At 47.2% G+C, this 70889-nt stretch overlaps 5 protein-coding genes across 11 annotated transcripts in view; 2 read left to right on the top strand and 3 right to left on the bottom strand.

Annotated features, from left to right (window-relative positions):
- Positions 1 to 5311: 5311 nt before the first annotated feature.
- LOC142663409 (uncharacterized) lies at positions 5312 to 17990 on the bottom strand. Of its 2 annotated transcripts, none has more exons than XM_075842027.1 (5): positions 17909 to 17990; positions 9397 to 9522; positions 8558 to 8749; positions 7996 to 8473; positions 5312 to 6763 (listed from the first exon to the last, which is right to left on the bottom strand). In XM_075842027.1, the coding sequence occupies exons 2-5, from the start codon at positions 9472 to 9474 to the stop codon at positions 5400 to 5402; spliced, it is 2112 nt and encodes a 703-aa protein (XP_075698142.1). In that variant the 5' UTR covers positions 9475 to 9522; positions 17909 to 17990; the 3' UTR covers positions 5312 to 5399. The 2 variants fall into 2 exon arrangements, with proteins under 2 accessions (XP_075698142.1, XP_075698141.1); XM_075842026.1 differs by having other exon boundaries at positions 17884 to 17957.
- A 2559-nt stretch (positions 17991 to 20549) lies between these two features.
- Positions 20550 to 46124, bottom strand: LOC142663415 (uncharacterized). 2 transcript variants are annotated; one of them, XM_075842037.1, is made up of 6 exons: positions 45989 to 46124; positions 40215 to 40292; positions 27532 to 27680; positions 25086 to 25274; positions 24697 to 25000; positions 20550 to 24578 (listed from the first exon to the last, which is right to left on the bottom strand). In XM_075842037.1, exons 3-6 carry the CDS (start codon positions 27607 to 27609, stop codon positions 23218 to 23220), a joined length of 1932 nt encoding a protein of 643 aa, XP_075698152.1. In that variant the 5' UTR covers positions 27610 to 27680; positions 40215 to 40292; positions 45989 to 46124; the 3' UTR covers positions 20550 to 23217. The 2 variants fall into 2 exon arrangements, with proteins under 2 accessions (XP_075698152.1, XP_075698151.1); XM_075842036.1 differs by lacking the exons at positions 40215 to 40292; positions 45989 to 46124 and adding an exon at positions 28199 to 28476.
- Positions 28280 to 43378, top strand: LOC142663406 (uncharacterized). Of its 3 annotated transcripts, none has more exons than XM_075842021.1 (3): positions 28280 to 28343; positions 40241 to 40298; positions 40970 to 43378. In XM_075842021.1, the coding sequence occupies exons 2-3, from the start codon at positions 40244 to 40246 to the stop codon at positions 43138 to 43140; spliced, it is 2226 nt and encodes a 741-aa protein (XP_075698136.1). In that variant the 5' UTR covers positions 28280 to 28343; positions 40241 to 40243; the 3' UTR covers positions 43141 to 43378. The 3 variants fall into 3 exon arrangements, with proteins under 3 accessions (XP_075698136.1, XP_075698137.1, XP_075698135.1); XM_075842022.1 differs by lacking the exon at positions 28280 to 28343 and adding an exon at positions 30337 to 30393; XM_075842020.1 differs by lacking the exon at positions 28280 to 28343 and adding an exon at positions 35605 to 35847.
- Positions 46125 to 46494: 370 nt separating the features above from the next.
- LOC142663439 (oocyte zinc finger protein XlCOF8.4-like) lies at positions 46495 to 54763 on the top strand. Of its 3 annotated transcripts, none has more exons than XM_075842091.1 (5): positions 46495 to 46746; positions 49374 to 49491; positions 50105 to 50233; positions 50339 to 50396; positions 52012 to 54763. In XM_075842091.1, exons 2-5 carry the CDS (start codon positions 49438 to 49440, stop codon positions 53187 to 53189), a joined length of 1419 nt encoding a protein of 472 aa, XP_075698206.1. In that variant the 5' UTR covers positions 46495 to 46746; positions 49374 to 49437; the 3' UTR covers positions 53190 to 54763. The 3 variants fall into 3 exon arrangements, with proteins under 3 accessions (XP_075698206.1, XP_075698205.1, XP_075698207.1); XM_075842090.1 differs by having other exon boundaries at positions 49397 to 49491; XM_075842092.1 differs by lacking the exons at positions 46495 to 46746; positions 49374 to 49491; positions 50105 to 50233 and adding an exon at positions 51846 to 51923.
- An 11983-nt stretch (positions 54764 to 66746) lies between these two features.
- The window catches only part of LOC142663416 (uncharacterized), an 8401-nt gene continuing 4258 nt past the window's right edge, over positions 66747 to 70889 (bottom strand). Inside the window, exons 2-5 of the mRNA XM_075842038.1 lie at positions 70286 to 70449; positions 70028 to 70180; positions 69703 to 69943; positions 66747 to 68279 (exon numbers count right to left, since the gene is read on the bottom strand). Of these exons, the coding sequence (XP_075698153.1) occupies positions 66883 to 68279; positions 69703 to 69943; positions 70028 to 70180; positions 70286 to 70348 (1854 nt within the window). The 5' untranslated portion in view covers positions 70349 to 70449 and the 3' untranslated portion in view covers positions 66747 to 66882. The remainder of the gene's footprint in view (positions 68280 to 69702; positions 69944 to 70027; positions 70181 to 70285; positions 70450 to 70889) is intronic.

Here is a 70889-nt window from a genome sequence, read left to right on the forward strand (position 1 = left end):
CTTTCCATATTAAAAGTAAAAGAAATTCATACTTGGTGACGCGTCCCTCTCTTGACATCCAGCCCGACCTCCCTGGATGACGCGGCAGTCTGTGATTGGCTGCAGCGGTCACATGGGCTGAAACGTCATCCCAGGAGGCCAGACTGGAGGAAGAAGCAGGGAGTTCTGGGTAAGTATGAACGTCTTTTTTTTTTACATATTGATGTATATTGTGATCGGAAGTCACTGTCCAGGGTGCTGAAAGAGTTACTGCCGATCGTTTAACTCTTTCAGCACCCTGGACAGTGACTATCCCCTGACGTCGCCTAGCAACGCTCCCGGAATTACGGGTGCACACATGTAGTCACCCGTAATTACGGGAGCCCCATAGACTTCTATGGGCCTACCGGTGCCGTAATTACGGCCTGAAATAGGACATGTTCTATATTTTTCAACGGCACGGGCACCTTCCCGTAAGCATACGGGGAGGTACCAGTGGCCAATAGAAATCTATGGGCCCGTAATTACGGGCTGTGATTTACGGGCGTTTTTACGTTTGTGTGCATGGGGCCTAATACAGCATTAAAATCTCCCGCAATAATGAGACGGCCCTGTTTAAGTTCCTCCACTTTTGTAGCTAATTTAGAAAAGAACTTGCTTTTCCTCTCATTTAATTGTTGTTTTTATCCATCTAGCGATGGCAGCTTTTGAGGTCTTCTGTCCTTCTCCCCCAAAACTGGACCAGGAGGTTGGAATCTTTCCTCCAATCTGCAGTAACCTGTAAATATTGTAAGACTGCCCTTCTAACATCAAGAAAATGAAAATCTTCTTCCTTTTGAGTCCTGGGGTTTTGACAAAATGAAGGAAGGACAATCTCCTGATTTCTATAAAAAGCTGATACGACTTTTGGAAGGAAATTAGGATCCCGTTTTCTTACTATTCTATCGTCCGTTATCCTCCGGTACGGTTCGTCAGTGGATAGCGCCTGTATTTCCCCCAGTCTCTGCTGTGGTTATTGCTATTAGAAAGGCAACTTTAAGGGACAAGTGTTTGATGTCTACGTTTTCAACTGGTTCGAAGGGGGGTCTGGTTAGGGCCCAGAGGACAATGCTGAGCTCCCATTGCGGGGATGATTGTCTAATGGTCGGCCTTAGTCTTGAGGCTGCAGACATGAATCTTTTCACCCACCTGTGTTCTGACAGTTGGGTGTCAAAAAACGTACTAAGGGCCGAGACCTGTACTCTGAGGGTGCTGGGTCTCTAGATCCAGTCCCTGCTGTAGAAAGACCAAAATCTGCTGTATGACGGGATGATTCTGGTCCGGGGGTTGGTCTCCACACCAGGAGGTAATTTTTTTTCTAAATCTGTAGTTAGATTGCAGAAGTAACTGATTTACGACTCGCTTTCAGGGTTGTTATTACCTTCTGGGATAAACCTTTTATTTGAGCAGTGCCCCTTCAGGATCCGGGCTGATAAACGAAGGTCCCGGAGATTTTGGTGTCGTAACGGCCCCTGTACTAGCAGATCTTGTTTTAAATGAAGTTCTATAGGATCTTCAATGGCCAACTCCTTCAGAATTGGGATCCAGGCCTTTTTTGTCCAGAATAGGACAATCCAAATGAGTTTCAGATTTTTCTTGTAAAGCTTTTGAAGGACTCTTGATATCAGCGGGAATGGTGGAAAGGCGTATGCTAGATCCATTTCCCAAGGCTGGGATAGAGTATCTATGCCTAGGGGACGATCTCGGGGGTTTAGGGAGAAGACTATTCTTTGAGATATTGAGAGCAGGGTGGGAGATCTGGTACCCCCTGGTGTCTCAGAAAAGACACGGTCATCATGTTGTCTGACAGTATCTTGACATGGTTGTTTTGAAAGGTGAAAGAACTTGACTTCAGTGTTTCCCAGACTGCTCTCAGTTCTCGGTAATTTGGGGATTGAGCCGCTATGGTCAGTGGCCAAGTCCCCTGAATAGAATTGTCTGGGAGTTTGGCTCCCCAACCTTTTTTGCTTGCATATGTCAGAACTAGGATTGCTGGAGGCTGATGCCAAAATTCACCCCTTCTGAGATTTGAGTGCTCTGTCCACCAATATAGGCACGTTTTGATCTTCTGAGGTATCTTTATCTTCCGATCTAGGGATAACGGTTTCTTGTCCCATGAGGAAAGTATCCACCTTTGGAGTGGATGGGAATGGTTTTGGCTCCAGGCCACTGACAATGCAGGCTGTCATCTGACCTAGCATACTCATTGCCGCTCTTATTTTGTAAGACGTGGCTTTTTGAAAATTCCTGATATTGGAGTTTATAGTCCTTCTTTTTTCTCCTAGTAATAAGGACATCTGGAGGGTAGCGTCCAGTATGACCCCTAGAAATCTCATCCGAGTGTCTGGAATCAAGTTTGATTTTTGATAGTTTATGATCCAACCTAGTTCTTCTAGTTGGCTTGTCACTAGCTTTACCTGAGTGGAAAGAATCTCCTGGGTCTCTGCTGTAATTAGGCAGTCGTCCAGATAGGGGACTATAATAATTCCCTGTCTGCAAAATGAACCTATCACTTCTATCATCATTTTTGTGAATACCCTTGGGGCGGATGAAATTCCGAGGGGGAGAGCTGTAAATTGGTAATGGACCACCGTCGAGTCCTTTACTGCAAACCTTAGGAATCTCTGCGAGGAGGAATGATGGGGACGTGGTAGTAAGCATGCTTTAGATCTAGGGTGCATATGTAAGCCCCTTGCTTTATTAAGGGAGTGGTGGATGCTACTGATTCCATCTTGAACCTCCTGTAAATTATCCAATTGTTGAGGTGTTTCAGGTTTATTAGCCTGTATGAACTGTCTGGCTTTTTTTATTATAAGAAATAGAGAGGAGTAGTGACCTTCTCCCCACTGATCCTGTGGTACCTGAGATATTACCCCTCTCTGGTGTAGGTTTCGGATGTTGTCTAACATCTGATTTCTCAGAAATTGTGAGGGTTGTGTTATCAGAAAAAATCTCTTCGGAGGAAGGATTAAAAATACTACACGATAGCCGTTTCTTATGTCTAGGACCCATTTGTTCTGGGTGATGTTCCATAGACTGGAGAATTTTAACAACCTTCCTCCGACCTTGACGTCATGGTCTGTTTTCTTGTCCATTCAGGTTGAGAAGAAGCCTCTAACCCTCCCCCCTTTTGGATAACTCCAGCGACCTGTCTTTACTTTCCCTAGTTTTCACTCTGGGGTCTTTGGGAACGAAAGGGAAACTTCCTTTTAGTTGGTTTATCCTCTGGAAATCCCTTTTTCCTAGCTGCCGCCTTCTCTAGGACCTTGTCTAGGTCTGGGCCAAAAACAAATTCCCCCCTAAACGGGATTTTACAAAGCCTATTTTAAGAACGGGTGTCCCCTCTTTGCCAGTATCTTAACCACAGAGATCTTCTCGCGGCATTGGTGAAGGCCCCTTCCTTGGCCGCGAACCTGATGCATTCTGCTGAGACATCTGCTAGAAACCCCGTAGCTGCTTTTAGGAGAGGAATTGACTCTGCTAATTGGTCCTTGGGCGTTTTTACCTTGAGGTGGTTCTCTAACTCACCTAACCAAACAAATAGGGTTCTAGATACTGAAGTGGCTGCTGTTAGACTTCATGCTAAACATTGATGTTTCCCGGGCCTTTTTTAGGAGACAGTCAGACTTCCAATCCATAGGGTCCCTTAACTGAGCTGAATCTTCAGATGGCATGGATGTTTGTTTAACCACCTTTGCCTTCTGAATATCTACTTTAGGGATCTCGTCCCAGATGCCTGCATCCTCTTTATCAAAAAGAAGACTATTCTTAAATTCACGGGAGACCCCCAGCCTTTTTTCTGGGTCTTTCCATTCCTCGTTTATTAACTTGAATACATTTTCGTTAATAGGAAAAACACATTTCTTCCTTGTTTTTAGACCACCAAACATCTCGCCCTGGACGGTTTTTTGTTTTGCAACCTCCTCCATATTCATTGTACGCATGATTGCCTTTAGTAAATCATCCAGATCCCTAGAGGAAAAATAGTATTTCTTCTGATCGTCCAGATTGCCTTCAGGATCTAGTGACCCCAATTCATCTATGTCCTCTGGACCTTTAAATGAACAAGAGGCCCCTTCAGTGTCTGACTCAGATGGGGGTTCGTTCACTAACTTCACCTTCTTATACGGGGAGGATTGGCTGCGTATTGAGGCTGTATAGAGGATAGGGAGGATTGTACTTCCTCTCTAATCATAGAACGTAAGTCATCCATGAGGGAAGGTTGTTCATCTTTGATTAGTTTATTAATGCATGATGAACAGAGCTGTTTTTTGTATGCGTCTGACAGCTTCTTGGAGCATGTAGCGCACTTTTTGGATCTTTTAAGCTCTCCATGCTTAGGTTTTTGGAATCCCTCTTTCTCCACCTAATAAACGAGAGACAGAGGGAGACCCAGCTAGTATAGAATACATTAATATGACAGGTATTATCCCCATGGGGAAAACTCAGGGGAGTGGATGGGCAGGAGACCTCAGATTCAGCAAACTGGGACCCCACCAGATCGCCACCAGGAATGGACATGTTGGGAAATACAGACCTCAGAGCAGGATGCACGTGGCAATCTGTACTGAACATGCCGGTCTTTTACCTGCTCCGCGTTTCCAATTCAGTCCCCGTTTGCGACGTCACTTCTGTCCACACGGTCGTCTGACGCCACTTCCGCCAGATGTAGACTGCCTGGCTGAAACGCAAACGTGGCTTGGAACGCCGGTGGAAGTGCCTCACTCTGTCTGTTATTCTCACGGGACCGCAGGCGGACGGGTGGTATCTTCGCCAAGGGGGAAGGGAAACCCTTAGGTACGCTCCCCCCCCAAGTGGAATCCCGGTCGGAAGGAGGAGGCCCCCGATCTTGACCTCCATGTCTAGGTTTAGAAAACTGTGTTCAATTCCCTCCCCCCCTTTAAGGGAAGAGGATCATCTCTTCATCCTGACCCCTGTAGGGACAGGAAATAAACTGGTGGGAGGCTGAGGGTGGGGCCCTTTTAACCCCTCTCAGTTCCTGTCCCTGCAGAGGACAAGGGATCATCCTCCTAGTGTGCCGTCATGGGGGACGAGATGGAAACACTTAATTTAAAAAAAAGAAAAAAAAAGCTTGGTGAGTGACGCAAACAATGAAGGGTCCAAAACCTGATGTCTGAACACCATGACCTATTCTAAAAGTGGGCAAAGCATTTGTTGCTCCTACATAAGGGACCGACTTCATTTATATTGGATCATCACCTCATGGATAAAATCAGGACTCTTGAAAGCTATTGACCATGTACAACAGACACACCATACACATAAAAGCCAATACGTGTTATATTTATTACATTTCTGACATATTTGTGAACTAAATGTCCCATAGAATTATTCATAGTTTTGAGAGTACAAAGGGGGCATTATTTCCCTGCCGAGTGGACACTGCGATGCATGAGAAGCTCAGAACTGCTAATAAAATACGTGTCACACTCTAGGCATTTGAAGGGTTTGCTGAGAACGTGAACTTCTTGGTGCTTGAAAAGAGAAGAGCTGTATCTGAACGATTGACCGCATTCGGAACAAGCATATGGTTTCTCCCCTGTGTGAAGTCTATTGTGCCGTGACAGACTGGATTTATCATTGAAACGTCTCCCACATTCTGAACACACAAATGGTTTCTCCCCAGTGTGGATTCTCACGTGACGGACAAAGTGCGAACGATCTGAAAACGATTTCCCACATTCTGGACAGGAGAACTGTTTTTTTTTGGAGTGGTAGTGCTGGTGTTTCACGAGGAGAGCGTTATTCCTAAAACAAGTCCCACACTGAGAGCAGAGAAAAGGCACATCCCCTGTGTGGACCTTCTCATGTTTGAGAAGCTGGTAATTTCGGGTAAATCGTTTGCCGCACTCCGAACATTCGAAAGGTTTTTTCCCTGTGTGGATTTTACAGTGAGCCACAAGTTCATACTGGTTTATGAAACTTCTCTCACATTCAGGACATTTAAATGGCTGCGATAGATCAGCGTGCATTCTCTGATGTCTGGTGAGGTATGAACGGTCACAGAAGGACTTTCCGCACTCGGCGCACGTGTACGGTTTCACTCCAACGTGGACACTCTGGTGTCTGATGTAGTGAGAGACTTTAGAAAAGGATTTTCCACATTTAGAACATAAAAATGGCTTCTCCCTGATGTGGCTTCTCTGATGAAGCGTAAGGAGCTGCTTGTTTGGAAAATCTTTATTGCATTTTGGACAAATAAATGTTTTGACATTTTGTTCCCGATTTTCGGAATTTATCTCGCTTATTGGGGTTGTGTCAGGAGGAACCGTATTCTCCATGTTTCCGGCCATTCGTCCATTATTAACTTTGCCTTTCGCAGTATGATGGGACTTTAACACGACTTCTGTGAGGCCATCCTTCTTGGTTTGTACCAAGCCTCTCTTGCTATACGGGACTGTATAATTGTTTTTCACATGATTTATGTCAATATTTGTGAGGTCTCCGTCATGTATGACTGGTTCCTCCTTGATCTGAAGAAGTGGATATTGCGGTGTATGATATGTGGGAGAAGACATGTTGAGGTTTCCTCCATTACATGACACTGGTTCTTCTTTAATTGATTGGTACGGTGTTTTGGACTCGTTGAGGTTTTCCATGTTGTATGATGATAATTCCACAGTCTTTGTTTTCTTCAGTCTCGAAACATCATCTTTCACTCTTTTGACTCGGTTACACATTGGTCCATGAACTCCTGCAGTGGTATATATACTATCCGAGTCGCCTGTTATGAAAGAAAAAGGAATTTAGCATATTTATACAACACATTAATAAACTGCCCATACACATACAATAGCTGTCGGCTTGTTCGGGCTAAAGCTATTCCTTTCAACACACTTGGCTCAAGTAGAGAGGAATGACGTCTCTGGCAGCAGCTTCTCTCTGGTGGTAAGAAGGGATCGGGCACGTGGTGGGAAATTGGGGATTTCACTTTTCCTAGACGTCTGCCATGGAGTTGGGACCACCCTACGCAGTAGATAGTCGATCCTGCCTAAATCGGCGGGTTTGCTTGACTTTCATCTAATGTGTATGAGCACCCTTACTCATTTATTTTTGCACAAGTCACTTCTTATTCTCTAACATCCACCGCTCAAAAGAACAGGGGTACCAAACCCCTGAATGAAGACAGCGGAAGGTCACGCATGCGCGCTGCCGCTCCATTCATTCTCTATGGGACTGATGGATAAAGCGGAGCGCAGTGCTCGGCTATCTCCGACAGTCCCATAGAGAATTAATGGAGCGGCACTCTGTATTTACAGGGGTTTGGTACCACTGTATTCTTGATCGTGGGGGTCCCGATGGTGGGACCCCCATCGATCAAACAATTATCACCTATTCTGCTGTGTTGTTGTGGGGGGAATAACCCTTTAAGCACCAAGTGTTATTGAGCAGTTTGGGGAGAGATATGAGGAAGGGGCTTCTATAAACAAGTTTAAAAGTGGGCCAAAATAGATTAACAAAGCCTTAATACAATAGGAAGGGTTTATCCATGAACCATAGACAATTAAGATATTGATATATGGTAGAATAAAGGAGTCCCCAACGTCGTAAGGACTGGTCAGAGCTTCTTTATAAGCTAAATTTGGAGGAGCTACAATAATGGGGACGATTTACTACTGCGTCTGCGTCTAGAATGTGTCGGAAAATGTGCCCAATTTTGCTGCAATTTGGCGCATTTCATTTTCGACTAATTTAAGAACAGATGTTTGCACCTCACTAGACGCTTTCTAGAAAACAGGGCAAGGCTTAAAATAGGCCCAACAAGAACTAAACCAACCAAGAGGAAGGCAAAAATGTCGAGCAAGAGGCACCACTATGATAAATTTGGAGCATCTTCAGACTGCCCGGTCTACGTTTATGCTGTATAAATCTTAGACGTTATTAGTAAATCTGCCCCAGTGTTATCAAAGTCCGGTATTTTAATGTTATAATAGTCACAGACAGAATAGATTTTACCTGTAGATACCAGGTGGTCCTCCATCATGATGTCCTTGTAGAGATCCCTCTTACCCGGTGGTGTGTGGTTCCGGTGGTCCTCCATCATGATGTCCTTGTAGAGATCCTTCTTACCCGGTGGTGTACGGTTCTGGTGGTCCTCCATCATGACGTCCTTGTACAGATCCTTCTTACCCGGTGGTGTGCAGTTTTGGTGGTCCTCCATCATGACGTCCTTGTAGAGATCCTTCTTACCCAGTGGTGTGTGGTTCCGGTGGTCCTCTATCATGACGTCCTTGTAGAGATCCCTCTTACCCGGTGATGTGCAGTCCCGGTGGTCCTCCATCATGACGTCCTTGTAGAGATCCCTCTTACCCGGTGGTGTACAGTTCCGGTGGTTCTCCATCATGACCTCCTTGTACAGATCCTTGTGTCCTTCTATATACTCCCACTCCTCCATGGAGAAATAGACGGCGACATCCTGACATCTTATAGGAACCTGACACACAAGGATACAGTCATCATCCCGACACATTATACCTTGTGTTATTATATAATGTCCCAGCATTCCCGGCAGTGTCACCTCTCCAGTCAGCAGCTCTATGATCTTGTGGGTGAGGTCCAGGATCTTCTCATCGTTGTTCCTCTCATGTATCAGTGAGTGAGGTGGAGGCGCCGTGATGGGGGTCTTGATTCTGCTCCATCCTCCGGACTCATGGGGACGGCTGCCGGGGGTCACACACTCTCCAGACGTCGTCTTCACTACTGTGTAATCCTGTGTATAGACAGACCCTGATAAATATCTCTATATACATTCCCACAATCACTCACCACTACAGTTTGGTCTCTGTGTTATTAACCTCTCGGCGACATTCGATGTACTATAACGTTGAACGTACGACTTCATAATATGGCGCGGGCTCTTTGTGGGGTGGAATGGAGGAAAAACAGTGATTCTTCAATATTTTTGTTGGGTTTTGTTTTTGCGACGTTCACCGTGCGGAAAAAAAAAAAAGGATGTTAACTTTATTCTGTGGGTCAAAATGATTATGGCGATACCAAATTGATAGAATTTTTTTCATGTTTTACTACTACAGGGCTTAATAGGAGCACAAAGATGGCAGACCTAGGGTCCTTTATTAGGCCCCCAACAACACCCTGCGATCGCGTTGCGGAGGGGAACGACAGGACGTCACAGAGGCTGCCCCTTATTCTAATGGCTTAGAATCTGCGGTCACGATTGTATGCGGTATCTAATGGGTTAAACCCTCGTGGCAGTGACGTGTGGGCTGTAACCTACTTATGTGACAGAGACCGCTCCATACATTCCCCGGCCTCTGATAGAGATACATATATATATATATATATAGCGGATGTTGGGAAGGGGTTACAACATATTTCCAGGGTTCCGGAATCCCTGACCTCGGCAGTGAGCAGGTAGATGATCTCCAGGGCGAGGTTCAGGATCCTCTCGGTCACCTTGCAGTTGTCCGTGGTCATTTTGAGTGATTTGGACTTGGAGGAGCGGTCGCTGATGTGATCTTCATCCTGCGGTGAAGGAAGAGGCTCAGATTATCTTCACTCTGATCGTCTCGCGGACATGAATAAAGGATGATGTGACCCGGCGTCTGACTTCTCTGCATACATCTCATTATATATTACGTGTGACACAAAGTCTTCACAGAAAATCCTACAGTTAAAGGGGTCGTCCGCTATCAACAAATTAACCGTATTTTTTTTTATGATTAAAAGTTATACGTTTTTACAATATACTTTCTGTATTTATTCCTGACGATTTTCAAGACCTCTGCTTGTTGTTATCCAGTAGGAACATTCATTGTTTACTTCTAGTGGATACAATTCTGTCCATGATCATGTGATGGACACAGGTGCTGGGGTGGTTACAGGGTCATGTGATGGACACAGGTGCTGGGATCGTTACAGGGTCATGTGATGGACACACAGGTGCTGGGGTGGTTACAGGGTCATGTGATGGACACACAGGTGCTTGGATCGTTACAGGGTCATGTGATGGACACACAGGTGCTGGGGTGGTTACAGGGTCATGTGATGGACACACAGGTGCTGGGGTCGTTACAGGGTCATGTGATGGACACAGGTGCTGGGGTGGTTACAGGGTCATGTGATGGACACACAGGTGCTGGGATCGTTACAGGGTCATGTGATGGACACAGGTGCTGGGGTGGTTACAGGGTCATGTGATGGACACACAGGTGCTGGGAGCGTTCTAGTATGTGTATTGGAGCTGTGTCTTCGAACGATCCCAGCACCTGTGTGTCCATCACATGACCCTGTAACGATCCCAGCACCTGTGTGTCCATCACATGACCCTGTAATGATCCCAGCACCTGTGTGTCCATCACATGACCATGTAACGATCCCAGCACCTGTGTGTCCATCACATGAGCCTGTAACCACCCCAGCACCTGTGTGTCCATCACATGACCATGTAACGATCCCAGCACCTGTGTGTCCATTACATGACCCTGTAACGATCCCAGCACCTGTGTGTCCATCACATGACCCGGTCACGATCCCAGCACCCGTGTGTCCATCACATGACCCTGTAATGATCCCAGCACCCGTGTGTCCATCACATGACCCTGTAACGACCTCAGCACCTGTGTGTCCATCACATGACCCTGTAACGACAACAGCACCTGTGTGTCCATCACATGACCATGTAACGACCTCAGCACCTGTGTGTCCATCACATGACCATGTAACAATCCCAGCACCTGTGTGTCCATCACATGACCCTGTCACGATCCCAGCACCTGTGTGTCCATCACATGACCCTGTCACGATCCCAGCACTTGTGTGTCCATCACATGACCCTGTCACGATCCCAGCACCTGTGTGTCCATCACATGACCATGTAACGATCCCAGCACCTGTGTGTCCATCACATGACCCTGTCACGATCCCAGCACCTGTGTGTCCATCACATGACCCTGTCACGATCCCAGCACCTGTGTGTCCATCACATGACCCTGTAACCACCCCAGCACCTGTGTGTCCATCACATGACCCTGTCACGATCCCAGCACCTGTGCGTCCATCACATGACATCCGTGTCAGGGCTCCGCTCACATCCGTGCCAGGGCTCCGCTCACATCCGTGTCAGGGCTCCGCTCACATCCGTGTCAGCGCTCCGCTCACATCCGTGTCAGCGCTCCGCTCACATCCGTGTCAGCGCTCCGTTCACATCCGTGTCAGCGCTCCGTTCATGGGTTCCATCGGACCTATGGGTTCCATAGGTTTCCGTTTCCATCACTATTGATTTCAATGGTGACTGATCTGGTGCAAATGGTTTCCGTTTGTCCCCGTTATTTTGATGGAATGAATAGCGCAGTCGACTACGGCATTGATTCCGTCAAAACAACGTAACCCTTCCACAACGGTGACAAACGGAAACCATGTGCACCGGATTCGTCACCACTGAAATCAAGTGATGGAAATGGAAAGCTATGGTTTCCGTTTGGACTCCGTTCATGGTTCCCCTGATGGAATTCCCCGACGGAACCCATGACCGGCGTCCCGGTGCAGATGTGAACGGAGCCTTACAGAAGTTTATCGGATCGTTTTATCTGGACTATAAATTATCTTTGCAGTCGTCACCGGTCTTTACAATAATATCTCATGAAATTTATCCCCCCCCCCCCAACCTGCTGCACTTCCAGCGCCTCCTTGTTGGCACCGACCGCGGAAACCATTATTTGGCGTCCATGGTGAATATAGCAACGGGGTTGAGCCCGGTTTAGGGCACACATTCCCTTTACCAGCACGTCCTGGGTTCCTACGTTTTTGCTAGCACCGCGCACGCCCATTATTTGGCGTCCGTGGTGAATACAGCAACATGGTGGAGCCTGGTTTACGGCGCTTGCCTGTAGTCCGTATCTCCCGGCGTCCTGGTGGCCACTTGCGCATTACTTAGAATAATCGCGGGCTGATCATACAGTATATGCGGATCTAAGTGCTGAAAGTACAAATTAAAAGGTTACCATTCTATGTGAGTTGTACGCGGCCCACAGCGGGTGATTACGGGCACGGACGGCCGCCCGCATTTGCGGCCGTGCTCCCATTATAAAGTATAGGCGCGCCGTCCGTAAAATAAAAAAATAGGACATGTCTTATTTTTTTGCGGGTCATTTTTACGGCCTGTAAATATATGGAAAGGCGTCCACGGGAAATGGAAATGAGCGGGTCCATAATTTCATTCGCAATTACGGATCAAAGCTTCGGCCGTGCGCACGGGGCCTTACCTGTGACTATAGACCAACACATGGCAATGACATCATCAATGATTAGTACTAATTGCATGGACTGGCATCAGCTGTAGGGGGAGGGGAGGGAATGTCTGTTTGCCTTTAAAAGCAGGCAGATCACCACTTATCATCAGCTGCTTATCACCAGTACATCCATTACTATCCACAGTGAGAGATCTCCATCCTCATCATCTCCGGACATGATCAGATCTACCAGCGGTCTGGGGCAGACGTGACGTGGTGACGGGTCGTGAGTAGCGACATACAAATCGACGCTGTGGCTACTGAAGAGTTTTTGTTTTTCTCTTTTCACAGGTCTGATATATTGGGCATCGTACACCTTATAGCCGCTCCTTCACCAGCTTTTCTGCCAGGTGGCACCACTTATCCTGCTGGTGATCTGTTTTTTTTTGATTGTGTGGTCCCCTGATGAACCCGTCACTTTACCAGGGGAGACGCGTCGTTACTTTGTTTATTATCTGTACTTATTGTTTCTTTTTTATGTCCAGGACCTCCTTCTATTAGAGAAACATAAGGCCAATGAGATCCGCGATGTTCCCCAGACCGCGCGCCCGACCCCTTCCCTAGACCGCGCGCCCGACCCCTTCCCTAGACCGCGCGCCCGGCCCCCTTCCCTAGACCGCGCGCCCGGCCCCCTTCCCTAGACCGCGCGCCCGGCCCCCTTCCCTAGACCGCGCGCCCGGCCCCCTTCCCTAGACCGCGCGCCCGGCCCCCTTCCCGAGACCGCGCGCCCGGCCCCCTTCCCGAGACCGCGCGCCCGGCCCCCTTCCCGAGACCGCGCGCCCGGCCCCCTTCCCGAGACCGCGCGCCCGGCCCCCTTCCCGAGACCGCGCGCCCGGCCCCCTTCCCGAGACCGCGCGCCCGGCCCCCTTCCCGAGACCGCGCGCCCGGCCCCCTTCCCGAGACCGCGCGCCCGGCCCCCTTCCCGAGACCGCGCGCCCGGCCCCCTTCCCGAGACCGCGCGCCCGGCCCCCTTCCCGAGACCGCGCGCCCGGCCCCCTTCCCGAGACCGCGCGCCCGGCCCCCTTCCCGAGACCGCGCGCCCGGCCCCCTTCCCGAGACCGCGCGCCCGGCCCCCTTCCCGAGACCGCGCGCCCGGCCCCCTTCCCGAGACCGCGGGCCCGTTCCCGAGACCGTGCGCCCGGCCCGTTCTCTAGACTATTAAATCGGATAGGCCAATAACCGGGCGTGTAGGGTTTAGGCAGGGCCGGCTCCAGGTTTATGTGGGCCCTTGGGCAACACAGACTAAGAGCCTGCCACATTTTCTACATAATGATGCCAGCCATAGAGACATGTCATGCTGCCAGTCGTGGGGCCCTTTAAACAGCGCCCACCGTGGGGCCTTTACAGTATTGCCTATTTGCATACATCACACTGCACGGAGCCTGCGCACATCTTCTGAACGTGGTCAGTCCTGCTTATGGCTGAGACCCTCTTCACTGGCTGAGCGGAAACCTCGACATGTACATGGCTCCTCTACGGCCAGTGGCAAATACAACTACTCTCAACATCTACTCAAAGACACGATCCGATGCCGGGAGCAAAGAGATTGTGCTGTTCAGAGAGATGTCACAACCCTATAACCACATCCCATTATATACCCGCTGTAAGTACTATGAGACTCCTTATATACCCGCTGCCCGTACTATGAGACTCCTTATATACCCGCTGCCAGTACTATGAGACTCATTATATACCCGCTGCCAGGACTATGAGACTCCTTATATACCTGCTGCCAGGACTATGAGACTCATTATATACCCGCTGCCGGTACTATGAGACTCATTATATACCCGCTGCCAGTACTATGAGACTCATTATATACCCGCTGCCAGGACTATGAGACTCATTATATACCCGCTGCCAGTACTAGGAGACTCATTATATACCCGCTGCCAGTACCATGAGACTCATTATATACCCGTTGCCAGGACCATGAGACTCATTATATACCCGCTGCCAGGACTATGAGACTCATTATATACCCGCTGCCAGTACCATGAGACTCATTATATACCCGCTGCCAGTACCATGAGACTCATTATATACCCGCTGCCAGTACCATGAGACTCATTATATACCCGCTGCCAGTACCATGAGACTCATTATATACCCGCTGCCAGTACCATGAGACTCATATACCCGCTGCCAGTCCTGTAACCACCATTATATCCCCATCTTCTAGTCCTGTAACCACCATTATATCCCCATCTTCTAGTCCTGTAACCACCATTATATCCCCATCTTCTAGTCCTGTAACCACCATTATATCCCCATCTTCTAGTCCTGTAACCACCATTATATCCCCATCTTCTAGTCCTGTAACCACCATTATATCCCCATCTTCTAGTCCTGTAACCACCATTATATCCCCCTCTCCCGATTCTTTAACCACCATTATATCCTCATCTTCTAGTCCTGTCACCACCATTATATCCCCATCTTCTAGTCCTGTAACCACCATTATATCCCCATCTTCTAGTCATGTAACCACCATTATATACCCATCTTCTAGTCCTGTAACCACCATTATATCCCCATCTTCTAGTCCTGTAACCACCATTATATCCCCATCTTCTAGTCCTGTAACCACCATTATATCCCCATCTTCTAGTCCTGTAACCACCATTATATCCTCATCTTCTAGTCCTGTAACCACCATTATATCCCCATCTTCTAGTCCTGTAACTACCATTATATCCCCATCTTCTAGACCTGTAACCACCATTATATCCCCATCTTCTAGTCCTGTAACTACCATTATATCCCCATCTTCTAGTCCTGTAACCACCATTATATCCCCCTCTCCCGGTTCTGTAACCACCATTATATCCCCCTCTCCCGGTTCTGTAACCACCATTATATCCCCATCTTCTAGTCCTGTCACCACCATTATATCCCCATCTTCTAGTCCTGTCACCACCATTATATCCTCATCTTCTAGTCCTGTAACCACCATTATATCCTCATCTTCTAGTCCTGTAACCACCATTATATCCCCATCTTCTAGTCCTGTAACCACCATTATATCCCCATCTTCTAGTCCTGTAACTACCATTATATCCCCATCTTCTAGTCCTGTAACTACCATTATATCCCCATCTTCTAGTCCTGTAACCACCATTATATCCCCCTCTCCCGGTTCTGTAACCACCATTATATCCTCATCTTCTAGTCCTGTCACCACCATTATATCCCCATCTTCTAGTCCTGTCACCACCATTATATCCCCATCTTCTAGTCCTGTAACCACCATTATATCCCACTCTCCCGGTTCTGTAACCACCATTATATCCCCATCTTCTAGTCCTGTAACCACCATTATATCCCCATCTTCTAGTCCTGTAACCACCATTATATCCCCATCTTCTAGTCCTGTAACCACCATTATATCCCCATCTTCTAGTCCTGTAACCACCATTATATCCCCATCTTCTAGTCCTGTAACCACCATTATATCCCCATCTTCTAGTCCTGTAACCACCATTATATCCCCCTCTCCCGATTCTGTAACCACCATTATATCCTCATCTTCTAGTCCTGTCACCACCATTATATCCTCATCTTCTAGTCCTGTAACTACCATTGTATCCCCATCTTCTAGTCCTGTAACCACCATTATATCCTCATCTTCTAGTCCTGTAACCACCATTATATCCCCATCTTCCAGTCCTGTCACTACCATTATATCCCCATCTTCCAGTCCTGTCACTACCATTATATCCCCATCTTCTAGTCCTGTAACCACCATTATATCCCCAACTTCTAGTCCTGTAACCACCATTATATCCCCATCTTCTAGTCCTGTAACCACCATTATATCCTCATCTTCTAGTCCTGTAACCACCATTATATCCTCATCTTCTAGTCCTGTAACCACCATTATATCCTCATCTTCTAGTCCTGTAACCACCATTATATCCCCATCTTCTAGTCCTGTAACCACCATTATATCCCCATCTTCTAGTCCTGTCACCACCATTATATCCCCATCTTCTAGTCCTGTCACCACCATTATATCCCCATCTTCTAGTCCTGTCACCACCATTATATCCCCATCTTCTAGTCCTGTCACCACCATTATATCCCCATCTTCTAGTCCTGTCACCACCATTATATCCCCATCTTCTAGTCCTGTCACCACCATTATATCCCCATCTTCTAGTCCTGTCACCACCATTATATCCTCATCTTCTAGTCCTGTCACCACCATTATATCCCCATCTTCTAGTCCTGTCACCACCATTATATCCCCATCTTCTAGTCCTGTAACCACCATTATATCCCCATCTTCTAGTCCTGTAACCACCATTATATCCTCATCTTCTAGTCCTGTAACCACCATTATATCCTCATCTTCTAGTCCTGTAACCACCATTATATCCCCCTCTCCCGGTTCTGTAACCACCATTATATCCCCCTCTCCCGGTTCTGTAACCACCATTATATCCCCATCTTCTAGTCCTGTAACCACCATTATATCCCCATCTTCTAGTCCTGTAACCACCATTATATCCCCATCTTCTAGTCCTGTAACCACCATTATATCCCCAACTTCTAGTCCTGTAACCACCATTATATCCCCATCTTCTAGTCCTGTAACCACCATTATATCCTCATCTTCTAGTCCTGTAACCACCATTATATCCTCATCTTCTGGTCCTGTAACCACCATTATATCCCCATCTTCTAGTCCTGTAACCACCATTATATCCTCATCTTCTAGTCCTGTAACCACCATTATATCCTCATCTTCTAGTCCTGTAACCACCATTATATCCTCATCTTCTAGTCCTGTAACCACCATTATATCCTCATCTTCTAGTCCTGTAACCACCATTATATCCCCATCTTCTAGTCCTGTAACCACCATTATAACCCCATCTTCTAGTCCTGTAACCACCATTATATCCCCATCTTCTAGTCCTGTAACCACCATTATATCCCCATCTTCTAGTCCTGTAACCACCATTATATCCCCATCTTCTAGTCCTGTAACCACCATTATATCCTCATCTTCTAGTCCTGTAACCACCATTATATCCCCATCTTCTAGTCCTGTAACCACCATTATATCCCCATCTTCTAGTCCTGTAACCACCATTATATCCCCCTCTCCCGGTTCTGTAACCACCATTATATCCCCTGCTCCTGGTATTCTAATACTAGGAGCGGGATATATAGTGGACCCTATAAGGCCCATTATACCGTATCTCTCACTCCTATTATATTGCACATTATACAATCCACTTATTATTATATCTCACGTTATATTCCCTACTCTTAGTATTATAAATAACATTATATGTCACACGTATTATTATAAGACATACATAAGGGTCACACACATCCCATTATATCCCCCACTAGTGCTATAATGCCCTTTATATCCCGATTCTAATATTATGAAGTCCACTACACCCGGCTGATAGTATATAAGGCCCATAATAACATAAGGCTCCTTCCATACCCCGCTCCTAGTATTATAAGATCCATTATACAGTTTCTCCCACTCTTATTATGTTATAGCATTATTAGTATACGTCTATTATATTATAATGCACATTATATATCACACGTATTATTATAACAAACACACCATAGATCCGACTTCTCATTATTACCTTCCTCTGCAAGTTGGATTGTTTATCACATGCAGCAGAGATAGTAAGATAACCCGGAAGTAGTTGCTGATGCAGGGAGTTCTGGGAGTTGTAGTTTATAGCTGTAGCTAGCAGTAACCACTAGAGGGAACACTGAACGTTACCTCTTGTCTTGTGTTATGGAGCCATCTTGGGTGTGACTCCTATTTTGTATTTTATAGCTATTTGTTCTCTTCGGCCGGGGGCTACACAGCACAGGAATATAATATAATAGATTAGCCTATAGCAATGCATAGATGTGTTGTATTATAGCGATTAGTCTCGCAGGAGATTGACGGAACGCACTGCGGGCGATATAACGCCATGGAGCCGTGCCCTTAGACAGGCTGGGAAATAAAAAGTCATGTGATCGGTTACTATGGACGACTGCATCAGTTTTGCGCTTTGTTCTTCGCTGTGCCCACAGGTAATATTAGTTGATGGTTAATGTGCGCCCTTTAGGCCGGGTTCCCACGTAGCGTAAAGGCTGAGGAAAATTTGCGAAAACGTTTATAAATTGACCTGCGGTGAGGATTTTAAATCTGCAGCATCTGAATTTATGCTGCGTTTTCGTTGCTTTGCTGTTGCCGGTTTTCCCCATTGAATTTGATGGGGCTGTAAAACCCGCAACAAACAGCCAGGCTTTGCGACGAAATCGCACCAATTCCTCATGCTTACCCAGATCTCTGCGCTCCAGCGATGACGTTTCATTCCATGTGACTACTGCAACGGTCACATGGGATGAAACGTCATCCCAGGAGGCCGGGCTGCAAAACGTCAGCGGAATGCGTCATCATGGTTACGGCCGGGGTACGAATTAATGTTTTTCTTTTTTCTAGCGCTGCTTTCCGCAGTTAAAATTCCCCCCTAAGCTGCACCACAATATAGTGTAGAACCCGCAGGTTCTAGGCCGGATACGCGGTGTAGTTTTACGCAGTGTATCCGACCCGTGGGAACACGGCCTTACACTCAGCCTTTTTGAAGACACACACATCTTCCTTTATTTACTGTAAGGACAGCACAGCAGAGTGTGTGTGCTTTATGGCAGCTGAAATTATATACATTATACGGGTGAATTCACACTCGGCAGATTTGTGGCAGAGATTTTTGCTGCTGTCCTAGTTGAGTGTAAGACGTCATGTCCACGACCATAGCCGTGTGCACGGTCCGTGATTACAGCACCGACAGCCCGAAGAGTGTCACCCGCGGGCCACCCCCAATCACGGACTGTGCACACGCAAAAGTGGCGGTTGGCTCATAGGATATAATGTGCCCTATACTATTCGCAATTGCAGTAGTATACTGAGGCAAATGCAAGGTTGTGCGCATGGGGCCTTAGATTCCTCGGCGTACAGCAGACACCAATCCAGAGATCTTTGGGAACAGTAGTCCTAGGTACAGGAGTGTAAAGCAATAATTCTCAGCTAGTGGTCTGACCTGAGGTTGAGAACCTCAACCAGGCGAGAGTCCCTCTTGGAAACGGATGCCGCTGACTCTCACTGTATCTGTTGCCGCAGGTGTGGTGAGTCAGGCGGAATCCCCAATGGTGGAAGCTCTGCTCCTAGTCCCCGGCATGAGGTCAATACTGTTCATTTGGGCTACCTGTGTCTCTGACCTTACTGCACATCATGAGGTTTCCCTCCCCCGTTCGGTGCCCAATGCTGCCTTCGATGAATGGGCACTATGTATCCAGATCAGGAGGCGGCAGTCTCGGGTAACGGCTTACTCTGTTCTAAGTCTTCACCCTTTTCAATTTAATTTGGGTGAAATCCGTAACACATGCAGATTTCGCTGCGGATATGCTAAAGATAGGGACAGTGTAAAATGTACAAGGTTTATTGATGTTTGTGTGCACATGTATTGTGGGTGTTTAGTGCCACTCATTCGACACTACGATCCGGGCACTGGTAAGCGCCTGGATCATGGAGTCAATACATGTCCCAATTAGTCAAGTGCTCATCTTCTCACTCCATTTCTGGAGAAAAAATAGGCTCCACATGTGTGACAATCGGAGAGCAAGTTCATGTCACCCCTCCCTTTGGGGTTACATTACAGATTCTCCTCCTCTCCCTGCATGCTGCCAGCACATTCTCCGCTGGCCCTTTTTATCTCCTCCACACAGGCTCTTCAACCTGCCTTAGCTCAGGCTAGATTGTGACCAAAGCTATCATCTTGATCTTGTTTTAAAGCCAAAATTAGCCTTAAAAGAATACTCGAGAAAAAGCCTTTAATAGAAAGCACGTATCATATTTGTAATTGGCTACTGAAGTGTCTCCCTGCAAGGACATATCAGATATGTCCTTGGCAGCGAAATGGTTACTCCCAAAATGATGGCATATCGCCAAAATATGCCACCACTTTCTGATCTGTGGGGGTCCGACTGGTGAGATCCCCACTGATCCAGAGAATAAAAAGTCTGCATCACTGGTTTAGCACAGCAGCCTGGTTTTTCCCTGCACAGCGGCGCTCCCGGCCACCCTTTAATCTAGCTGTACTGTGCAACGTCACGTTCCAAGGCAAGGTCTCATGGTACATGCCTATGGTCCTCATGTACTATAGAGCTATGGGTAACTACATACATCAGGGACAGGTTATTGGCACTAACAGAAATGAAGACGCAGAATTAAAACTTTCAACAGTACTTTATTGCTCAGCGCATAGATAACTTTATCAGCAGTCAAATATTTTCCAGTTCAATGTTATAAGATTATAAGTGGTCACTCAAAATTCAGCAGAAGTAAAACAGAAGCTACACTTATAAGTATGTGAGGGAACGGTTATCTGGGCTTGTAGAACATTAAGTAAAACGAATCTCCAATCTTCTCCCTTATATTTGCCACAAATTAAGGAACGTCCCATAACAATAACTCTAGTTAATAAACTAAATAGTCGCCATACGACAAAAATGAGAGCGAGTCGTCAATTAAGATGGTTGATTCAGGCACAATAAAGGGCACGGGACGCTTTTTTTCATACTGATGACCGATCCACAGGATCAGTCATCAGTATATGATCGGTGGAGATCCGACACCCCGCATGGATCAGCTGCTCCGGCTTCCTCCGGGCACCGGTGTCAGAAGTAGATGGCTCCGGTCACAGAATTGTGGCCGCACTTCAAGTGAATAAGAGCAGAGTTACAGTCCTGCAGCATGGCCGCTACACAGTGTATGGAGCCATCGGCTTCCGGCACCGACCACTGCATAACTCCTGATGCCGGAGGCAACTGATCAGTGTGGGGTCTGGGTGTCGGACCCCCACCGATCATATACTGATGACCTATCCTGTGGATAGGTCATCAGTATGAAAAAATGTCCCGTGCCCGGACAAAGAACAGCATAGTGTAGGGAGAGATGGATGCCAACAACCGAGGTAAAAAGAATGAACGGAATGAACACATCTTGGCAAATTTTTTTTTTTTATTGGATTAACAGTACCTATAGTAACAAATTCCGGTCACTTTTTTTGAAAAAGATCCCCACATGCAGCAAAGTCCGAGGGGGTAAGTATGAACGGTTTTCCCCCGCAGCGGAAACTCAAAATGTGGTGCCATTTTTCCTACGGAATGTACAGCGGGTTCCAGGTAGGACACGATGCGTGATTTTTACGCAGCGTATCTGACCCATGGGAACCCGGCCTTAAAGTGTAGCTGAACATTTGACAAACTTCTGACATGTCATAGAGACATGTCATAAGTTTGGATTGGTGAAGGTCCGAGCACTGAGACCCCCACTAGTTGCTAGAAGGAAGCAGCTGAAGGTCTCGTGTGAGCGTTCAGGCGCTCCGTGTCTTTTTGGCTTTTTCCGGAAAGCCGATATGTCGGAGTACGGACTCCTAGACTTTCTATTGAGTCCGGTCACCGATACATTTATTTCTGGAAATAGACGAACAGACACGAAGCGGTCGAGCGCTCACACGAGACCTTCAGCTGCTTCCTTCTAGCAACTAGTGGGGGTCTCAGTGCTTGGACCCCACCAATCCAAACTTCTGACAGATCACATGTCAGAAGTTTGTCACACATTTAGCTGCACTTTAAGGGGTGACTAAGCTTTTAAAAAACTTTCGACATGTCATAGTGGCATGTTAGAAGTTTTGATCACAGGGGTCCGAGCACCGAGACCCCACCGGTCGATAAAACGAGGCGGCAGAAGTGCTCAGGTGAATGCTGTGCTGCTTAGTTTCAGATCGGCTCTTCTCAGAAAGCCGAGTGAGCGGTGTCCAGGCTCAATAGAAAGTCTATGAATTCTGAACACCGCTCCGAGGAAAGCTGAGCAGAGCCGATCAGAAGCGATGCGGTTCAGTGATCACCTGATCGCTTCATTTTAGTGATCGGTGGCGATCTCAGTGCTTGGACTCCCACCGATCAATACTTCTGACATGTCAAATGTTTTATGAAAGTACAGGTACTCTTTAACTTGATGTTCTCCGTACATACAGAATAAATCCAACTGAGACCGAGATGCCATATTATCAGACTTTCTGACAGTAATGAAAAACGCTGCCGAATTACGACAGCCGGTGAAACCGCAACAATATTTTATAGCTGCCATATTACAATTTACATAGTCAGAGGAGATGATGGTCCCGACATTGAAACTATGAACACAACACTGCGTTGATCCTCCGCAGAACGGGGAGCAGCTTCTGAGCTCCAAACTGTGGATGTTTATACATTGTACGACATTTAAAATGGGTTTCCCCCTTAACAAGTAGCAATGACTTCCCTGACCGTTCATGCTGTATCTAAAGCCATAGCGCCCCGAAGAGACCTCCAAACAACACTTAAACGGACCAATCACTTCCTGAGAAACCCCATGAAGCCATAAGAGACCACAATATAATACTTTTCTCAAATATATAATCAGAAACAAAAAATCCTCTGTAATTTAGAAAGCGCTGGCCCTTTAAAAAAGGGAGGCAACTTTTGAATCTATTCTCTCATTGTATTCTATGGACCGAGGAAACGGACGAATTGATTCGCTCGCTCCGAAGCACGAGGCTTCCCTATAGAATCATCTCCTCCATGCAGTTGGTACTTCCCAGAGAAGACAATCTTCAGATTTCGACCTCACTTTGTTCTACAAAACCCGTGTCCCGTAATTGTGAAGGAAACCTGCTGTTCTGCTATTTGAGAATAGTCTTAAGATCCTCTTACTAGGCCCGTGTAAACGAGCGCCGATCAACAAGACCGCTTAATCGCTCGGCTTCCCACAAACATTACCAATCTTGCTTCTAAATATCAAGTCCCAGAACTCTGCCGCGAGGGGATATCAGTCTTCACCCTCACGGGGACCTCATTTAGATTTCAGCTCTGCAGGTGTATGAGTTAACACGTGTTTGTTAAGAACGGATTTGGCAATACATTGTTTCCCGCACACGTGACAGCTGTAAGGCCTCCCGCCCGTGTGCTTCCGCTTGTGTTTCTCCAACTCCGTCTTATCGAAAAAGCATCTGCCACACGTGGAGCAGTACAAGGCCACCGAGTGACTTTTCTGGTGTTTGGTAAGTGACGTTTCACTGTAGAAACATCCTCCGCACACTGGGCACACGCACAGCTTTAAGTCCGTGTGAATGACCTGGTGCTTGACAAGGAATGACATCTCGGTGAAGCTTTTCCCACATAAGGAACATATAAAAAGTTTATCTACGGTGTGAATGACTTGATGTCGAGCAAGATCCAAGTTACTGAAAAAGCCCTTTTGGCAACTGGGACAGTGATACAAAATCTCCATGGCGTTGGCACTTTGACGGACCGAGTAGACAGAAGAACTGTTGCTGGTCTCATTATCGACATCTGTTTCGGGCGGCTCTGAAAGGGTGGACGTCTTAAGAGTATTTTTGAGGTTTTTCCGCTTTCTTCCGGTACGTGAGGCTGGTTCCCTTTGCTTGACCAGAGTAGATGAAGAATTTCGTGTAGGGTATCTGCGTTTTTTGGTGTCTATATGTTCTTTTTCACAGGAGTGTGGTTCCTCCTTGATACGAATAGGCTGCGTATGACCTGTAAATGAACGCACGTTGGTGTCGGAGAGGTCTGCTTTGTTGGACGACACTAGTTCCTTCATAATATGAGGATATCGTTGTGTATGGTCAGTGGGCCTGTAAATGTCAGAGTCTGTGGGATTACCTCTATCACGTGAGAATGGTTCCTCCATATTAGGAATAGTTGGATGTTGTGAGGGGTCGGAGGATGTATAAATATTGGTTTGTGTGAGGTTTTGTCCACCACATGAGATTGATTCCTCTATAATATGAGGATAGGGATGATGTTGCGTATGATCTGTAGGCGTAAAAAAGTTTGAGTCTGTGAGGATATCTCCATAACATGAGTATGGTTCCTCCTTAATACGAATGGATTGAAGTTGTACATCTGAATGAGTAGCAGTATTGGCGAGATTTCCTCCATCGTTGGTTCCATCACATGGTTCCTCCTTAATATGAACAGGGGTGTAACGTCTATGACCTGCATCAGAAATGCTTCCATTTTCATATGTAGAGATTCTTTCAGTAGCGTTTCCACAGGAGATCTGTTGCCTATCTCTAGGGTTATGTCTTTTTAAGCTTTCTGTCCTTGATTCCGTATCCATGGCCACGTCATCTTCATTTACAAGATCCGATCTTACGTTATGGAGAAGACTATTTTTGCAAATGGAGTCATCTGAAGGAAAAAAAAAAACATGACATCATTATACGCTTTGACATCTGGCTTTGAAACACACAGGTTTTTATCGGGAGGTGGTCCTCCATCATGATGTCCTTGTACAGATCCCTCTTACCCGGTGATGTGCGGTTCCGGTGGTCCTCCACCATGATGTCCTTGTACAGATCCCTCTTACCCGGAGATGTCCGGTCCCGGTGGTCCTCCATCATGATGTCCTTGTAGAGATCCTTCTTACCAGGAAGTGTGCGGTTCCGGTGGTCCTCCATCATGACTTCCTTGTAGAGATCCCTCTTACCCTGGGGTGTGCGGTCTCGGTGGTCCTCCATCATGACGTCCTTGTAGAGATCCTTGTGTCCTTCTATATACTCCCACTCCTCCATGGAGAAATAGACGGCGACATCCTGACATCTTATAGGCACCTGACACACAATGAGACAGTCATCACCCAGACACATTATACCTTGTGTTATTATATAATGTCCCAGCATTCCCGGCAGCGCTCACCTCTCCCGTCAGCAGCTCGATGATCTGGTGGGTGAGGTCCAGGATCTTCTCATCATTGTCCTCTTTCGTGGTCACAGAGTGAGGTGGAGGCAATAACACATTTCCCAGATTTCGACAAAACCCTTCTACCACCTGAAGTCTGTGGTTGCGTGTGGTTTGTCCACCGGGCTTCTTCACAATAATATAATCCTGTAGAGAGACAAGAGATCTTCGTACAGACGTGGTCCTGAATACGTGGCCTGTTCTCCTCATCATAGTCTAGAATATCCTCTACTACACGATACAAATATGACCCTCTCTATCCCAATTTCCTTGGTCTTTCAACGACATTTCGGGCCTGAGATTTCCCCTCCCCCTCACTATTGTTATTGCTTTGTTGTTTGTCGTGTTTTCTATTTATATAAGATTTCTAGTGTAGCTTGTGGTGTGTAACGTCAGCGGCGGGTCACACATGCTGGTGGATCCCGCTGCCGGGTCTCGTACCTTGTCTGGTGGCCTGTCCCTCCTCCAGGCTGCCGGCTCTGCTTGGGTCCCCTGTTCACAGCCGCACTGTTCTTAGAGCGCGCTCTGGACGCCTCTTAAAGGGCCAGCACGTGCAAAATTTAAAAGTGTCTCACCAATCACTGTTAGGGTAGGTTCACACGCCCTATTTTCGGGCCGTAAAAATCAGAAGCAGAACGCCTCCAAACATCTGGCCATTGATTTCAATGGGAAAAACGGCGTTATGTTCCGACGGGGCGTTTTTTTACGCAGCCGTGTTTAAAAAGACTTCTCGCGAAAAAGAAGTTCATGTCACTTCTTGAGCCGTTTTTCATTGACTTTATAGAAAAACGGCTCCAAAAACTGCTGTAAAAACTGCGGTGAAAAAAGGGAGTTGCGAAAAAAAACGACTGAAAATCAGGAGCTGCTTTCCCTTGAAAACAGCTCCGTATTTTCAGACGTTTTTTTAGTAAGAGTGTGAACACAGCCTTACCACTCAGTACTATTCAAGGCACCTTCACTGTCCACCAGGTGCCTGAGCAATATTGGAACAACCTAGAGTTTACCAGCCAGGGTTCCTCTATGGATCTGATCCTGTCTACTATTGCTATCAGTTTGCATCCATATGTCCGTTACCAGCCTATATCCAGTCTGCTATTGCTATCTGTGATCAGCCTGTATCTGGTTATCCATTACCAGCCTGTATCCAGTCCACTATTGCTACCCGCTGCCTGCCTGTGTCCGGCTACCCTCTGCCTGCCTGTGTCCGGCTACCGACTGCCTGCCTGCATACAGGTATCCACTGCCTGCCTGCGTCCGGCTACCTGTGTCCAGCTACCGGCTGCCTGCCTGCGTCCAGGTATCCGCTGCCTGCCTGCGTCCAGGTATCCGCTGCCTGCCTGCGTCCAGGTATCCGCTGCCTGCCTGCGTCCAGGTATCCGCTGCCTGTCTGCGTCCAGGTACCCGCTGCCTGCCTGCGTCCAGGTACCCGCTGCCTGCCTGCGTCCGGCTGCCTGCCTGCATCCAGGTACCCGCTGCCTGCCTGCGTCCAGGTATCCGCTGCCTGCCTGCGTCCAGGTATCCGCTGCCTGCCTGTGTCCAGCTACCCGCTGCCTGCCTGTGTCCAGGTATCCCCTATCCACCTGTGACCGGTGACCCGCTATCTTCTTCCATCCTTCAAGGTATCATCTGCCAGTGCCTGTTTCTTGTCTGTTTGGCCAGCAACTATTCCGCTGGGACCACCTCAAGAGGTAGCGACCAGGTAGCCTCCCCGCAGCGAAGACCAGATCCCTGTGACGGGTGAAAACCGGGGAGGCTACTTAGGTAACTTCCTTAAAGGTGGGCCTAAGCCAATCCCGCGGAGTAGCTCAGAGGGTCCACACACCTGCTGGTCATTACATGGTGTGATGTATAATGTAGAGAAACCTGTGCTGTACATTATACCGTTACGTTTATGATCACCGATTGTTCATTCACCCTTAATGCATAATCAAGTGGGGACCGAAAATGATTAGCGGTGTAGTCCCTGCAGTATGTCGGTACACTGCTAATATACATTCTGGACCCCCGTCGCGCTGATTGTGAGATTTTCATAGATTTTGATAGCGGGATCGGTCACATGATGACGAGTCGTATCGTCATGAAAGAGGACGGTACAGCTCATTGTTATGGGCCGGTGTGAAGGACTCCGGGTGATCTCAGGAGCCGCTGCCAGCCGACCCGTCAGATCAGCTCCCCAGCGGATTTGTCTGACAGCATTCTGCAGCTTCTATGTACACTGAGACATAGAAGCTGCAGAAGGGAAACAGATTTATTTTTTTTTTTATAGAATTACATTACAAAAGCGATCTGTATGCAAAATACAAAAAATAAAAGCAAATAAATAAAAGATGGTACCAAAATTGCTCCATAGATGAAAATTTGCTTTGCGACGGCGTGAGGTCATGTGACGGTCAGAATCCCTCACCTCTCCGGTCAGGAGGTAGAGGATCTCCAGGGTCAGGTTTAATATTTGCTCCGTGATCTCACTCTTGTCCTGCTCCATCCTCAGGTGATCAGCGCCGGGGGTTTATCTCGTATAAGGTTGGTTTTGATTGGCCGGTTATCCTGGAAATGCTAAATAATAATAATCGGGAAGACAAAAAAAGAGAGAGATGAGGGTCATCATTGGGTTCAGAGTGATTGACGGATGCGTAGGATTGGGGCATACATGTGTGATCGCTGGGGGTCCGACCGCTGGGAGCCCCAGAGATGAGGACAACGGGAGACGGAAGTCAAGTTTACGGCTATTGGAAGGTGCGGAGGAAAAAAATAAAACTGACTGCGACGCCAAGGGGTTAAGTCTAAAAATGTGTGGTATTAAGGGGTTAATAGTGTATAATAATAAGGGCATGTTCACACGTGGCACAATCGTGGCTACTTAAAAAAAAATAAAAAAAATATTAATTTTAAACGTGGCGTCAGAAACGGCGCAAAAAACAGCAGTGCTAGAGATAAGGCATCGTTCAGACAGGCGGTGATAGTTACATTATAAGAGTATAATGATACAGGAAGTGCTAATAATATAAGGAGTAATATATATATAGAATAGTATATACACACAGCTGTGTTCCCTGCCTCCTCCTCATCCTCACCTTTCATAGATGCAGCTGTAGTCTCAGCCACTTCCGGAATTGTTGCTATGGAGGCGCAGGGAATTCTGGGACGGACCTCCTGTCACTTGTGTCGCTAGACATCGTGAAAAGCATTGGTGGCCGGGAGGTCATGTGACAGGACAAGGTGGGAGGGGCTTACTTTCGCTAAAACTCTGGGGCCCGACGATGACCGCACTGAGACTGCGCAGAACGGGGGCGTGCGCACGGGCGAGACAGTGCGCGCGCCGCCGCATCTGAAGCGGGAAAGTCGTGACACGACGGAGGCTGGAAATCCCGGCGGTGCCTGCGTTCGTGCCCCCCATAACTACATCTGCCTAAAATCTACCCCATTACTGCCTAAGTGCCCCCCATAACTTAATTTGCCTAAGAACTACCCCATTACTGCTGCAAGTGCCTTCGGTGCATCCCCGCAATAATTACCTCTACAATAGATGTGACAAATGACGACCTCCGGTGCCCCCATAACTACATTTGCCTAACATGTTCCCCTACATTTACCTCTATACTAGAAGCTCCCCATTACTGCCTCAGGTCCCCCATAATTATCTCTGCAGTAGATGTGCCCCCACAAGTGCCTCGTTATGTCTCTCAGTTACAGGTGCGGCTCTTGTATTAGATTGTCCAGCGTTCTCATCATAGAGGGAACCTCCTCCAGCTCCTCACAGGAATATAGCCCCCCCCCCCCCGCACCAACGTCCCCCCGCACCAACGTCCCCCCGCACCAACGTCCCCCCGCACCAACGTCCCCCGCACCAACGTCCCCCGCACCAACGTCCCCCGCACCAACGTCCCCCCGCACCAACGCCCCCCGCACCAACGCCCCCCCGCACCAACGCCCCCCCGCACCAACGCCCCCCCGCACCAACGCCCCCCCGCACCAACGCCCCCCCGCACCAACGCCCCCCCGCACCAACGTCCCCCCGCACCAACGTCCCCCCCGCACCAACGCCCCCCCCGCACCAACGTCCCCCCGCACCAACGTCCCCCGCACCAACGTCCCCCGCACCAACGTCCCCCGCACCAACGTCCCCCGCACCAACGTCCCCCCGCACCAACGCCCCCCCGCACCAACGTCCCCCCGCACCAACGTCCCCCCGCACCAACGTCCCCCGCACCAACGTCCCCCGCACCAACGTCCCCCGCACCAACGTCCCCCGCACCAACGTCCCCCGCACCAACGTCCCCCCGCACCAACGCCCCCCCGCACCAACGTCCCCCCGCACCAACGTCCCCCGCACCAACGCCCCCCCCGCACCAACGCCCCCCCCGCCCCAACGCCCCCCCCGCCCCAACGCCCCCCCCGCCCCAACGCCCCCCGCGCCCCAACGCCCCCCGCGCCCCAACGCCCCCCGCGCCCCAACGCCCCCCGCGCCCCAACGCCCCCCGCGCCCCAACGCCCCCCGCGCCCCCGCGCCCCAACGCCCCCCGCGCCCCAACGCCCCCCGCGCCCCAACGCCCCCCGCGCCCCAACGCCCCCCGCGCCCCCCCCGCCCCAACGCCCCCCCCGCCCCAACGCCCCCCCCGCCCCAACGCCCCCCGCGCCCCAACGCCCCCCGCGCCCCAACGCCCCCCGCGCCCCAACGCCCCCCCCCGCCCCAACGCCCCCCGCGCCCCAACGCCCCCCGCGCCCCAACGCCCCCCGCGCCCCAACGCCCCCCGCGCCCCAACGCCCCCGCGCCCCAACGCCCCCGCGCCCCAACGCCCCCGCGCCCCAACGCCCCCCGCGCCCCAACGCCCCCCGCGCCCCAACGCCCCCCGCGCCCCAACGCCCCCCGCGCCCCCCCCGCCCCAACGCCCCCCCGCCCCAACGCCCCCCGCGCCCCAACGCCCCCCCCCCGCCCCAACGCCCCCCCCCGCCCCAACGCCCCCCCCCGCCCCAACGCCCCCCCCGCCCCAACGCCCCCCCGCCCCAACGCCCCCCGCCCCAACGCCCCCCCCGCCCCAACGCCCCCCAACGCCCCCCCCCGCCCCAACGCCCCCCCCCGCCCCAACGCCCCCCCCCGCCCCAACGCCCCCCCCGCGCCAACGCCCCCCCCGCGCCAACGCCCCCCCCGCACCAACGTCCCCCCGCACCAACGCCCATCGCACGAGCGTCCTCCACACAGGCATTTTTTTTTTCTGTCGGATTCCACATGGAAACATCCCGCCACTCATTGAACGCCATATGAACGGAGGTACCTGACAGAGCACGGTGCGTCAGCATACAGGGGAGGGGCACACGGCTCCATACTAGAGTTGTACGGCCCCTTTAAATTGCCTAACAGGGTCCTAGCTCCCGGCCCTTCTATGTCCGTGGGACGTTATTCTTAGAAGGCAACGATACGGAATAAATGATGGAAATCCTCCCGACTCCACTTTTAATCACTGCATCCTAAAGGCCAAAATAGTGTCCTCAGGGGGTTAATAGAGGCACGATTACAGAAACAATATCTACAGAGATAGAGACTCAGACATATCTCCCCTACGGAAAAAAAAACGGAGTCCAATCCCATCAAACGTGTCCTTGAAATTGTACAAATATTAACACAAACGAATACAAATTATAATGAACATGAGACGTTCAAAACAACGAGGATCGGTCATCAGTATCAAGAAGCGCCCTGTGCCCGGACAACCCCTTTAACCTCTCTCTTGGCCTGGCTAAAGGTGCCCATACACATTATACAAAACTAGGCAAAACCTGCCAATGTCAACAGGATCGGTCAAGGATCTAATGTGTATAGAGGCCTCCAACGTGCCCGATCCTTCATTTCTAGAGGATAAGCCATTGCCAGGGGGTCTAGCTTAAGTCTAGCTCTAACTTATTGCCCTCTACTTAGTGAAATAAACCTGCACGCTCGGCCAAACATGGATGATCATACAGTAGCGGTCACCATCCATGATTGTCGTGCATCACATCACAGTCTACGTCGGTCACTGTGACATAGGAACCAGCTTGAACGAGATCTTAGATGGGCCAGTTCCATGACTGAAAGTTCCCAGAGCGAGACTCGAGGCGGTTTTACACGGGCAGATACCACTTTTGAAACGAGTGAGATGATCGGCGTTCGTTGCTCCCTTTAAACGGAAGGAATGTTTAGTATGGGGATGATCGTTACTCCGATCGCTCGTCCCCATGCATTTCTATCTCTACCTCTTTACACCGGGAGATCTGCTGCCGACGAGCCATCATTTTTTTTTAGCCGCATAATCGATACGATCAGCCGATTAATGAGCATTTCCCGTTCCCCGGCTGATCATTGGTGTGTTTACACAGGGTAATGATCGGGAACGAGCGATCATGTGAACACTCGTTTGCACGATTTCGGGTCTTTCTAGTCCTATCACAGCCGGAGTGGAAGAGTTTTTCTACCTAATCAGATTTAGATATGTAAGTAAAGAATAAATGTGGGCAGCGGTGAAGGGATCTGTATAGACCGCCGTTCTGTTACCTGATCCGGACAGCAATGCCGTAGTTTTCCTGCATCTCGGACAAAACCTTTTCCCTTTTTTTTTTTTTCTTTTTCGTATGAACAAATTAAAACACACAGGTGCCAGGCCAGAAAATCATGATATTCAGAGATCGATCAACATGGCCTGAAATTTTAAAGAGGTTTTCCAGTCACGGGGCGGTTTTTCAAACTGATGACCTAACCACAGGATAGGTCATCAGTACATGATCGGTGGGGGTCCGACACCCGGACCGATCAGCTGTTCTAGCTGACTCCGGGCACCGGATGTTATGCAGTGTTCGGTTCCGGAAGGAGATTGCTCTGACCACTGTATAGCGGCCATGGGGCAGTACTGCCTATTTAAGTGAATAGGAGAGGAGCTGCAGAAGCCCAGCACGGCCACTATACATAGGCAGCCAGAATAACTGATCGGTGAGGGGTCCAGGTGTCGGACCCCCACGGATCATATACTGATGACCTATCTCAGACATGCCCCATGCCCAGACAACCCCTTTAAGAGTGTTTTACAAATACATCACAGGTATAAATATACAAACAATATGATTAAAACAAATAATCCGCCAACCGGGTTTTGCTCCCTGCACTTCATGTATTGATTTGGTGGCTTCTACCCAATCCAAACGCATGGAGCTGCACTACCCAGACAGAAGTGGTAACAGACCGCTCCTGCCTGGCTAAGAGAACACACAAGCGGCTGTCATACAATGCAGAAACAGATATAGCACAAACCAATGCAGTACGGCTAAATACAAGAGCCAGAGATGGGCTTCTGTGTATAGCATCCTGCCAGCAGAGGGAGCATGAGAGGGGAGTACATAATGGGAAGGGTGTGAGCTAGGGGAATCCGGCTGTAACTACCTAGAAAGCGGGAAGGAGGGTATGCTGGAGGGAGGTATGCTGTGACTACTGGGAGTAAAGGAATGGGTGACCCTGCTAGAGGGAGTCCTGCTGTGATTACTGGGAGTAAAGGGATGGATGACCCTGCTGGAGGGAGTCCTGCTGTGACAACTGGGAGTAACTGGATGGATGACCCTGCTGGAGGGAGTCCTACTGGGACTAAAGGAATGGATGACCCTGCTGGAGGGAGTCCTTCTGTGACTACTGGGAGTAATAGGATGGATGGATCTGCTGGCGGGAGTCCTGCTGTGACTACTGGGGTTAATAGGATGGATGGACCTGCTATGGTCATTAGTGGAAGGGGCAAGACCTACCGTAGGTTCTGGGAAAGTGGATAGGAGCTGCTGTTTAGAAAGAAGTGGGTGACACGAGCATTACTACTTGAGGGGGTCACTGCTGTAACTACCAAGGAGCCCTATTCTGAATACTGGGTGGGGGTACTGAAGTGACATGTAAAACCTGGCTTGCACCTCTCCCTGGTTGCAGCATGTTTCTCAGCCAAGTTGTGTGGGCTTGACCTGCATATATACAATAAGAACAGCTCTAGAAACCGGAGTTGGGGTGGTGTCGGCATGCACTTGTTATACTCTCTTCTGTAAGTCCTGGCCTCGCCGGTTAGATTTGCACACGGGGTATGAAGGTCAGCTGTGCCTCAGATTACCAGTACATAACCTAAGAACGTTGCATATCATCTCTACAACATGTTTGGTCATGGCCACTCGATCTGCCGGCTTGGTAAGCCGACGACGCAGAGATTTCAGAAAACTGAGTATGTGAGTCATAGAGCAGTGCCTAAGGTTTGAGTATTTAATATGTCGTCGGTGTGCATTGGCATTGTGGGCCGGGATGGCTAGCTTAGTCCTTGCCTCAAAAGCATCCGTTTTGAAATTGGTCCGTTTACGGCGGTACTTTTCTGTGAAGTTACGGTAGACTTCAATTTGTCCTCGGTGAGAAGACTGTGACATACGTGTCAAGTCCTTGGTTAACCTGGAGCTGCGCACCAACTGTCTGAGTTCGTGGAAGGCAGGACTGGATTCTTTCGGACTTAGTGGTTCATGTGAACAGGCCTGGCTAGAACGACCCACAACATGAAGTAGTAATGACCTCCAGCGATCACGTAAAACGTCAACAATCCAGGTGGCAAGCGCCGAGCAAGAACTCTTCCGGGAGGCGACACGTAGGTGGCTCTGAAGACGTTTGGCATATTGTCGAATATCATATTCGTGTCGTAGATGGAGACATTTTTCATTCATCACTTTCTTTAGGCCGCGATGACAGTCAGTGGAAACCGTTTTGATGTCGAACTTTTCATTCAGAAGCCTGGATAGGCAAGTGTGGAAGGCCTTTCTCTCTCCAACAAACTGGGATGTGTTTGGCAAGACCTTCTCAATCTGATCTGAAAGTCCAGGATCCTTTTTGTGGCAACATCGATAAAGACGTAAGTGCAGTGTTTAGCACCAGCAATAGTTCCACCGTGTTGGCTAAAGCCGGTCAGGGTCAGCCGTGTGGTTTTAAGGGCTTCTCTCAACCTCTGACGTTCCTGCTGCCAGTGTAGATCAACAGTAGGAAAGACGAACCTCTGCTGGTATTTTCTGTAGGTGGAAGCACTAATTTGTTGGAGTCCTATCAAATGATTCATCTAATGAACTTTATTAAAGCTGGAGCCTCAGAGCAGGATGGCAGAGGCACAGAGAAGATTCCCTGCTGCAACGTGCTTCAGGAACGGCTGGCTGTCCCACAGGTGGAAACGATGTCCATTATGACAGAGCCCAACGACAGACAAAAAAGTGCCGTCAATACGCTCCAACCGTACTATGGAAGCTACAACCGTTTCCAAACTGACAAGCAATTTTGTAAAAGAGGTCATCGAGACAAGACTCCAAGACGATAAATTTCCTTTCCATCGTCACGTCTTTCTCTGGAAACGTAGGTCCTTCGGGAGGCTCAGAAGTGGCGTTCCTTGTGTAGTTAGGTGTCCGTTCTAAGAAACGGTTACCCGATTTGGGCATTTCGTCAATGAAAAGTGTGGTCTCTTGTGTGGCCTCTTGCGTGGCCATACTGTCCAAGCCAGAGCGCTCATGGTGCTGCATGTTCGGTTTGTGAAATGTAACTTCGGGATTCCCTGTATTTTCCTTCGGTTTCTTAGAAGGCTTTGGTATGGCATGAAGAACGGATTGGTAAAATGGTCGGATACGCTGCGTAAAACTACCATGTACGACCTAGAACCCGCAGCACGGTCCGTTCGAAAAACCGCACCACATAGTTTTTAGTGGTAACATTTTGGGGTACATGAGACTTTCTGATCACTTTTTATTCCATTTTTTGTGGGAGACGAGGTGACCAAAAAAACAGCGATTCCGGCAGTTTACTTTTTTTTTTACGGCGTTCCCGGAGCGGGTTAAAGGGTAACTAAACGTTCAAGAAACTTCTGACATGTCAGTGCTCGGACTCTCACCGACCAAAACTTCTGAGACCCCCACCGATCGCTAAAACTAAGCGACAAAATGTCTCGTGTGAGTACGGACTCATAGACTTTCTTACCACCCCCTACCCGGCTATGACATAAGTATATGTCGAGAAGGGGTTAAAAAACACGACTCGTCCTGCAAAAAACATGGCCTTCTGTCGACGGAAAAATTAAAACGTTATGGAACGCGGGGAGGAACGGCGTAGATTTCAACTGTAATTTTCTGACGTCAATTATAAATTTGTTGCCGCCCCGTTTGTTAAGCCACGCCCCTTTCTCGTAAAAATAACTACGTTTTCAACAGAACTTTTGCACCTCTTTTACGTCAGAAAACCGGCTTTAATGCTGCGATATGACGGAATCTGCAACGCAGGTGTGAACAGAGCCCAACCCAGTCCTAAGATATTATAAACTGTATTTTATAGATCATACTCTTGTCTCTACACAGTATATAGCGGTTATATCTGTATATAATGTTATCACCCTGGGTTGTCAGTCCCCGCCTCCTTCCCTTCCCTCAACTCTTTTTATCCGTTTCACGGGAATGACGTCAACAGTTGTCGGAAGGGCGGGGCGCGATGCCGTCACATGACCGAGAGAAGCTTCGTTTTTGTGACTGCTCAGTTACCGATTGTTTATGTTTTACCCGAGAAACCGCTGGGTTTATAATACGCCGGATATGTGGAGAACTGCTGTAACGCAGGACTCACACGATAGGGAGGTTTGGAACGCAAACAGGAAGTGCCCGGGAGGATGAGAGGAGGAGTTCCGGGAGGTAGAATGGCTGCGCTGGTACAGGACGCAGAGAGCGGGTCTGTGCGGGATTATTATGTCTTTACTTTGTGTTGGTTTCTCATTTTTTATTCCGTTACCCATCATGCTCCTGTGTCACCCCATGTCTCACCCACCCCCTGTAATTACCCATAATGCACTCCTTTATTATTATATATCAGCTGAAGCCCCCGTCATGTGATAAACACCCGTATAATCCGACTTCTCCACGCCTCACATCTCAGGGATAAGGCCTAGTTCACATCTGCGTTATACACTCTATTAGGGACCTCAGTCAAAGATCTGGACAAAAGTACCGCACAGAACAGCGCAGCGTTTTTCACTATTGTTTCCGGCGAAACCACAGACACCTCGACAGAACTAATTAAAGTCAATGGGTTTCGTTGGCTGTCAGTGGTGTCCGTCGTACACACATAATGCCCCATAGCTGCCCCCACACAGTATAATGCCCCATAGCTGCCCCTTCTTAGTATAATCCCCCATAGCTGCCCCTTCTTAGTATAATGCCCCCATAGAGGCCCTACACACAGTATAATGCCCCCATAGTGCCCCTTCTTAGTATAATGCCCTACACACAGTATAATGCCCCCATAGTGCCCCTTCTTAGTATAATGCCCCCATAGAGCCCCATACACACAGTATAATGCCCCCATAGAGCCCCTACACACAGTATAATGCCTCCATAGTGCCCCTTCTTAGTATAATCCCCCATAGCTGCCCCTTTTTAGTATAATGCCCCCATAGAGGCCCTACACACAGTATAATGCCCCCATAGTGCCCCTTCTTAGTATAATGCCCTACACACAGTATAATGCCCCCATAGTGCCCCTTCTTAGTATAATGCCCTACACACAGTATAATGCCCCCATAGTGCCCCTTCTTAGTATAATGCCCCCATAGAGCCCCATACACACAGTATAATGCCCCCATAGAGCCCCATACACACAGTATAATGCCCCCATAGAGCCCCTACACACAGTATAATGCCTCCATAGTGCCCCTTCTTAGTATAATGCCCCCATAGAGCCCCATACACACAGTATAATGCCCCCATAGAGCCCCATACACACAGTATAATGCCCCTACACACAGTATAATGCCTCCATAGTGCCCCTTCTTCGTATAATGCCCCCATAGTGCCCCTTCGTATAATGCCCCTGTTGTGCCCCCTCACACAGTATAATGCCCCTGCACTGCTGTTCTGTGCGGTCATTAACCATCGTTCAAAAAGACAGTACTGTCAAAAGAGAGTGGGGGGAATTTATTAAAGTGTAACAAAACGTTCGATCCACTTTTTCTTTTCTACCGTTACGTGTAATATAAATATATTTTGTCATATAACACATAGAACACAAAAAGGAGCCAAAAAGGAATCAATAAAGTATAAGTGGCCACTCTTGACACTTTTCTACTACGTTTTAGTTCTTGTATTTTTCCTGTTGCTAGCGGAAATCCGTACACCGTCTGAATGTACTTGTTGTAGTAACTCTGCTGCCTGTGAGTACGGGTGAGCGGCGGCCCCATCATGCCGTCAGGAAGGTCTCTCTGCCCCACTATACAGTTCTCTATAGACTGGCAGAGAATGTGATGAGCTCTGCTGCTGTCCGATCTCTAGTATGTGACGGGCGTTGTTTAACCATATATTTTTTATGTTATAAAGGCTGGATTCACACGAGCATGTTCGGTCCGTAATGGACGATACGTATTTCGGCCGCAAGTCCCGGACCGAAGACAGTGCAGGGAGCCGGGCTCCTATCATCATAGTTATGTACGACGCTGGGAGTCCCCGCCTCGCTGTAATCATGTTTTCAGTACAGGACAGTAGTTCCACGGAGAGGCAGGGACTCCTAGCGTCGTACATAACTATGATGCTAGGAGCCCGGCCCCCTGCAGTGTGTTCGGTCCGGGACTCCCGGCCGAAATACGTTCCGTCCCTTACGGACCGAACATGCTCGTGTGAACCCAGCCTAAGGGTATTGTCCAGTGACCAGTCCTAAGAAACTGATGGCCTATCCTGAGTATAGGCCATAAATATCTGATCAGTCGGGGTCTGGATCTCGGCACCCGCCGATCAGCTGTTTTGACTTTTGCTGCATCACTCGTACAAGCCCTGCTTTCCCGTCATGCAGTTATCCGTGACCATACTTTAACGCCATTCTTTGGAAAGGTCTCTAGGGCTAAACACTCTTTAAACTGAGCCTTCCCTCAAAGTCTGATTTTAAGTAGTATCGGTAAAAAAGTGTGGCAGGGGGCACTCCAAATCAGAAAGCGCCCTGTCAACCTGCGGACATTGTATGTACCTTCTTACCAGTGCTGTCATCTCCGATAACAAAATATTCTGGAATCGCATTACGTTACGATAAGGTTCTTAGAACTGAAGAATTCACTGCTGAAGTATCAACGACAAAATATCAAGAAAGACCTGGGGCAAAAAAATAAGGATGAATCCAGAGCGGTTTATTGGTGCAGCGGCGCAGATTTGCCATTGCAGATGTTACGTGCCAAGTCTTTCAACAAAACGAACAAATGTCGCGTGATATGGAAGTTGTGGTCCGGATTCAGCTAGATAAATTTCCTTTATTGAAAAAAATATTTTGCCGTGACTCCTTCACACTTGTTTTAGGTAGGTCCGAAATATCACCCGATGGAACCCTTTGATTTTAATGGGTTCTTTCAAGTTTCCCATCGGGGTGTCTGTGGTTTTACCGGAATCAATATTGCAGCATTCTGTTGCGTTGTTTCCGGTATTTTCAGCTGGTTCTGCAATGTAGGACCCTAACTGAGCCTCCAACGCAGATGTGAACAGTCCCCTTATAGTCGTGGAAGAGCCAAAAGAGTAAGGGTCTGTTCACACATGTGCTGGAGGCTCCGTTATGGTCCTACATTGCAGATCCGGCCGAAACGACAGCATGCTGCCCTATTGTTTTTCGATAAGACTACGTACACCCCGACAGAATCCCGTTGTTCAATGGAAATGGTGTTTCCGGTATCACATCTGATGGAGCAGAACAACGGACAGCCGAGCGCAGATGTGAACAGGCTCCTATTGAGTTAGCTGTACGAAGGGCGCCTGTCCATGCGCACAGCGATACTTTCTGTCTTTCGCTATATGTAGGACTATACTGTAGTGAAGAAGACATCTGATGAGTGTAGGGGACCATATTGCACGGCCTCCACAATACTCACTGATCCATGAGAAGAATAATGAGCAGAGGATCGTAGACCTGATCAATAAGATCATTGAGCTGCTCACTAGAGAGGTGAGGACTGCTAGGACATGATACAGGAACATCAATGGCGGTGACTGCGTCATTGTGAAATGTCTGGAATAGAACCTGTCCCGTTGAGCTTGCACCTCCCGGCCTCGTGTTGTAGAGCGGGACGAGCTGAGCAGATTTCTGGGAAAAGATTCTGCATCACATGGAATTGATTTAGATCTGTGTACCCTTTGGGATTATTGTTCATGTGGGCGGTCCCAGGCAATGATTGACAGCATTCCCTGTAGGAGCATACGTACAGAGATGACTGTCGATCACTGATTAGGACCACCGGGCTGGACTCATAAACCCACAGAGAGCAAGGATTAAAATCAATCAATGCCAGGATCCAGAAAATAGACAGAGAGCTCGATAAATCGCGGAAACAATGGAGGAGAGCTCAGGTGAATAGGTGCAGAACAATGGGGAGCCCGGAGATCTAAGCACAAAGAGGATCATCTATGGGGCTCCTGTAACTACGGGTGGCTACGTGTGTGCACACGTAATTACGGGAGCGTTGCTAGGCGACGCCAGGGGATAGTCACTGTCCAGGGTGCTGAAAGAGTTAACTGATCGGCACCCTGGACAGTGACTACCGCTGGAGTTAATAGTATTAAAAGTTAACTTACCCAGAACTCCCTGCTTCTTCCTCCAGTCCGGCCTCCCGGGATGACGTTTCATCCCATGTGACTGCTGCAGCCAATCACAGGCTGCAGCGGTCACATGGACTGCCGCGTCATCCAGGGAGGTCGGACTGGATGTCAAAAGAGGGGCGCGTCACCAAGACAACGGCCGGGGTACGTATGAACTTCTTTTACTTTCAATCGCTGTGGAAACTCTGCCCGAAAGGTCTACCCCTTCTCTCTATTCAGCACTGACAGAGAGAAGGGGCTGCCGATTAGTGCAATGCAATTTTGCATAGAAAACGCGTCCGTAAATACTGGTGGAATACGTGTGACAAAGGACCCATATTTACACCAGTATTTACGGGAGGAAAAATATAAGTTTGTGTGCATGAGGCCTTAGATGTTGAAATGGTTTGGTTTTTCCAATACCTTGCCTTGTTTTCCGCTGTTCCATAAATCACATGAAGAATTAATTCATTATTGTATTTGGGTTTTGTCATTTACCTAATACGTTCTTTCCTTTGCTTTAGACCATGGAGCGTGCACCTGGGCATGAGGATCTTTTCGTCAAGGGTCACCAACCTATGGGTACGAAGATTTTATTTGTTAGCCCTGTAAATGAGACACTATCGATTCTTACACTGTAATACTTCTGTAATTTAGTATATTATGTGTCTGTCGGGGCCTAATTGGAGTACAAAGATAGTAGACCTGGGGGCCTTTATTCGGCAGGGGTGCTGATGGGGTGATAGAGGAAGCCGCGGCATCGGAGGAGTAATATATTATACAGCTGACACATGCTGCCGATGGTGCAGCACCTGCGTCCACACCCTCCTCGGTGACGTAGATTTAAGGTTTGCGCTAAGGGCCCTTTTACACAGGCCAATTATCTGGCAAATGAGCGTTCACAGAACTCTCGTTCCCGCTCTGTGTAAAGATGGCGGCGATCAGCCGATGAATGAGCTATTTGTATGGTTAAGCAGCCTAAAATATTATCGTTATTGGCAGCACATCTCCCTGTGCAAACAGGGAGACACGCTGCCGACACGATAGTAATGTACGGGGACGAGTGATCGTAGTAACGGGCGCTCGACCCCATACATAGCTCCTTGTGAAAGCAGAAAACTAGCTCCTTGAGCTCTCGTTGATCGGCGCTTGTTGTTTTATAAAATATGTAAATTAATATTTTTTCCTCTAAACCTGTCCCATGGCCTGCTTCTAATTATCAAGTGATGTCTTATTTTTTATTTTTTTTGTAGATTGGGACACAGACAGAAAGCCCCCCGGAGGAGTTCATTACATCCCTCCTATGGACCATACAAGCTCAAAAACAAGTGTTATAAACTGTAGTCCGGGACAATGTGTCAGAAATGTAAAAAAAGAGTCTTCATTACATAAGGAAAGTGGCAGCAGCAATGTCACCCGCTCACGACTTCCAGATACACAACACATTACTGCTTATATGAAGGAAGAACACAACACGGACACTTTTACCTCCAACAAACCGACCCGGCACATGTCTACTTATAGTGATATGGAGTCATCGTCTAGCGAGGAGGGAAGTCGGACAAGCCCTGACATCGATCCACCCACCGGTCACACGCAAGCACAGTATACGTCCGCTCAAATTATTAGGGACCGCATACCCGAAGAAAAAACCGTCTCTGAAGATTATACGCAGCCATATCCATCTACTCATATTAAAGAAGAATCTAATTCGTGTGAGGAAGGAAGCCTGACAGATACTGAGCCCTACTCACCCACACGTGGTGCCAATGTAGAGCACACATCCGGCCAAGCCAATGAGAAATCGTTATGTGGAGACCTGTGTACGCCCACGGATCATGCTCCGCGTTATCTATCTACTGACTTTAATGCAAAATCAGATTCTTGTGAAGAAGGTAATGTCTCTGATAGCGAGATGAACACCCCCCCAGATTATATCCCTGTGATCATCAAAGAGGAATCTGTCTCATGTGATGAGGACAACCTCACAGATGGCGACTTTTATTTGCCAGCGGAACATATAGACCAACAGTTCCCCTACCCATATGGTGGAGATTATCCTTGTCCTGATTGTGAAAAGACCTTTAATACAACACTGGAGGTAGCAAGACACCAACGTATTCACATGCGGGGGAAGCCAAACTCGTGCTCCGTGTGTGAGAAATGTTTTAGCAGTAAATCGGACCTGGGGAGACACGAGCGGATTCACACAGGAGAGAAACCCTTTCTATGTTACGAATGTGGGAAATGTTTTAGCAAAAAATCAGACGTTATCCGACACGAGAAGATCCACACGGGTGAAAAGCCATTTGCCTGTCCTGAATGTGGAAAGTGTTTTAGCCGGGACTCCCATCTGATCAGACATCAAAGAATCCACAGAGCAGAACGGGACTTTACATGTTCCGAGTGTGGGAAAATCTTCACCAGAGAATCCCAGCTCATCCGACACTTGAGAATTCATACGGGAGAAAAACCTTTCTCCTGTTCACAATGTGGCAAGTGTTTCCGCAAGAAATCAGATGTTGTCAGGCACGAGAAGATTCACACAGGAGAGAAGCCGTTTGTTTGTTCGGAATGCGGAAAGTGTTTCAGCCGGCATTCTCATCTCGTCATCCACCGGCGGGTACACACGGGAGAGAAAACATTCTCATGTTCGGAATGTGGCAAGTGCTTCACTCAGTATTCCACGCTCATCTCCCACCGCAGGATACACACAGGCGAAAAACCATTTGCATGTACAGAATGTGGAAAATGCTTTGCCCAGAAAAGGGATTTGAACAAACATATGACTCTTCACACTGGGGTGAAACCTTACCCATGTTCAGAGTGTGGGAAGAGCTTTGTGTTGAAATATGAGCTTAGGAAGCATGTGAGAATCCATACGGAAGAGAAACACTTTGTCTGCTCCGAGTGTGGCAAATGTTTCATCACCAAATCCGACCTGGTGCGTCATCAGAGAATTCACACGGGAGAGAAGCCTTTTGCATGTTCAGAATGTGGAAAATGTTTCAGTAGACACACTTATCTGGGCATCCATCAGCGGGTCCACACCGGGGAGAAGCCGTTTGTTTGTACAGAGTGCGGCAAGTGTTTCAGTCAGCGGACGGCTCTCGCGGCACATGGTAGGACTCACACGGGAGGGCGGCCGTTCGCGTGCTCAGAGTGCGGAAAATGTTTCAGCAAAAAATCTGATCTTCTCCGACATCAAAGAATCCACACAGGGGAGAAGCCATTTACGTGCCCAGAGTGTGGCAAATCCTTCAGCCGTCACACCTATCTCATTATACACAAGAGAATACACACCGGGGAGAAGCCCTTCCTGTGCTCTCAATGTGGCAAGCACTTTACTTATAAGTCACATCTGGTCCGACATCAGAGAATCCACGCGGCGGAAGAGGCCTTCCCTTACTCGGAGTGTCAGTAGGCGTAGGGAGATGGGTTTAAAGTTATAACAGAACAAATGAACATTAATGGACGGTGGGATCTGTAAATAAAATAACGGGAGGAAGTATTGAAGGAAACTCCCTTTTAACATTGAAGTCTCAGAAATATTACTACTTCCTGTTTGTATATCAAATTATGTAGGAACTAAAGACTTGAACGTGTGTCCTGTGTGTGTGTTACAAGCCCACCGTGGTCTTAATAAACATTGTGCCACTTTTTCTCCCGCTTTGCTGTCTGTAGAGTGAGGGTCCTCTTACACGGGTCGAGTAAAAGAGCGCCGATCAACGAGACAGCTCGTCTGCTCCGTTCACAAGGAGCTATGTATGGGGATGAGTGATCGTTACAACGATCGCTCGTCCGGATACAGTTCTATCATGTCGGCAGCGCGTCTCCCGGTTTACACGAGGAGATGTGACGCCACCAACGATAATATTTTCAGCTGCATAAACGGTACAATCAGTCGTTTGCTTGATAATTGACCCGTGTAAAAAGGCCTTAAGAAGAGGTCGATATGTCAATCAGTGTATGGGTTTGTTGGCCTTATATTCCAGCTGGACCGATGAGAGAAAATCTACTGCAAAGAGGTCGTATCTGAACATGGCCTTATACTCCAGCTGGACCGATGAGAAAATCTGCTCCAAAGCGGTCATATCTGAACGTGGCCTTATACTCTAGCTGGACCGATGAGAAAATCTGCTCCAAAGGGGTCGTATCTAAACATGGCCTTATACTCCAGCTGGACCGATGAGAAAATCTGCTCCAAAGAGGTCGTATCTGAACATGACCTTATACTCCAGCTGGACCGATGAGAAAATCTGCTCCAAAGAGGTCGTATCTGAACATGACCTTATACTCCAGCTGGACCGATGAGAAAATCTGCTCCAAAGAGGTCGTATCTTAACATGACCTTATACTCCAGCTGGACCGATGAGAAAATCTGCTCCAAAGCGGTCATATCTGAACGTGGCCTTATACTCCAGCTGGACCGATGAGAAAATCTGCTCCAAAGGGGTTGTATCTGAACATGGCCTTATACTCCAGCTGGACCGATGAGAAAATCTGCTCCAAAGAGGTCGTATCTGAACATGACCTTATACTCCAGCTGGACCGATGAGAAAATCTGCTCCAAAGAGGTCGTATCTTAACATGACCTTATACTCCAGCTGGACCGATGAGAAAATCTGCTCCAAAGCGGTCATATCTGAACGTGGCCTTATACTCCAGCTGGACCGATGAGAAAATCTGCTCCAAAGGGGTTGTATCTGAACATGGCCTTATACTCCAGCTGGACCGATGAGAAAATCTGCTCCAAAGAGGTCGTATCTGAACATGACCTTATACTCCAGCTGGACCGATAAGAGAAAATCTGCTCCAAAGCGGTCGTTTGTGAACATGACCTTATACTCCAGCTGGACCGATGAGAAAATCTGCTCCAAAGCGGTAGTTTGTGAACATGACCTTATACTCCAGCTGGACCGATAAGAGAATTGTCCTAAACGGTAAATGATAAATACTACTATAGGTAGACCGCCATACTGGTAAAATGACGGTATACTAGTTATGTGAGGTTAGAGATTGGTTATGATGATGCTAGAGGTTATATAGAAGTATGCTGGATATATGGTGATGTGTAAGAGACACTATATGACCAAAAGTATTTGGACAAATTACCATCACCCCTTTACAAGCTTGTTGGAAATTCCATTCTAAAACCCGGAGCATTAATATGGAGTTGGGCCCCTTTTCCGGCTATAACAGCCTCCACCCCTCTGGGAAATCTTCCTACAAGATTTTTGAAACTTGTGCCTATTTAGCCAAAAGAGCGTTGTGTATGTGATGAGGAGAAACCCGCTTCTGTCCTCTCTCTAGGGTCCCTGCCGGGCACCCGACATTTAGCTGCCCAATTGCTTGATAAAAGCTCCCGACATATATGTTAAACGTAGGCTGTGACCGATGCCATAACAGGGTAACCCGTCACCATAGAGTTTAATCATATACATCGTGAAAGGCTACTGAAAATCCTATGACGTATACGTTAAAAATATATATGGGTCCCTCGGGATTAAAAAGCGTATTCTACCACGCTATTCCCCCCCCCCCCCAAAAAAAAGGTATACTCGTACACCAGCTCAACGGACACTTTTTTGGCCTCCGTCGGACTAACGATGCCCAATGGACATGCTTTGTGTGTACGACGGGATCTTTCCCAACAAACGCAGGTCCAAAACGTAGTGTGCAGCGCCTTAGGCTATGTTCACACTGCCGTTGGAGGCTCGTTCACAGCCCGTAGACACCACAGACTCGGCACATAATAGACAGACCTCCCAACATTTAAGTATGGCAAAGAGGGACAACCGATGCCTCTAATCTCACCCAAACACACCTGATTCAGCCCGCCCAGTATCCTGCTACCATAGTGCCACCTACACAGTATAATGCCCTCCATAGCTGCCTCTACACAGTATAATGCCTAAAGCTGCCCCAATACAGCATAATGGCCCCATGCAGTATAATACCCCATAGCTGGCCCATACAGTGTCCTTCTACCATAGTGCCACCTACACAGTATAATGCCCTCCATAGCTGCCTCTACACAGTATAATGCCCTCCATAGCTGCCTCTACACAGTATAATGCCCACACAGATGCCCCCATGCAGTATAATGCCTAAAGCTGCCCCAATACAGCATAACGGCCCCATACAGTATAATGCCCTATAGCTGCCCATACAGTATAATGATCTCATAGCTGCCCCTATGCAGTATAATGCCCACACAGATTCGCCATACAGTATAATGCCCCTTAGCTACCCCTAGCGCCAGTGCTGACCTATAAAGTGAAAGTGCCCAGTAGATAGTGCCACACACAGTGCCCATGCAGATCGCGCCAGTGTCCCCTGTAGATAGTGCCACAGTGCCCATGTAAATAGTGCCACCTCCCTGTAGATAGCACTACCCCCTGTAACCATTGGGATTCCCTCAAGGGGCGGGATACCCGGCCAGAGCATCGGCAACGCTCTGGCCGGGGATTCCGCTCCAGGAGCTACTGTCCATATATGGGCAGTGACGTCAAGCGGAATCCCCGGCCAGAGCGTTGTCGGTCAGTAGACTCTTCCGAGTGCTCGACGAGGAGAATTATCTTTCCAGTTTAGTAGTTATTTTCCCGCCAATTACTGAACACGCCCCTTCACTGTATCATTGGTCGGCTGAAATCAAGTCCTGTAACTGGCCGGCAGAGTAAAACTACCTCTTTTCGGTTGGCTTTCTCCCGCTAGGGCGCATGCGCTAAACGAGGCGTCGTATTGGTCACGGGGTCCGAGACTTTACATAGAGCCGCTGACAGAGGGAGAAGTGTATATTATAACACTGCGTTCCGTCTGTCTTCCATCTTCCCGGAGACCATCTGCCCTCCAGAACAATGGCGGCTGGAGCCTTACTGAGCTGAATGTAAGACTATTATTACGGCCTGTAGTGGCAGAATGCACAGAGAAGAACTTGAGAGCCGAGAAGACCCTTCTTAGAGGTAGAAAGACCCCCCTGAGCCACCAGATACAGAAGACTCCCACCACTCCCTGAATAGCCTGACAAGTGAGTAACTGCCTGTTACTATAAAGCTGTATACTATTATATTATCACATAGTGGAGATATATGCCGTGTACTGTGTGTTATGTCCTTGTTAATATTGTCTGCTCAATGTCAGGTGGCTGCACTCTATGCGGCACATTTACATACACCCAACCGTCCCGGATTCAGCGGGACAGTCCCCGGGCATCAGCTCTCTGCTTCAGGATTAGGTCAGTGCGGAGGAGCAGAGGGAGCTCACTGAGCACTCCCCGGGCACGAGCGATGTGCTTGGGGAAGCCCTTGACGTTACTGTTCATATATTGTCAGTGGCTACTCCAGGAGGAGCAACTGACGTTAATGTACATATGGACAGGGACCTCAGGGGTTTCCTCTAGGAGCGGAATCCTCGGCCAGGGTGCTGATAGTTCCCTGCTTCAGAATTGGTGGCTTCTTCTTGAGCGGAATCCCCGTTGCCAATGATCTGGCTGTGATTCCGCTCCTAGAGGAAACCCCTGAGGTCACTGTCCATACATGGACATTGACGTCTGGGGCTCCTCCTAGAGCGGAATCCCTGGCCAGAGTCGGCAATGGGGATTCTGCTTAAAGAGGCTCTGTCACCAGATTTTGCAGCCCCTATCTGCTATTGCATGTGATCGGCGCTGCAATGTAGATTACAGTAACGTTTTTATTTTTAAAAAACGAGCATTTTTGGCCAAGTTATGACCATTTTTGTATTTATGCAAATGAGGCTTGCAAAAGTACAACTGGGCGTGTTTTAAAAGTAAAAGTCCAAGTGGGCGTGTATTATGTGCGTACATCGGGGCGTGTTTACTACTTTTACTAGCTGGGCGTTGTGATGAGAAGTATCACAGCGTGATCTCTGGAGAACACGGCTGTGTCTGCACTGCCAGAAGCTGGGCGTTCTGAAGAGAAGTGGATGATACTTCTCATCAGAACGCCCAGCTAGTAAAAGTAGTAAAAACGCCCCGATGTACGCACATAATACACGCCCACTTGGACTTTTACTTTTAAACACGCCCACTTGGACTTTTGCAAGCCTCATTTGCATGGTCCATGGTGCTGAAAGAGTTAACTGATCGGCAGTAATTCTTTCAGCACCCTCGACAGTGCATTCCGATCACCATATCGAGTAACCTGTTTAAAAAAAAAAGAGGTTCGTACTTACCGAGAACTTCCCGGCCGTTGCCTTGGTGACGCGTCCTTGGTGACGCGCCTCTCTTGACATCTGGCCCCTACCTCCCTGGATGACGCGGCAGTCCATGTGACCGCTGCAGCCTGTGCTTGGCCTGTGATTGGCTGCAGCTGTCACTTGGACTGAATTGTCATCCCGGGAGGTCAGACTGGAGGAAGAAGCCGGGAGTTATCGGTAAGTCAGAACTTTTTTTTTTTTTTTTTACACGATCATGTATATTGGGATCGGAAGTCACTGTCCAGGGTGCTGAACCAGTTTAACTCTTTCAGCACCCTGCACAGTGACTGTCTCCTGCCGGGTTCGGTCAAAACGAGTTCGGCCGAACCCGGTGAAGTTCGGTCATCTCTAAGACACTCTGTTTGGATGTTTGTAAACAGAAAAGCACGTGGTGCTTTTCTGTTTACATTCAGAATTTGACAGCTCTTGCGCGAATCACGCAGTTCGCACGGAAGTGCTTCCGTGCGACCTTCGTGGTTTTCATGCACCCATTGACTTCATTGGGTGCGTGATGCGCGAAAAACGCAGATTTTTAGAACATGTCGTGAGTTTTTTTCAGCGCACTCACGCTGAGCAAAACTCACGGACCGTCTGCATGCCCCCATAGACTTGTATAGATCCGTGCGACCCGCGTGAAAAGCACGCGAGTCTCATGGACGTATATCACGTTCGTGTAAATGAGGCCTTAAACTAAGAAGCGCGGGAATCCGAGGCGCCTGATTAAGAGCCTCCTAATAAATGAGGTGCATGTCCAGCCGTCCATACGCCAGAAAGTCAAATCTACACCGCCTTCCAGATGCGTAGATTTGCGTTATTATGCAGCTATAATTTACGCCAGCAATTTGGGTAATTTGTTGGGCTGCGGTTGGCTCCGCTCTCCTCCGGAGCTTCAGCCACTTTTTTGAAAAGTGGCGGGGGCAACGGAAACATTTTTTGCGCAAATTGCGACTTTTCTAAGGCAGCGTAAAGTGTTTAAAACATTTTTCCTTAGATTATCCAGCAAGATGCGGCAAATTTATCAAACATGCGCCACTGTGAGAAATTTGGCGGATCTTCTGCCTGCTCAACGTTGTCTAAACCTTACACAGTACGCGTGCCTTCGCCTAAACACCCCCCCCCAGTAACGTGATCGTGGGGTGCCAATGGTAGACTTGGCAGCCTGGGTCCTAAAGAAGGTCCTCCGGTCTGCCATATTTGTGCTCCTATTATGGGAGACTGTGAGAATCACTATATACTGCAATACACTAGTAATGTAGTATATCATATAAGCGATCACTGGTTCAAGTCCCCTAAGGGGACTAATAAAATAAAAAAAGTAAAATTCAATTAAGTTGAATAATAAAAAGTTACAAAAAAAACCCTTTTTCTATTTTTTTTCTCTAAAATAATGTTAAAAGTATGCACAGGATGACGATGATGTTGCTGTTCGTGTTCACACAGTGATCATCGTGTTGACTCTCTAGGTCCTTTGGTAATCTCCGTCACCCCCCCCCCCCCCCAACACATGGAGAAGATACTAAAGATCACCGTGGAGATTATCTGCTTGTTAACCGATCAGGTGAGGAATTCTGCATATTGGTAATTTGCAAAGCTGCAGTGTAAATCATGGGGGGTGGTAATTAATAGACTACAATTGACAATGCAGCTAGACTCGAGTCTCTGATCAGAACAGAACATTTTTCAGACCACCACTGACTCCAATAAACAATGCAGCTAAACTGAAGTCAGTGAATATAGCGGTGTCCTAATTGGGCAGAACTGCAAGAAGCGTGAAAATCCGGATGTTGACCTAATATTTTGCTGGAGGCCTCTTGATATGACTTGTTGACCTTCGGGATTGCAACCTAAGCTAGACTTTTTTGTGAGAAGGGTCATGTTCACACAGGGCGGATACGCTGCGTAATGGTATGAATCACTCCATGATCACTCCATGCAGCCCGGCCTCCTAGGATGACGTTTCATCCCATGTGATCGCTGCAGTAGTCACATGGGATGGAACCTCATCCCTGCAGGCCCGGCCGGATGCAGGAAGAGACTTCTGAAGGTCTCCGGTTGGATCACCAGTGGGGAGTCTTATTTTGATTGTGCCGCGGTCACGGACTGAGATCAAAGGGTTGGGATCGGAGAGCGGTACACGTGGAAAAAATGAACCACCTTTTCTCTCTGGGCAGGAAGATGTTGTAGTGAAAAAGTCTGGGGACCGCGTCATTATTGAGCCTCCGCCTCGTTTACCAAAGAGAAACAATGAGAAGAAGATCCTAGAACTCGCCAACAAGATCGTTGCGCTGCTGACGGGAGAGGTGAGCGCTGCCGGGAATGCTGGGACATGATACGGGAGCCCCAAGTGAGTTGTGTGGAATGATCATTGTCGTATGATGTCGCCTTCTTCTTTCCATTTTGTGTAGAGGTTGATGGAGATGACCAAGGACGAGGAAGGTCACCGGGCCGTCTGCTCCTCACTCGGTAAGGAATTATTTCTAGACCACGGCTCATTTTTAAGTAAGGAAGATTTCACTCTGTGGGGCGTAGCCAGGTAAAGGCTTGTGCCAGTCCCTGTACCTTGTGCCTCCCCCCCCCCCCAAATGGACTACCCCAATCCCTTCCTTCAGATAGTTAAAAAATATATAAAACGAATGCTTACTCACCGCTCCCCTTCTCCCTTCCATGTCCCCTCAGCATGTGGCGGCTGTTCCTATAAGGTCCTGACCGGCGTTATAAGTGACGCAGTCCTGATGACGTTGACTGCTGTATCGTATATAAGGCACTGACACTGCTGGGCGACAGGACCTTATATGAGCCGACTGCGGCATCTAAAGTGTTAAAGACTGGAGTGATCCCCTCTGACAGCCATGCCCACACCCCACGATGCAATCGCAGGGTGTCAATGGTTGTTATGGCAGCCTGGGGGCTCAATGGGTGCCCCCAGATCTGCCATCTTTGTACTCCTATTAAGACCTGCCTCCAGTAGAGCTTAATTGGAGACTGTCAGAATCACAATATTCTCCAATGTTGCAGTATCTATAGTGCAAGCGATCTATCGATCGCTGGTTCAAGTCCCATAAAGGGACTAATGGATAAAAAAAAAGGTGTTAAAAATAATTTATGTACAAAAAAAAAAATAAACAACCCAAAAACTCTTCCCATTTTCCTCCTAAAGCATTGTAAAAAAAATAAAATAAGACATAACTGGTATCGCCGCATCCGTATAAGTCTGAACTATTATATCAAATTATTTAACCGCATGGTGAACGGTGTATAAAATATGTAAACCGCCAGAATCGCTCTTTTTTTGGTCACCTCATCTCTCACAAAAGATGGACTAAACAGCGACAAAATAACGTGCATGTAGCCCAAAATAGTAGCACTACATGTCACGCGGCACAAAATAAGCCCTCACACCGCTCAATCCATGGAAAAATAAAAGTTCGGGCTCTCCGAATACGGCGACACAAAATACATTTTATTCTTTACACTTTGTTTTTCCTGGTAAAAATAGTAAAATATAAAAAAAAACAATATAAATTGGAATCTCCGTAATCATATTGACCCGCGGAATAAAGTTACCATGGCGTTTTACTTGCACGGAGAACGCTGTAAAAACTTAACCCAAAAAAACAAAGGGGGAATTTCTACCCCACAAAGAATTTTTTTCCCGGTACATTATACGGTACAATAAATGTTGCCATAAAAAACTACAACTCGTCCCGCAAAAATCAAGCCTTCATACGGCGTTATCGACGAAACAATAAAAAAAAGATACGGCTTTTGGAAGGTGGGGAGGAAAAAAGTGAAAATTTAAAAAATAGCTGCGGCGGGAAGGGGTTAATATTGCCTTCCTTCATTATTTTTCTTTTACTTAAAGGAAATTATAAATATAAAAGGTAATTTTATCAAAAGGTTACCCTCCTGTAGAGCCAGATCGCCGTCGATAAAGTGAACGCTCTTGCTGCGATCTACTGGGAAACTCCCAAGGAACCCCACGGATGGCTGGTTGGTAATCGCTGTGCTACATTACCTTCCTAAAGGAGGTTTTCTTCTTCTAATATCTGTTCTTTTAATCTCCTCTAATCTCACTCAGGACATCCCGGAGATGTTGTGAGCGAAAAGAAGCTGAAATCCTTAGGAGATATAACGCTGAGACCGGGCAGATCTGCAGAACATACACTGGTTTGTGTCAAAACAGAACCGGCGGTGACCAATGAAGGTCACATTTCTCACGTGTATGGAATGGAAGAACGACCATCGCTCAACATTAAGGAAGAGCATTTCTCCGGTGATGAAGGAACTTTTCATCAGGCTGTTGTCTCCACTCCCCTGGGTAATTCGGAGGACTCGACTATCAACATTAAGGAAGAATCTTTCTCCAGTGAAGGGATGGAATCTACCACCGATAATATAAAAGAAGAATCCGGTACTGGTGGCGAAGGAATTCTTACAGGCACGGACATTTATTCTACCCCGGCAATCATAATAAAGGTAAAACCATTCTCCTGCAAACGAGAACACCAAAGAAACCTGAAAATGAATGCCCACGAGGCCCACACACTGGGCACATCCATCCAGAAGAAGCCGGGTAGAAAACTGAACGCATCTCAGATGGTTGATGGCCACCGAGATTGTAGTAAACGTTGCTCTACCAACTCCCGTCTTATAAACCACCACAGAGTGGAAACGATAACTTCTCCTCAACGTGGCGAAAACTTCTCTTGTAATTCTGGTCTCACTCGGCATCGAACAGAAAAAACTTTGCCGTGCTCTAAATATGGCAAGTGCGTGTCATCGAAGCCAGACCTCATAGTCCACCAGAGGATCCACAAGGGGGAGAAACCGTTTGCATGTTTGGATCGTGGACAGCGATTCCTTTTCGAGTCTCAGCTTGTCGGGCACCAGATAAAACACGCTGGAGAGAAGCCATTTCCTTGTTCCGAATGCGGAAAGTCTTACAGCAGTAAGGCTGCCATCGTCATGCATGAGAGGCTACACACCGGAAATAATTTGTATTCATGTCCTGAGTGCGGAAAAAAATTTGTACGGAAGAGCCATCTACAGCAGCACGTAAGCCTCCATACCGGAGAGAAGCCCTATGCTTGCCCTGAGTGCGGGAAACGTTTTATTCAGAAGAGTAATCTCAAGCAGCACTTAAGTGTCCATATGCCAAAAAAGAAGGAGACCTACTGCTGTACGGAGTGCGGTAAATTTTACAAACGGAGAGCCGATTTCAGATGGCACATGTTAATACACCTTGGCGAAAAATGATCCCAAACCGGCCTATAACTGGAAGCGGCAGGAAAGAAGTCTTGTGGGGGAGACCTTAGGGGTAGGAACACACTAGGCGTGAACACTGTGCGTTTTCTGGAAAGGATAAGATTTGAACAAATCTCATCCACACACTGCGGAAAGAATCAGCCGAAAAACCGTTCATAATTAGACCTGCGTTGCGATTTATTTATGTATTTTTTAATCCACAGCGTGTCGATATATGCTGCAGAATCATTGGTTTTCTGTTGCGGGTTTTCCCCATTTAATTCAATGGGAATGTAAACCCCCGCAACAAATAGCAGATGTTGCAACTTTTGCGGCGGAAACCCTGCGATTCTGCCACAAGAATCACAAGTGAGGAAAAAAAAAAAAGCTATTGTATATGTGAAATGAATAAAAAATAAAAGTTTATACTTACCCACCCTGCCATAGTCCTAGCGACACTATCTTCTTTTCTGAGCTCACCCCGGCCTCCTGGGATGACGTTTCATCCCATCTGACTACTGCAGTGGTCATAGTCTAAAGCTTGAGAAAGGGGGCAGACCCCCGAAACGCCACACCAGGCGTAGTGAGACGCAGACCTACCCTCTACGTGTAGTCTCTGCCGATAGTCCAAGAGAGAAGTAACCCACTCTAGCACGCTCACCCATACGCTAGTCTGAATAAGGCCTATTGTTCTGCCCGCCGTCACTGACTGACGACGCGTCCCACTTACTGTGACCGCAGGACTGTATCTTCATGTCGGCGTCTCCCTCCTCAGAGACGCCGACACACATGGCTGCAGTGCTCTCCTGTGTCCTGTAGGGTGCGAGCGCCCTTAAAGGGCCAGCACACGCACCTGTCTAGAGTTTCCCAATAACACCCTGAACTTTAAAAGGGGTCTGCCCTTCCTCTCCTTGCCTGAGCTTTGTTTCTCTTCCTGTGTTAGTCTAGCAAATGTTCCCTTAGTTGTATCCTGCTCCCAGTGTTCCCGTATCCTGTTGCTGTGTTTGTTCCTAAGCCTATTGTGGGAGTCGTGTGTGCCTCATCTGCCACGTCCAGTGTCATCTGCTATGCCAAGCATCATCTGTGCCTGCTTCACCACGTGTCTGCTACTCCGAGTACCTGCCTGATCTTCTACACAGGTACTCCTATCCGAGAGACTGTTATTGACAATTATTTGGCCAGCTGCTTCTCCGCTATGGCGGAGTGGCCTAGTGGGTCCATATACCCCACAGCCGTGACATCTATAAATTACTCAGCTCCCACATAGTCTACAGCGTCATCCTGGAAGACACTCCGACGAGGGTCGTGTCGCCATGACTACGGTCGGGGAAAGTATAATTTTTTTTTATTTTTTCCTGCAGGACTTTTGCAGTGGACATGCGACCCGAAAAACGGCACCAGAATTTGGTGCAGTGTTTCTTGCGGAATTCCCTGCGACTTACAGGATCGATACGCAGTGAACTTTAACGCAACAAATCCACCCAGTGTGTTCCTACCCTTAGTTTGGTAGTTTGGGGAAAGTTCACCTTTTTAAAGGGGTTATCCAGGGACCAAAAATTGCAATTGCTGGAGTCCCGAGCAAAGCATCGGCTAGCGCTCTGCCCGGGACTTCAGCGCTGCTCCCGACATCCATATTTGGTAAATTCAGAGGTTTCCTATCGCTGGAGTTCCCGAGCAAAGAATCAGCTGATGCTCTGCTCCGGGACTCCAGTACTGCCGCCGACGTCATTGTCCATATATGGACAGTGACGTGGGCAGAAGTTGTGGAGTCCCCAGGCAGAACATCAGCTGATTCTTTGCTCGGGGACTCCAGCGATAGGAAACCCCTGAATCGACCAAATATGGACGTCGGGAGCAGCGCTGGAGTCCCGGGCAGATCACTAGCTGATGCTCTGCTCGGGACTCCAGCAATAAGCAATGTGACAGCCCCTTGTGGTCATGTTCATGAACAGCACATGAATCAAGAGCTCAGTCACGTGGGGCCGTGTCGGATCGTCATCATTATTAGAAAAGCTCCAGCGCTTCCTGAATAATTCACGAGGTTTGCACCGTAAACTATAGAATTTTTAATGTCTATTAGTAAGTTACTTCATTTCACATAAATATATTATTGCAATGCAGGTTTTGGCCCCCTGATAACCCCTTTAAGCAATGTACAATAATCCCAAGCACAAGGTCAAAGAGACCCAGGAGTGCGAGCTCTACAATTGTCAAGTCAAAGTCCAGATCTCAACCAGACGAGAATCTGAGCACTATTTGAAAAATGTTGTACACGAACCTCACCCACCAACCTGGAGCAGATCTGGCAGGAGGAATGGGCAAAAATCGACCCTAAACAGTGTGCAAAATTGTTGGAAATTTACCACAAAAGATTTAGGCCCCATTCACATGACCGTGCTGATCATCGCAGTCCGTGATTATGGGCACGGACGGCCGCGGAGAGCCACCCACGTTTGCGGGCTGTTCTGCCATATAAAGTATGGGAGCACGGTCTCTAAAAAGCAAAAAATAGGACATGTCCTGCCTTTTGCGGAGCGTTTCTACTGCAAGGACACCTTCCCGTAAATGAATGGATTTAATGTAATTACGGATGTAATCTACGGTTGTGTGCACGGGGCCGTCCAGATGTCATTGCAGCAAATGGTGGGTCTACCAAGTACCTGTCTGAAAGGGGTTGAATACTTATGCAGGCAACATTTGCCTTTATTATTTTTTATTTATTTATTTTTAAATAAAAAAATAATCTAATATAATATTGAATTCTGACATTGAAATTTTTTTTTTTTTTAAGAGCATTCTTGTATGTAAATAAAATAATGGCTGGAAAAAGGGTAATTGGTAATCCAGACTAATCAGACTTTAGGGGGTTGATTATGTTATGGTATAAATATATGTATAATGTATCTGGGACCTCAATGAGTGCAATGCTGAAGAGAAGAACATGTATTAGAATATATGTTGGGTATGTGATGGTATAGAACAACCTATAATCAATGATATAAGTGTAATGTATGTACTACTTCAAGGTAGAAGGATAAACGAGTCTATATTTTGGGTATTATTGAAAGGTTATGGAATGTAATAATCTGCAGATGTTCTGCAGAAACTGGAAATTGCGAATTCATTATGTTATGAGGGTACTACCAGGAACTAGGGGGTTTGTTTGCAGGATGGTTTGTTTCTGGGCGTACAGCCAAGATAGATATGGGTAGAACACCGGATTAAAAACTAGATGTAAGGAATAAGAATAATGTACGTAGAGATAAGAATAATGAGGAAAGAAACCACAAGAATGTATATGTGTCTGCACGTAATTATATGATATTTTTACTATATAAACTCTGTGTCTCTGCAAATAAAGTCAGAAGTATTTTTGCCTTGAGAAACGTCTCAGTGTGTCTTTGCTTCTCCGAGCTCGCACCCCCCCCCACCTGATTTGAACCTGCATGGAGATCAAGGCGTAACGTGACCTCATTGCGATCACAATTACTATTGACACTGTGTATGGGCTTCCAGTCACGACACCTGTGATAGATATATAGCCATATGTATAAGGCCCCATGCATACGAACGTGCTTTTGCAGCCGCAATTCCCCCAAAAATCCACGGGAGAATTGCGGCCCCATTCATTCCTATGGGGCCATGCACAAGATCATGGTGTCCACGGTCCGTGCATGGCCCAGGAGCCTGGACCGCAGAAAGAATGGGCAAGTCTTATTACGGCCGTGTTCTGCGATCCAGGTTCATAGCAAATAATGCATGCGGCCATGTGCACGATTTGCGGGCGGCTCGTGGATGACACTCCGCACCCAGCCGACCCGAAAATCACGGCCGTGCACATGGCTATGTGCATGAGGCCTAAGAGATTATCTGTGACCTGTATGAGAACTCGGAGAGGTTTCGGTTGCCTGTAGCACTGGGAGAATTCAAAGGGATGCAAATATTCAACAGCTTCCAAAAATTCCCACATTTCGGATCCTGACAGCAGAATGTCTGGTTTGTTGTTTTTTTCCTCTGGATAGATTAGAAGACGACCATCGCAACCGCAGCAATTGTGTCGTTAATGCACAAACTGACAGATCATCTGTTATAGTAATGCTGATTGGAGGACAGACAGGACCCTCTTCCTGTCACAAACCACCTATTGTCATGTACCTGTAGGAGCTGGTGTAGACCCACCGAGTTACACGGGACTTGACTTGGGCTAAACTAAGGAGCAAAAACGAAGGAAAGCATTTAACCCCTGTACAGGGATCTAGACTTTGCTGCAAAGAAAGGAGGACACAGGACCAAGACAGCAGGCAAACAACATGGACAAGCGAAGGTCGGGACAGGCGGGCAGCAGTCGTAAACGGACAGCCGAGCACAGGTCTGGCAGCGAACAATTGTAGTCAGATGTGCAGAGCTCGGGGCGGGCAGCGAGCGAAATATGGAGATCAACAACTTGCGGGGTCAATAATGGAATTCTAGACAAAAAATACACGAAGGGCGGATTTACACGAGCGTGTGCGTTTTGCGAACACAAAAAACGCGGCGTTTTGCGTGCGCAAAAGGCACTTAGCAGCTCAGTGTGTCATCATCATCATATGGTGCGCGGCTGCGTGATTTTCGTGCAGCCGCTATCATTATGACACTCCGTTTGGATGTTTGTAGCATGTGGTGCTTTTTCTGTTTTCATTCATCCTTTTCACTGCTGTTGCGCAAATCACGCTTGTCCCACGGAACTGCTTCCATGTGGTGCGCGTGATTTTCACTCACCCATTGACTTCAATGGGTGCGTGATGCGTGAAAAACGCCAAAATATAGGACCTGTCGTGACTTTTTCGCCGCGGACTCACGCTGCGCAAAAATCACACAACCGTCTGCACTGCCTCATAGACTAATATAGGTCCGTGCGACGCGCGTGATTTTTATTGAGTTGTACGGACGTATATCGCGTTCGTCTGAATAAGCCCTAAGGGACATGTTAAAAACACTTAGGAACCTTATTGCTCAGGCCCAGAGCAAAGGGAATCTAACATACCCTGGAAACCTGGGTGGTTTGGTGCATGCTGGCTTTTAAAGGGAGGAGGGGTTAGCGCACAACTTTTTATTTGTGATGGTCATTGTCTAAATTTTTATATATTACGCGTCTATTTTAGGGTAATTGGGTTTAGGCTAGCATTACGACAATGATAGGCGTAGGGCACCATTTTTTGGGGTGTTGGTATTATGTGTATTTAGGTTATTTTTACTTTTATTTTACTTTTTTTTATTCTGGTCTGTCCCTCAAAGGTCGGAAAGACAGACCTTTGTGAGGCTTTATTTTTTTCTTTTACACCACTGTATCTGGTACTGCACAAGGGAAATCTGCCCTCTCGGGCTTTATTTGGATAAACATAACTTTTGTCCGTGTGACAGTCGGTTTTTTTAACAGCCGTCACACGGACGCATGTATTTCAATGGGGCTATTCACACAGCCGTTGTTTTAACGGACCGTGTGAAGGGCCTGTGAAAAAAATAGGACATGTCCTATTTTCGTCCGTTTTCACAGACTCAAGTCTATGAGGGATCTGTGAAAACGGTTCCAGTACACAGTACACAGATGTTTTTCACATCCGAGTTTACACTCGTTCATCTGAATAAAGCCTTGTAGTGACTATTGTCACGAATAGGACTGCGCTGGGTCTAGTTAGACCCAGCAGCATTCCCTCACTAATGGCATCCTGGCAATCATGTGACCGGTCACCTGATCACCGGGAGCAATAGAGGCAGTTCCGCTGCCTCTATTCTATACACAAGTCTTATTGATCGCTGTGTTCAAATGATCCGATTAAAGAGAAGCAGTGAAAGCTGTTTCTGTCTTCTCTTCAAGGTCACCGGCTGTCACTGACGACCGGGCACCTGACATTCAGCTGCCCGATCGTTCGGGCAGCCAGCTAAAACCTGCGCTGTAAATACACCATGGCGCGGGTTTTAAGGACCGCCGGCCGTTTATACACAGACGCCGGTCAGGAACTAGTTAACACTTCAGGAGCATCTAGACCCTGTCTCATGATTAAAGAGCACCAATCGCTTGCTGGGAAACCCCATGACTTTTTTGGAGGGCAAAGTATAAACCTTTCTCAAATAAATATATATATATATATATATATATATATATATATATATATATATAAAATTAGGAATTTTAATTTAGTGACAAAAGCTCTGGCCCTTTAAGAGCTGAACTTTCAACCACATGCAGCAGTTCTCGGTAGAACTGTCAGGGTATGTTCACACAGCTTATTTACGGACGTAATTCGGGCGTATTACGCCTCGATTTACGTCCGAAAATGCGCCTCGATAGCGTTGGCAAACATCTGCCCATTCATTAGAATGGGTCTTACGATGTTCTGTGCACACGGTCATTTTTTTTTACGCCCCGCTGTCAAATGGCGGGGCGTAAAAAAGACACCTGCATCAAAGAAGTGCCTGTCACTTCTTCAGACGTAAATGGAGCCGTTTTCCATGGACTCCATGGAAAACCATCTCCATTTAACGTCCGTAATGGACGCAGCAAAAAGCGTCTCAATATGCCATTACGGCTGAAATTACGGTGCTGTTTTCTCCTGAAAACAGCCCCGTAATTTCAGCCGTTACAGACACTGCCGTGTGAACATACCCTCAGGGTAAACTTCCTTTTCCCTGTTATTTCATACCGAATAACCACCTCCGTAAGTTGGAATCTGAGGGCATGCGTGGAGAAAATATACCAGGAGACAAGTTGGTATACATCCTCCCTCAGTCAAGTAGGAAGTAAGAACTAAACTTTTTATTGAACAAAGAAAGAAACACAAGTTCCCTCCCTAGAGATGTGGGACGTGCTTAAGCCCCATTGGCTCCTCAGCTGTAAGTCCATCTGTACACTCCTCTTGCATTCCTGGGGCAGTGTCTCCATAGACGTGCCCCTGATACATGGTCCATTTTGTTACATTCCAGTTCTTTGTGTAATATACTGGTATGTATGTATATATATGTGAGGATAATATTTTTGCAAACAATATACATGGTAATGATCCCTGACAGTCCCCCCTAAAAATATTATTACTCTATCCCTGAGTCTTGCCTATCAACCTACTACTGACCACTCGAACCAGGCGGGTAGGGGTTCTGGATTTCTTCACCAGCTTGAGACGAGCTACTCATTATGAGTACCCCCCCCCCCTTTTGTACCTGGACTTCCAAGGTTTCGGAGTGGTCCTAACTTTCCCTATTCTCCTCAGGATGGTTGTCTTGGTATAATCTACAAACCGCTGTTGGTTGTAATATATATAACTAATCCAGTCTACGTTTTTATTAATGGTAATAATTGTCGCACTGTCACTTACTGTGCTAATGGGACTTTTACCCCTGCAGACACAACAGGTCATGGGTAGCATCTTCCCCAAACCTAAAGACACCCGGGTAACATGACCTCTGGGCTCTCATTGCTGCCATGTACTTCTTACATATGAGTGACAACAACTAGTAACCTTCACCTCACACCTCCACATAAAACTCCTCAGATCGTAATTTGCAGTGCCGCTGCATATTTACACACATTATAATTATAAACCTCAGACAATATAAACAATAGGGCCTCAACTAATAATATAATGCTATCACCAATCTCATGCGATCACCCCCTGGTTTTGGGTCCCATCAGTTCATTGCCAGTCCTGTACATCATCGTCCTCTCCTTCTTCTGTCTTCTGTGGAGTCAGACTGCACAGTGGTGTCCAGTGGGGGATTTATTATTATCCTCCACCTGGTCACTTACTTATTAAAACACTTGATACTGCTGACAGATTCACTCAGGTCTTTGGTCTTTACTTCACTTTACTGATGTCATCAGGACTTGGTTTGGTCCTTCTTATCTGTCCGACACCGTCTCTTTTAGTATAAATCACCGGGCTGTACATAGCACCTCATGCTGTGAGCCTGTGGTGAGTTCCCACGTAGTCGGATTAGTGGAGTTTTATTGTGACTACCACAAACCCTCCGCATCTGTCCTCTTCCTCCGGTAAGTTACTTGTCTGGGCGGCTGCTTAGAATTGTGACACTGCCGTCAGTTCATGACAAACGCGTTGTACTGGCTCAGGCTGCGCCTCCTGCCGTATCTCAGTGATGGAGTTCATCATATTAAAAGTCTTCTAGTTCATGTTTACTGGCACTTGCCGGGGACCCCCAACTCTTGTCAATTGTTAAAATAAATACTAATCTGCTGATAAGATAATCCGCATACACTATAAACGTTGTTCTACGTACATACAATGACAGGCCCCTAAACGACATCAAACAAACACCTTTTATATAAGAAAAACTTCTCTGTTCCACTGGACAGGGCACCTAGACAATATGTAATTATTAGGTACATTGTACTTGAACTCGGTGTCACACTTTCCAGCAGGATTTATACCTTATTCTCAGCTGATTACCTGGAACATCTCCTATTCACAGAAATATACACAGATTCCACATATTTATCTGACAAGTGTCTCAAACCAATTCCCCCCCCCCCCCTACTCTGGTTCATTTTATCTGGGAAGGCCTCTCAAGGTCGGTTCTCTTTGTGGGAGGCGGGTATGATAAGGTTGGCACCGGTCTGCCAGGACTGTTCTGTAGGCAAATCAAACAGCTCTAACAGAATTTAGCAGCATCAGCTGTAAAGCCTGGGACATACCAATTAGATCTTACCACATCGATCCTTGCAGTCTTGGGGCATATGTGAGGTCGTACACCATCAATGCAAGTGCCATCAAGAGTGCCTTGGGTGCTACCGGTTTACCTTCCTTTATCCGTCCACATTCTGTTAGAATCTGGTTCTCACGCCTTCCGCTCCCAGTTGGACTCTTCCTGTGGAGAACAAGCTTTTTATCACATAATCAGTAATTGATCTTAATCAGATAATTAATTTGAAGAAAAACATTAACAATGACAGATTTATGTTAAACATTCACACTGGGCAGTAACTAAAACTGATACCTACAAACTGATTCTTCTTCTCTTTATATATATATATCTATACATACACATATACACTGCACAGAATTATCTGCTCTAAAATTTTCCTTTCACAACAAAAATATTTTCAAATGGGAATCTACTTGCACTGTGAAGTTCTCATTTACACAAACATAATACTGACGCCTCCAATAGTCCAATGCTAAGGCTGGTCCAGAACTTTACATAAAACTTAACCTCAGTATTTAATATTCCTACAACACTTCTTGATTATAGTTATTAAACAAACTAACTTTGGGACAACATCTGGAGAACTGCTGACATCTTATCATTGTACAAACACAAGGTCAATACTTGGGAGAACACTGCTCCCCTGTCACTACACACAACGTCTGCAGTGGGGAAGATACCGGCCGGGCTTCAGGCCCCCCCCCTGAGATCAGGTCTACACACACGAGCACATTGTCATACACTTCTACCTCGGGTAGTTGTATGTTCTGCAGTGGGGAAGATACCGGCCGGGCTTCAGGCCCCCCTGAGAACAGGTCTACACATACGAGCACATTGGTAATGATCCCTGACAGAACTTGTCTGCTCTGTGAGAGTACCCCTTTCAATGTGAGGAGGGGGAGACCGTTAGATTAAAAGGGATAGTCTTTCTTCCTGTCTTGATGTGTTAGTCAGGGCTGTCCGACTCAATGACCGTAACCCAGGACTGGGTATCTGTACCAACGTGGCATCATCGGCAGTGATGTATTTTACAACCCGGTGGCCCTACCGTACAGCACTCTACACTGGGTTCCCACTGGATAGACCCTGGTCAGGGCATTGAAGAAATGGTTAATGGAGAGCAGGTCTCTAGTCCGGATGGCATCAGGAAGTTCAGACAAGATAAAGAAACAGAAACTCAGAAGAAGCGAGTCCGCTCCATGAAGATTAGGCAGTGTCCGTTTCACGCTTTCTCCGCATCATCAGTTTGGAAGGCTGACAGGCTTGTTTGCTGGTAACTTTTGCCGTGAATAAATTTGCATAATTCCGTAGTATAAGCAAAACGTTGTAATAAATCTTATTAGAGAAGAGTGGAGAAAGGTATTTATCAGGCGGACTGTCCGCTTAGCTTACGTTCTCTATATCATCACATACCCACGTGGGTTGATCTATGTTGGAGAAACAATCATGGAGATTCAAGAAGTGCTGTTACTAGGTCATATAAGTTGTACTGGTTACTGACCTGAATGGTGCTATCTCCCTCATTCCGGCGCTCTTTTACTTTCTTTCCTGGACTCTCCCGTTCCAGAGACATGGCCCACTGTTGTGTTGGCTCCCTATATGCTAATTTGCTGCAGTTAGCCAACGGGGTGGAGCTAGCTTCCCTGCCTCTGATGCTGACCAATCGGCACGAGACGGCTCTAGTAGTTCACGCCCTGTTGTCTAACATTAAAGATGTACATTTTTTTTTCACCTGCACACTTGTTATCAACTAAAGTTTTTATACATTATTGGATGTTGAGACCCTACTTTGCTGATGTGTGCAGGTGATATACCGTTGTTTTTTTTTTTTTACTAAATATTATTCTTCGTCAAATTAAATGTTTCATTAGGAAGCCCATAATTACCCGGCAACTGGCCCTCAGGAGCAAGACAACTATTGCTATAAAAATACAAGGATTCTTCTGAACATTGTATAGACACAGATCTGATAAACATCGGTACCGGTCTTAGGATTGACATGTTCGATCACCTTCTACTACTTTGTATCTTATACCTTGTGAAAACCTTCGGCTATGTTCACACAGGGCGGATACGCTGTGTATAGTTTAAAAGAAATAAGAAGTGATGTTGTACGGAAGTGACCGTGAACTCAGAAGAGATGACCACCGGGTGGAGCAAAAGCCTCATATGAGGATGTGATTACTCAACGGTTCATTCATACAATTATATGTTGGTGGTTTCCATCTCTGTCTTTGTGTAGTTAGGAAGAAGATGCCGCCATTTATCAACTCGATCCTGTGCCTTGTAGTAAGTGTTTTTCTGTTAAGTGAGGGATACGTGATATTGTCATCCACCGAGAGGAAACATGATCAGGGTTTCAGGGTTCTTCTACCACCCCTAACAATAATAATCTAGTCAAGGAGCGTGCACAACCTAAATTATTTGTTTTGCAGCTCCCGTGATGATGTGTTTTGTAGACCTAAAGAAATATGAGCAAAATTGGGTAAAATTTTGGGCACCTAAGAAGGACATGGCTGAACTAGAACGAGTGCAAAGAAGGGCGACCAAGGTCATTAAGGGAATGGGTGGATTGCAGTACCAGGAAAGGTGATTAAACTTGGGGCTATTCAGTTTAGAAAAAAAGACGGCTTAGGGGCGATCTGATTACAATGTACAAATATATAACTGGACAGTACAGAGATCTTTCTAATGATCTTTTTACACCTGGGCCCGTGACAAGGAGGCGGCCTCTACCTCTAGAGGCAAAAAGGATTTACCATCATCCTAGACCGGGATTCTTTACTGTAAGAGCAGTGAGACTATGGAACTCTCTACCACAGGATGTTGTGGTGGTTCAGGAAGGGCCTTGAAGCCTTTCTTTATAAATATATTATTACAGGTAACTAGTAGTAGATTCTGGAGAGGAGACATGGAGCCCGGGATTTATTCTGATTGCCTGATTTACAGTCGGGGAGATTTTCTTCCCCTGAGGAATTTGGCATCAACCTCATGGGGGTTTTGCCTTCCTCTGGATTAACACGGTAGGATTATAGGTTGCACTTGATGGACCGGTGTCTTTTTTCAACCTTATCATCTGTGTAACTATGAGGGTGTATGTCGGATACAGTATTTTAACTAAAATAATAGAATCTTCGTTGTGACATGATGCATCTATTTAAATAGGATTTAACCATTTCATCTTTATACAAGGACCTTCTTAAGGCGGCGATCAGCTCCTTTACTTCTTCCTAAATTGATGCATGCCCATCCTTTCTTTCTCTTAGTTGTTACACGACATTTACTCATATAACCGGGATATTACATACAAATAAAAAAAAAATATGCAGTAGGGCAATGAATTTTAAAATAGAATCAGTCATCGGTATGATCATTGAAAGGACCGTTTATGAAGGACAAATCAATAAAGAACTAATAAACCAATTATGACTACCGGACGTTGTCCCGACGCTCTAAGTTGATATTGGATTGAGTGGTCTTAAGAGAAGTTAGGGCAAGTATCTTGTTCCACTGAACTGTACAGGTGCAGCGTCGTAGGATTATAGAGATGAGATCGTAGTAGAGTATTTGGCACAGCCTAGAGACGTCTCCCCTCTCCTCTGATAACGGTGACATTGGCACATCGAGGTCATGGCACATTCATGTGTATTTCAAATCTGCAGGTCTGATTTTCCAGCTCCACACCAGGAAGAGCCCGCACGAGAGAATAAACATTGTCCGAAATGATGCAGAGACAGAAATGTGCAGGTCAACCTCTTCTCCATTATTACCAGTAAGGCTCCTTTCAGATCTGTGTCCTTGCCTCTATTTACAACGGAAACAACGATGCTGTACCGTACGACAGATTATTTACTCATAGCGCTTTTCTTCTCATCAAATCTGATGCAATTTGCGACAGAAGCTCCAACTCATTTGTGAACATAGCCTAAGGGCGCCGATCAACGAGACCACTCGGCGATCGTTTGCTCCTTTCACAAGAGCTCGTTACGATCACTCGTCCCATACATTTCGATCATGTCGGCAGCGCGTCTCCCGGTTTACATGGATCTGCTGCCGACAAGGATAATATTTGCTGCTGCATGAACGATACGTCAGCCAATGAACGAGCATTTGCTCGTTCATTAACTGATCGTTGCCCAATTCACACAGGGCAATGATTGGGAATGAGCGTTCGGTAAATGCTCATTTGCCCAATAATTGAGTCGTGTAAAACGGCCTTAAAGGGTTGTCCACTACTGAACAACTGATGACCTATCTACCGGATAGGCCATCAGTATATTATCGGTGCGGGTCCGGACCCCGCCTAGTTAAGCCGCTCCGGCTGCCTCCGGGCACTGGATGTTAATGGCCCATTATGCGATGTACGGACCTGAAAGCAGGTGTCTCCGTATATAGCATATCGGCCATGCTGCCCAACTGCGGCTCTGCTCCTATTCACTTGAACAGTACTGCAGCTTGGCCACTATTCAGTGGCCGGAGACAACTGCTTCTGGCATGAACGTCCGGTGCCCAGAGGCAGCCGAAACGGCTTAACGGTGCGGTGGTCGGACCCCCACAGATCATGTACTGATGACCTATCTGGTGGATAGGTCATCAGTTGTTCCTTAGTGGACAACCCCTTTAACAGTTGAGGTAGGTGAATCTCAATATAATAACATTGACCAAATCCGGTCCTGATAAGTATTCATCCGGTTTATTTACCAGCTTTTCTCGCTCTGTTTTGCGAACGTTTGTAAATGAGCTTTTCATTTTATCGCCTTTTATTATTTTTTTTTACATTCCTTTCAAATGAAGATATAAAAGACGGCATAAAGACGACCCAACCTTCAGCCAGAGTCTAAAAACCAAAAAAAATTCTTTATCATCCTTGACGTTGATAGTTTTATAACTTTATTAGAAATTGATTAAAAACATATGGGTGAAATAATTTAATATAAACTAGCTAATGTACCACGTGTTTAAAATAACGTGCCACGTAAACCCGCCTCACGTGGTACTTCCTACAGAAGTCTTAAAAACGGCTGGTTTCTTTTTTGTGGATTTTAACGTGTCTATTAAAATGGCTTTTACTTCCAAAGCATTTCCCACATTTGGTGCAGGAATAAGGCCGTTCTCCCGTGTGAATGCGGTTGTGAGTCGTTAAGTTCGACTTTTTTGTAAAACACTTTCCGCAATGGAAGCAAACGTAGGGACGTTCTCCCGTGTGTATCCGCTGATGGGTGACGAGGGTCGAGTTATGTGCGAAGCGCTTCCCGCATACGGAGCACGCGTAGGGTCTCTCTCCTGTGTGGATTCTCTGGTGGGTCATGAGATGCGTGTAATACACAAAGCTTTTACCGCAGTACGAACATTCAAAAGGGGCTTCTGAGTTACTAATCCGATGATGGGTAAAAAGCGCTGACTGTTCTGAAAAACATTTTCCATATTTGTACAGTGGGTATTGCTCCGTCGGCATTTTTTCCGATTTTACCAGCTTAGAATTGAAAAATATCTGGTTGCCGTAGTCACTGTAGTCATTCGACTTTCCTTTGTGTATGCTTATGTATTCAATAAATTCTCTACCATTAATATCCTGAGGGGAGGTGTAATCAAATTGGGCGTTGCTATTGGGTATGGCGAGACTTTCGTCTCCCCAGAAGTCCGGTTCTTCCTTAATATGTATGAATGGATATTGCTGAGTGTGATCCCTGGGTGTATAAACGTCTGTGAGATTTCCCTCGTCACACGAGACCGGTTCCTCCTTAATACGAGGGGCTGGATATTGCTGCTTGGGGTCTGTGAAAGTATAAATGGTGGTGAGGTTTCCTCCGTCGCGTGTGTCCGTTTCTTCCTCAATCAGAATAGATGGGTAGCGAGGACTACGGTTTGCGGCGGGATAGTCGTTGTCGCGGTTTCCATCGCAGGAGATTCGTTCCTCCTCGATACAAATAGAAGGATATAGTTGTGTATGATCTGTAGGTGCAATGAACTCGAGGTCTGCGATACTCCCACAGGAGACGGGTTCCTCCATAACTCGAGGAGATGGATATTGTGGTCTATGATGTGCCGGTGTATACATATCAGCATTCGCGAGATCTTCTTCGTCACACGAGAGTGGTTCAACTTTAATAGGAGTCAATGGATATTGTTGTGTGTGGTCGGTGAGAGTTCCTCCATCACGTGAGTTTGGTTCCCCCTCAATATCAGTAGATGGATATTGTGGATATGACAACAGCCTCGTGCGGGCAGATGTACGTTTTGTATTTCTGTAAATCTTTCCTTCCTGCCCCGATTCTTCACGTTTAGTTCTCTTCTTACTTTTATTAGCCGGCCATAAGCGTTCTTTTTCCGATTCGCTGTCATTTCTACTTTCCGGCGAACTGGCGGCAACACAAGGTATTCTGGGTGTTTGTCTGTAGACAGAGTCACCTGATGGACAAAGTAAAATTTCATTAGATCACCTAGTTAGGTCTTAAAACATGGACATTTTAATTTAAAAAAAAAAAACCAGCAACAAATGCAATTTTGAGACTCCAGGAGGCTGGAGACCAAAATATTAATCAAGACATGTTTCTCAAACTATGGCTCTGTTCACATCTGGAGGTTCCGTCGCAGATTCTGTCAAATTTGACGGGATAAATAGCGCTGAATGCATGCCGGAACCCAAAGGACCCCATTGTAAGTCAGTTGCGTTGGGCGCTGGGGGTATCCGTTGTGTACGATGGATCCAGCAGAGCGTTGTGGCTTCCGTTATGAGTGAAAGCCACGTGTGAACGCACCCCATCATTGTTGTGACTTTCAACCGGAGACCATTGCCAAAAATGAAGACCGCGGGAAAGGAAATATTTGAAGTAACGTAAAGGGGTTTCATACACTATAAAAATTGTGTGCAAATTATTTGACTGTAGCAAGACTAGTCACTAACGGTCCCCTTACATGATCCGTGTAAACGAGCGCCGATCAACGACACAGCTGGTTATACGGGGCAGTGATCGGGAATGAGCGTTAAAATGAGCGCTAGTTTGCACGATAATTGGCCCGTAAAAAAAGGGCCTTTATCAATATACTGTCTGTACCTGAACTATCTCTGTCTCTCATGCAGTCACGTGACCATATGCCTGGTGTTTATCTTCTGCTTGTGTGATGTCTAGTACTGTGTCCACCTACCCACATGTAACCAGTGACCCGCTCTCTGCTTCAATCCTTAAAAGGAACCATCTGCCAGTGCCTATTTCCAGTCTGTTTGGCCAGCACCTACTCTGCCGGGACCACCTCAAGAGGTAGCGACCTAGTAGCCTCCCCGCAGCGAAGACCAGATCCCTGTATAGGGGTTAAAGGGTGAAGACTGGGGAGGCTACCTAGATAACAGCCTTAGTGGTGGCCCTAAGCCGAACCAGTGGAGTAGTCAAGCGGGTCCACAAACCAGCTTAAAACATATAACTTATAACTCTACCTTAAAACAAAGCATGAAAGAATGAGGAAGATTTTTTTCCCTGCTACTTACCATTTTTTCCCTAAACAAGACCTACAAAATGTATTGATATCGGTACCAATTTCAAATAATGAAAAAGCCCTAGGCGTTTCACGTAGAAAAAAATAAAAATGATTATCCGTGTAGTCCCTGCAGTATGTGAGTACACTCGCTAATATACATTCTGCTCCCCCGTCGCGCTGATTATGAGATTTTTTTTATAGCGCTGCCGGGGGACCTCAAGTCTAGTGGCACAGCCTTCTGTGATGATACGACTCTTCGTCCTGTCACCGACTGCGCTGTCCTCTATGTACAAGCAGTAGCACAGCGGGTAGTAGCACATATATAATATCTGGTAATAAAATGGATAACCTCACTTACCCGGTGATGTGCGGTTCCGGTGGTCCTCCATCATGACGTCCTTGTACAGATCCCTCTTACCCGGAGGTGTACGGTTCCGGTGGTCCTCCATCGTGACGTCCTTGTACAGATCCCTCTTACTCGGAGGTGTCCGGTTCCGGTGGTCCTCCATCATGACGTCCTTGAGATCCTTGTGGTCTTCTAGATACTCCCACTCCTCCATGGAGAAATAGACGGCGACATCCTGACATCTTATAGGAACCTGACACACAATGATACAGTCACAACCCAGACACATTATACCTTGTGTTATTATATAATGTCCCAGCATTCCCGGCAGTGTCACCTCTCCAGTCAGCAGCTCGATGATCTTGTGGGTGAGGTCCAGGATCTTCTCGTTGTTCCTCTCATGTGTCAGTGGGTGAGGTGGAGGCTCCGTGATGGGGGTCGGGGTTCTTCTTCCACTTTCATCAGACGTCTTCTTCACCGGAGCGTAATCCTACATAGTGAAAGGTAATAACACATTTCTGTATAAACATATATTGTCCTGGATTGATGTTCATCCTCTTCTATGGTATGTGACATATTGCCGATGATGCCTCACCTCTCCAGTCAGCAGGTAGATGATCTCCAGGGTAAGATTTAATATCCTATCCTTATCCATCATTTGTGCGGTTCCTTAATAATTTTCCAGTCGTTTTTTACGTCTAGTCTAAAATCTAACATCATCAGTTTCTAGACTCAGCCCCATCTTCAATTCATTAGAACCTGAAAAACAAAATAATGCTGGGTGAATGTCCTCGTTGTGACGGCTCAGACCAGGATTGAATTTCTGAAAAACGTAAAATCATATTTAGGTGGTGTAACACATTAATATCTAATAACATATCCCCTGGTCCCACCACTAAGTAAGAGAATCAGAAATAGTTTTGAATGAAATATATAGCTAGAAAACGACCTATTGATCAAATTTGTTATTTTTTTTTAATTTGTTTAACATCCTGAAATCTGGCAGTTTTTACTCTGGCCACTGAGCCTTACAATAGACTGACCCTTCCTGTTCTGTAAAGATCACATCTCAGCATACATCTCATTCTGATCACAGGCAGGAGAGAGAGAGAGAACACCGGATCCACCATTCATAATAGACTGATCTTTCCTGTTCTGTAGAGATCACTTCTCAGCAGTGATTATCATCACAGGCAGGA

Source organism: Rhinoderma darwinii, chromosome 11, assembly GCF_050947455.1.
Source record: "Rhinoderma darwinii isolate aRhiDar2 chromosome 11, aRhiDar2.hap1, whole genome shotgun sequence".
Taxonomy (NCBI): domain Eukaryota; kingdom Metazoa; phylum Chordata; class Amphibia; order Anura; family Rhinodermatidae; genus Rhinoderma; species Rhinoderma darwinii.

Coding starts and splice junctions, on each gene's coding strand:
- LOC142663409 (XM_075842026.1), bottom strand. Junction 8,750..9,396: donor TCTACCTGCTCACTGCCGAG/GTCAGGGATTCC, acceptor GTCTATACACAG/GATTACACAGTAGTGAAGAC. Junction 6,764..7,995: donor GGACCACCTGGTATCTACAG/GTAAAATCTATT, acceptor CTTTCATAACAG/GCGACTCGGATAGTATATAT.
- LOC142663415 (XM_075842037.1), bottom strand. CDS start 27,609: ATGGAGCAGGACAAGAGTGAGATCACGGAGCAAATATTAAACCTGACC. Junction 25,275..27,531: donor TCTACCTCCTGACCGGAGAG/GTGAGGGATTCT, acceptor GTCTCTCTACAG/GATTATATTATTGTGAAGAA. Junction 24,579..24,696: donor CCGGAACCGCACATCACCGG/GTAAGAGGGATC, acceptor TTTTTCCTTCAG/ATGACTCCATTTGCAAAAAT.
- LOC142663406 (XM_075842021.1), top strand. CDS start 40,244: ATGGAGCGTGCACCTGGGCATGAGGATCTTTTCGTCAAGGGTCACCAA. Junction 40,299..40,969: donor CAAGGGTCACCAACCTATGG/GTACGAAGATTT, acceptor TTTTTTTTGTAG/ATTGGGACACAGACAGAAAG.
- LOC142663439 (XM_075842091.1), top strand. CDS start 49,438: ATGGAGAAGATACTAAAGATCACCGTGGAGATTATCTGCTTGTTAACC. Junction 49,492..50,104: donor TCTGCTTGTTAACCGATCAG/GTGAGGAATTCT, acceptor CTCTCTGGGCAG/GAAGATGTTGTAGTGAAAAA. Junction 50,234..50,338: donor TTGCGCTGCTGACGGGAGAG/GTGAGCGCTGCC, acceptor CATTTTGTGTAG/AGGTTGATGGAGATGACCAA.